General features: G+C 49.4%; 13 protein-coding genes across 13 annotated transcripts; 4 read left to right on the top strand and 9 right to left on the bottom strand.

The window, feature by feature from the left end:
- Nucleotides 1-4,778: 4,778 nt before the first annotated feature.
- EI90DRAFT_3019007 (uncharacterized protein) lies at nucleotides 4,779-5,519 on the top strand (the record flags this gene model as incomplete). The annotated part of the gene is made up of 3 exons (XM_039057295.1): nucleotides 4,779-5,009; nucleotides 5,091-5,189; nucleotides 5,283-5,519. 3 exons carry the CDS (start codon nucleotides 4,779-4,781, stop codon nucleotides 5,517-5,519), a joined length of 567 nt encoding a protein of 188 aa, XP_038912341.1.
- A 29,436-nt stretch (nucleotides 5,520-34,955) lies between these two features.
- On the top strand, nucleotides 34,956-37,382 carry EI90DRAFT_3146661 (acyl-CoA dehydrogenase; the record flags this gene model as incomplete). The annotated part of the gene is made up of 12 exons (XM_039065441.1): nucleotides 34,956-35,000; nucleotides 35,078-35,189; nucleotides 35,358-35,512; nucleotides 35,603-35,650; nucleotides 35,723-36,100; nucleotides 36,163-36,275; nucleotides 36,345-36,399; nucleotides 36,459-36,769; nucleotides 36,844-36,919; nucleotides 37,008-37,122; nucleotides 37,173-37,250; nucleotides 37,312-37,382. 12 exons carry the CDS (start codon nucleotides 34,956-34,958, stop codon nucleotides 37,380-37,382), a joined length of 1,557 nt encoding a protein of 518 aa, XP_038912340.1.
- A 215-nt stretch (nucleotides 37,383-37,597) lies between these two features.
- On the bottom strand, nucleotides 37,598-38,780 carry EI90DRAFT_2120155 (uncharacterized protein). Its single transcript, XM_039052609.1, has 5 exons — nucleotides 38,642-38,780; nucleotides 38,470-38,584; nucleotides 38,290-38,420; nucleotides 38,050-38,165; nucleotides 37,598-37,999 (listed from the first exon to the last, which is right to left on the bottom strand). Exons 2-5 carry the CDS (start codon nucleotides 38,498-38,500, stop codon nucleotides 37,756-37,758), a joined length of 522 nt encoding a protein of 173 aa, XP_038912339.1. The 5' UTR covers nucleotides 38,501-38,584; nucleotides 38,642-38,780; the 3' UTR covers nucleotides 37,598-37,755.
- On the bottom strand, nucleotides 38,713-41,058 carry EI90DRAFT_2120275 (uncharacterized protein). The gene is made up of 9 exons (XM_039052610.1): nucleotides 40,876-41,058; nucleotides 40,696-40,821; nucleotides 40,619-40,640; nucleotides 39,744-40,534; nucleotides 39,620-39,688; nucleotides 39,336-39,569; nucleotides 39,154-39,282; nucleotides 38,853-39,101; nucleotides 38,713-38,795 (listed from the first exon to the last, which is right to left on the bottom strand). The coding sequence occupies exons 1-8, from the start codon at nucleotides 40,876-40,878 to the stop codon at nucleotides 38,982-38,984; spliced, it is 1,494 nt and encodes a 497-aa protein (XP_038912338.1). The 5' UTR covers nucleotides 40,879-41,058; the 3' UTR covers nucleotides 38,713-38,795; nucleotides 38,853-38,981.
- Nucleotides 41,059-41,895: 837 nt separating this feature from the next.
- On the bottom strand, nucleotides 41,896-42,621 carry EI90DRAFT_2120301 (uncharacterized protein). The gene is made up of 2 exons (XM_039052611.1): nucleotides 42,084-42,621; nucleotides 41,896-42,031 (listed from the first exon to the last, which is right to left on the bottom strand). Coding segments are annotated over exons 1-2 (438 nt in total). The 5' UTR covers nucleotides 42,521-42,621; the 3' UTR covers nucleotides 41,896-42,030.
- A 610-nt stretch (nucleotides 42,622-43,231) lies between these two features.
- Nucleotides 43,232-44,188, bottom strand: EI90DRAFT_2119984 (uncharacterized protein). The gene is made up of 4 exons (XM_039052607.1): nucleotides 44,032-44,188; nucleotides 43,672-43,979; nucleotides 43,501-43,618; nucleotides 43,232-43,449 (listed from the first exon to the last, which is right to left on the bottom strand). Coding segments are annotated over exons 1-4 (501 nt in total). The 5' UTR covers nucleotides 44,106-44,188; the 3' UTR covers nucleotides 43,232-43,448.
- Nucleotides 44,189-45,422: 1,234 nt separating this feature from the next.
- EI90DRAFT_3019004 (uncharacterized protein) lies at nucleotides 45,423-47,898 on the bottom strand (the record flags this gene model as incomplete). The annotated part of the gene is made up of 4 exons (XM_039057294.1): nucleotides 45,423-46,258; nucleotides 46,315-46,959; nucleotides 47,015-47,463; nucleotides 47,528-47,898. 4 exons carry the CDS (start codon nucleotides 47,896-47,898, stop codon nucleotides 45,423-45,425), a joined length of 2,301 nt encoding a protein of 766 aa, XP_038912335.1.
- A 571-nt stretch (nucleotides 47,899-48,469) lies between these two features.
- Nucleotides 48,470-49,667, top strand: EI90DRAFT_3281821 (ras-domain-containing protein; the record flags this gene model as incomplete). Its single annotated transcript, XM_039066851.1, has 6 exons — nucleotides 48,470-48,488; nucleotides 48,561-48,614; nucleotides 48,725-48,807; nucleotides 48,869-48,963; nucleotides 49,028-49,182; nucleotides 49,234-49,667. The coding sequence occupies 6 exons, from the start codon at nucleotides 48,470-48,472 to the stop codon at nucleotides 49,524-49,526; spliced, it is 699 nt and encodes a 232-aa protein (XP_038912334.1). The 3' UTR covers nucleotides 49,527-49,667.
- A 136-nt stretch (nucleotides 49,668-49,803) lies between these two features.
- EI90DRAFT_3156916 (uncharacterized protein) lies at nucleotides 49,804-51,555 on the top strand. Its single transcript, XM_039066079.1, has 2 exons — nucleotides 49,804-50,543; nucleotides 50,601-51,555. The coding sequence occupies exons 1-2, from the start codon at nucleotides 50,139-50,141 to the stop codon at nucleotides 51,360-51,362; spliced, it is 1,167 nt and encodes a 388-aa protein (XP_038912333.1). The 5' UTR covers nucleotides 49,804-50,138; the 3' UTR covers nucleotides 51,363-51,555.
- A 156-nt stretch (nucleotides 51,556-51,711) lies between these two features.
- On the bottom strand, nucleotides 51,712-54,423 carry EI90DRAFT_2999831 (peroxisomal acyl-CoA-dehydrogenase). Its single transcript, XM_039056300.1, has 10 exons — nucleotides 54,051-54,423; nucleotides 53,879-53,969; nucleotides 53,496-53,817; nucleotides 52,840-53,423; nucleotides 52,638-52,749; nucleotides 52,520-52,582; nucleotides 52,391-52,466; nucleotides 52,300-52,332; nucleotides 52,151-52,232; nucleotides 51,712-52,074 (listed from the first exon to the last, which is right to left on the bottom strand). Exons 1-10 carry the CDS (start codon nucleotides 54,120-54,122, stop codon nucleotides 51,926-51,928), a joined length of 1,584 nt encoding a protein of 527 aa, XP_038912332.1. The 5' UTR covers nucleotides 54,123-54,423; the 3' UTR covers nucleotides 51,712-51,925.
- Nucleotides 54,424-54,628: 205 nt separating this feature from the next.
- Nucleotides 54,629-55,244, bottom strand: EI90DRAFT_2119600 (uncharacterized protein). Its single transcript, XM_039052606.1, has 3 exons — nucleotides 55,156-55,244; nucleotides 55,052-55,094; nucleotides 54,629-54,968 (listed from the first exon to the last, which is right to left on the bottom strand). The coding sequence occupies exons 2-3, from the start codon at nucleotides 55,071-55,073 to the stop codon at nucleotides 54,685-54,687; spliced, it is 306 nt and encodes a 101-aa protein (XP_038912331.1). The 5' UTR covers nucleotides 55,074-55,094; nucleotides 55,156-55,244; the 3' UTR covers nucleotides 54,629-54,684.
- Nucleotides 55,245-55,920: 676 nt separating this feature from the next.
- Nucleotides 55,921-58,614, bottom strand: EI90DRAFT_2932034 (uncharacterized protein; the record flags this gene model as incomplete). The annotated part of the gene is made up of 4 exons (XM_039055062.1): nucleotides 55,921-57,267; nucleotides 57,323-57,647; nucleotides 57,696-57,940; nucleotides 58,009-58,614. 4 exons carry the CDS (start codon nucleotides 58,612-58,614, stop codon nucleotides 55,921-55,923), a joined length of 2,523 nt encoding a protein of 840 aa, XP_038912330.1.
- A 222-nt stretch (nucleotides 58,615-58,836) lies between these two features.
- Nucleotides 58,837-59,942, bottom strand: EI90DRAFT_3072421 (uncharacterized protein). Its single transcript, XM_039061369.1, has 2 exons — nucleotides 59,861-59,942; nucleotides 58,837-59,779 (listed from the first exon to the last, which is right to left on the bottom strand). Exon 2 carries the CDS (start codon nucleotides 59,533-59,535, stop codon nucleotides 59,059-59,061), a length of 477 nt encoding a protein of 158 aa, XP_038912329.1. The 5' UTR covers nucleotides 59,536-59,779; nucleotides 59,861-59,942; the 3' UTR covers nucleotides 58,837-59,058.
- Between the last annotated feature and the right edge of the window lie 7,040 nt (nucleotides 59,943-66,982).

The raw sequence follows: 66,982 nt of genomic DNA, 5'->3' as shown, positions 1-66,982 counted from the left end.
TGGAAATCACAAGCTGTACCAGAGCAAACAAACAACCAAAATGCACTCCGGAGTGCTCATAAAAACTCAGAAAAATCACAAAGGATGCATATGAAGATCCAATTGACATGGGGACTCTTGCAAACACTTTTTGGGATGTCTAACCCTGTGCATGGGCCAATTTTACGATTCTCACACCCACCACTCGGTCAAATCTCAACCATTTGGGACAAATTTAGTATCAAGAGAAAGCTACGAACCCGGGGAATCGAATGGAGAGGTCGGGAAAGGATGCTATGGGAAGGAAGAGACAGATGAGTGTAGTGTGATGGTGGAAATTGGTGGAGAATGGCAATTATTAGCAGATATGGCCTGCTTATCACTCCTGTTTCTTTTTATTGAACTTCCACATTGGCCGTTGGACTTAGCGGCCATACTTAACGGTCCACATGGTGTCTGTAACAACAATCCTTCGTTTTATATTTTTCCTTTCATTTGTTTTTCCACATTATTGCCGTTCCATGTGTTTAAAAGCTTGTACACGTAGGAATGGAAAAGTGACCTCCCTTTTTGACTACAAGAGACTGTAGCGCTGAGAGATCCAAGAAAAAGAAGAGAAATTCTAAGCTTGACTCTTTGAGTATTATAAGGAAATCCCTGACGATTGTCCAAGACGGACCAGGGGTACGTAATTCTTAGCGAGTTTTGTGATTGTTTTTGTTTTGTTAGCACCTGGACCAAACCTAGACGAGCTTAGGATATCCCAGACTTCCTCCCCACAAATTTGCTCGCATTTAGGGGGTTAGATTTCTAGCCTGCTTGCATCGCTGTAAGGAGCAGATATACCAGGCAGAATGCATGGCAAAGAATCCTGGAGAACCCCTCCCAATTTCCTAAATTTAAGGTCTCAGACAGCCTTATTTCCAGAGTGAATGACTTAGGGGAACTGCAACTGGTTCTCCCGGACATCATTCATAAAGGGGAGAGGGTGACTGGGATCGCCATTCAGAACACACATGAAATCCTGGGCCATCTAGGATTACAGAAGACACTAGGATATCTTCGCAGATATTACTGGTGGTCTACTATGGTATGCGACATGAAGAAATATATCTCCTCATGTGAAAAGTGTCAGACCACTAAGAGGACCACACAGCGTACGCCTGGGCTGTTGCACCAGCTGCCAATTCCAGAGACCCTGTGGTCCTCGATTGCAATGGACTTCATAGGTCCATTTCCTAAAAGCCTGGAATATAACTACCTATCGGTGGTTATCTGTCATCTCACTTCACAGGTACACTTGATACCTGTCAAGACAACCATAAATGCGTTGGAACTCGCATATGAATTTCTTAAAGGCATGGTACGCCTCCACAGACTCCCCAAGTCAATAGTGCCAGATCGCAACACTAAATTCACATCTAAATTTTGGATGGAACTACATAGGCTACTGGGGGTCCATCTGAAACTAACAACCGCTTTCCATCCAGAGGGCGATGGACAAGCTGAGCAGATGGTACAGAATGTCATCCAAGTCATTTGTGCAGCTGTTCATCCTGACCAGCATGACTGGGTACTTAAAGTACCCCTTACCGAGTTTGCAATAAACTCAAGTGTCAATAAATCGATGGGATATGCTCCCTTCAAGTTGATATACAGGACTATGCCCCATATGGTCGTGGAGGTTCCACCCACAGACCTCCCTGGGGTAGGCACCTTCGCACAACAGGCATTGGATAACCTCCAAGGTGCTCATGATGCGATCATAAAAAGCCACGTTGAACAACTGGTCCAGGCCAATCAGCATAGGCGACCTGATCTGCCTAGACTGAGAATCGGCGACCTCGCCTATTTATCAACCAAGGACCTCAACCTACCCAAGGGATGAGCCAAGAAACTCCTCCCTAATTATGTTGGGCCATATGAGATCCTCGAAGCTTTTGAGGAATCTTCTAATTACACCTTAAAACTCCCAAATGAGTTAATTAACTGGGGAATCCACCCCAAGTTTCATGTCTCATGACTGGCTCCCCATGAGCCAAATGATTCCTTGCTATTCCTGGGATGTGCGGCCCAAGTCTTCTATGACTTCAGCAAGGATCCAGAGCGGGAATATTTGGTCCAAGAAATATTGGACCATGCATGGGACACAAACAGTGGTCTGTGGTTCCGTGTCAAGTGGGGTCTTGGAAATCTTACTTGGGAACCTTTATCCAATTGTGACAACCTGGTTGCATTGGATAACTACCTAATAATACATGGAGTAGAAGTGGTCAAAAGCTTGAGTAAGGAAAGCAGATTTCCTACTCCCATTACACGAGTGACCCTCAAAACTCCCCATTCCAAGTGTCCTAAACGAGCCACCCGTATAGGACTGGTCCTGCAACCTTACAAAGGCTGCCTTTGGTGCTAACTGCCAAATCGGGACTTTGCCTCTGCAGAGGCAGGGTTGTTCCCATGGTGAAAATTTTCGCCTCCTTCTTCTGTATATATTGCTGAGGGGTGGAAGAAACTGCTTCCCCCCATTTCACTTTGTTCTCCCGCTCATCTATGTCTGAATCAATGGACGGCGTCTTTGACAAAGATAAGGATGACTCAAATAACCGCAGGCAAAGCCCCTCGGTTACTAGTGGTGCAATGGATGCTGACCTACCTGAATCGAATGCGCTCCCCCAGGCAACAGCCATCAATATCTGGCAATCACTTGTCAGACCCTAATGGCACTCCTGACACTCAGACTACAAAGCAACAGCCGATACCATCAGTATCGGGCCACCCCTCACCTATCCATGGTGAGTACATTCCCCCTCAAACCCAAGTGGCTTGCCCACCATTAGACACCCAAATGATGGGTCAAGTGGGGCAAAACTATGTCCCAGATATGACGACGGCCGCAATGGGCCCATCTTTTCCTAATTTCGGGCAGAATATGTGGGTTTATAACCCCAATACGCCCCAAGGCCAATTGCCTCCAGAAATGATGCAAGCTTCAGCTGCATATTTGACCAATGGAATACTCGGTCAGCTCCTTAAGGAAGCTAACGAATGCATTCGCCTGATCGATGGCGAGCTATCCCAGTCCCGGGAAGCGACCCATCGACTACATGAAGAAAACACCTCACTTCATGAGGAACTTTTTAACATAAAGATCAAGGTGGTGAAACTCGATCATGCATTGAAAGACATCTCCCGTCATAGAGACTACTTTCGCCGCAAGAGCGATGACCTCTCTGTGGAAGTAAAGTCTTTCAAGGATGCCCAGCCTCTGTCATATCCATCCCCAGCCATCGACTTCCACTCCCTCCGATCCCTCTGGTCTACCTCCGCTCCTTCTTCACTAACCCCGGAGCTCCCGTATTCCGCAACCACCTTGGTACCTCTCAATGGTCACCACCCCCTCTTTTCAATTTATTACCTATGTGTCAGGGCACACCCGCCTGACCCGGGTCCACCCGGACCCACCCGACCACACCACACCCGCTCCCCGCTGTCCAACCCTCTCCCTCCTCCTTCCTCTGTCTCTCCTCCCCTTTCCTTTCTCTCTTTCTTCCCCTTTCTTTATCCCATTCCTCTCATCTTCCTTTTCTTGTTTATTTCCTTCTATCTACACGGACCACCTTCCTTTGTATCAATGTACTATTGACCCGTCCGGCCCACACACCCCGGACGGCTCCCCGCTGTGCCCAGCACGCGCGCATGCAGCGGACGCTCTCGGGATCCCCCGCGGGACACCCGGATGCCTGCGGCTGCCTCCGAGGGTGACGTGGCACTCGTCATGTGACTCAAGCCGCATGTACATAAATGTACCTGAAGTGGGAACCGAAGAAGTAACCTTCTTCTCACATTCTCCACTTCAGGTAAGTAGTATAGTTTTCCCTTTTAATAACAATAACACATTCTCCACTTCAGTCTAAGTGGCCAGGGACTGCTGTCCCTCCCCGGACCCGCCAGCACGCACGCCCGGTTTGCACCCTGTGAGGGCCCTTCTGCCGGGCGATACATCCGGACCCCCTCTACCCCGGACGCGTCCCTGACACTATGCCTCCCTAAGTACGGAGCCCCAAAGGCTTCCGGACAGCTCCAACATCCACTAGTGCACCCCTGCCTCCGCTGGGCAATACACTCGCTTGCCCTGCAAGCCTACCTTTGGGCCTATCCCTCCTTTCCGTTTCTGGGTTATCGCCTACCATTCCGTTAACCCCATAACCCGACTCGTCGGTAATATTCAATCAGCTAATGTCTAAACCCGTTAGCTCAGCTCTGCCATTTGCGGGCCCGCCCTCGTTGTAACTATATATATACTCAACCTGTACATAGGTTACACCTCAGTAATAAAATCGACTAGAGTTTACCCCCTTCAGTTTCTGGTTGCCAGTTTAGTAGGTTAGGGCACAGACGTGTTACTTGGCACAGCACTCCTGGCATAAGTCACTGAGGCTGAAGCCCTCCGCCACGGAGACACTCCTTTGTCTCAACCTGGTCTCTGACAGCCTCGAAAAGTCCCCTTTAAGGCGCCAGTCACGCAGGATGCCACAGTACTGGGACCCCCAAAGAGGGCCCAAGGAGCCCCTCTGACATCATCTAACATATCGGTATACAACCGTGCGTCTCAACTGGTGCCCCCTAAAGGGACACAGGTGCCTTTTTCGAAACTAATAGATGGCCATTAGGGCCCTCTCACTGCTCCTATTCCCCCATGACCTCAAGGGCCTACCCAACACAACAATAATCATGACCTTATCCCCTTGGAGTACTCATGGTTCCAATTGCTGGACCAGAGTCGCCAGCCTTCCACTGGGATGTGGCGAAACGTCCCTATTCCAGGGTCATTCTCCATTAACGATTTCCAGGACAGAGTCATTATCTGTGGTCAACTATGGGTTATGCAGGGCCAAAATGATATGGGCCAATGGCGATGGACCCATTTCATGCTCCCATTCCTGAACACCCCCGATGGGTTCAAATTTCTTATCAACCTTAACTGGATCGACAAACACGCTGTGAACAGCATTGATAATGCCCCACCAGAAGTGCGCACTTGACATGCTCAATTCTATGAGATGAAGTTCATGCCCGGACATAAACCGTCCGTATCTGAACTGGATGAACAGTTCAAACGCCTGGCTTTGATGCCTGGCGTTATCAAAGAAGCAGGAATGAAATACATCCTGACCTCATTTTGGAAGCACCACCCATCCGACGAGGCTAAGGTGAGAAAAGCGGTGAATATGACCGCTTATGGCCTATCCAGGCTACAAGTGGGCAAATTTGCACCGCCGCTGCCTACATCCTGCCCTGTCCAGGGGTTTCCGCCACCTCCTCCAGAGGTGAGCACTGTTCCTCCCCTCAACTCCGAGGATACATCAATGAGTGGAGAGTCAAGTTTCGTGGAACAGACTGAAGCCATTCCACCTGCAACCTTGGCAACAAGGCGCTTCCCTGCAGCTCAGCGCCAGCATATGGCAGCAGCTGAGGATGACGGAGCCGGGCCTTCGACAAATCCACAGGCTAATATGCCCGGACCTAGCAGCGTGGCCTGAAAGGGCAAACAAAAAAAGGCCTAACCGCCTTTGTCTTATAACATTAACGTTGACTTTGTCATCATTAATGATCAAAATTATGAAGGCCTAATTGCCCCATTAAAATTTCCTTTTCTTTTTTCACTGTCAAGAGGCCTGACCACCTCCACTTATATTCTCCTTCACCAACGAAATAATTGGTACAAAGGGTTTAACTACATGTGGCATTATTAGAAGTTTCTTCTTCCCTACCACCTTACTTCACAATGAAAGCCTGACCGCTTTCATCGCAAAAGCCTGATCGCTTTGTGTTAATTCTTACCCAAGAGCCTAACTGCTTGACCCGAAAGCCTGACCACTTTCACTGTAAAGCCTGGCCACTTTGCTTTACTTTCCCTTGAACCCCCCCTTTTTTTTCTAACTTCATCGGTGACAACTGACATTGAAAGGCCTAACCGCCTTTCACCTTTAACTTACAGTAATGCCAATTGCCTCGAATTTCTCTTGAATTTCTTGAAATCTCTTGGACTGTCTCTACATTTTGGTACATGCCTTCCTGTTGCGATATTAATATCGCAAGGGAGGAGAGTGTAAGGAAGGGAGGCTGCATATGCGCCCCCTCCTAATTCTTTTACTTTACCTTACTCTTGTTATCACTTGTAACATAGTATATTATAATCAGTTTGTAACTTCGCACAACAGCGCTACAACTACATCAGCAAACTTGGTAGGGAGCTCTTGGAGCTCTCAGAGCTCTGTGAGCAAATTGAGTCTTTTTGCTGTGCACCCTCTACACATTGGGTGGAGAAAATTAAATGTTTGAATGATTTTATTCTCCTAAGGATGCAGAAGTGCAAAGATAATATGTATATACATTTTTGGAAATGCATATTCCATGGCCAGTGTCATATCCGTGCATACCTGACCCCAATCTGACTTCCGGACCTCCACCCTCTTCACCTCCGGAGTCATAACCTACCGCTTCCGTTCCGATACTCATCTCGGACCGAACATCGCCCCACTCGCCACCCTTCCTACAACTCCGCTCCCCCTCACAACACCTCCACCCTCCCGTCATCCCCCTACGCTTCCCCCGTCCGTTCCGATACTCACCTTCGGACCTGACTACTCTCCTTTCCGCCACTCCCTCTTCCTTACCTGTCCCCTCTCTCCTCCTTCCGTTACCCTTCCGCCAAGTTACGACCGTCCACCGCTGCTCCGTACTTCACACTCGGACACCGTTCGTACCTTACTCCGAGCCTCCGTCATAGTCCCTACCTCGGACTTTGACTCCACCTCGGTCTTAGTCCATTGCATTGGTGACCTCATACTACGTAAACACCATTGCCAATATTCCTCGGACTTCCAACCCCGCCTCCGTAAGCTCCATAAGCTCCGCAACCCCCGAGCTTCGCGGACCGCCTCTGGCACTCTCGCCGTTTTGTAATGTATTTCTCGCAATTCCCCCTCATCCCTATTTGGACTACTGCTTCCTTCTATTCTAGCCAGTTAGTCATCACCCCCACTTCCCCTCATCCTCCTGCCCCTCTGGGCCTCGCCCTCTCTACCTCCTTTCGGATGTATCACAGGTCTTGCCCTGTGACCTTCGGTACCGCTCCGCCCCCTCTACCCTTTGTTCCCGTTCAGACGTCTTCGTTCCGATTCGGTCACCCTTTGTTCTCTTGTGCTTTTGCCCCTTCCATTATATATATCGGCGCTTGTACATACTCGTTTTGGTTTTAGTCCGAAATCGACCTGAAATGCCCCCAAGAGACTTCCTGCTCACCTACTGTGAAATTAAGGACCAAATGGACAAACAGCAATGGCACAGCGCTCCACTTGAGTCGCTGAGGCCAAGGTCCCTCCACGCTAAGTCTCCGATTCCACTCTGGAGTCGTCCGTTTCTGCCCATTCTAACAGCCAGCATCATTACTTGAAACACTCTATGAGCTCTATGAGCTCATAGAGCTTTTCGTTTTTAAATCATGGATGGTCTTCATATCTCCATGAAATCTGCTTAGTTATTTTGGCACCAGTAGTGCAAAGATAATATGGACATATATGTGTGTAAAATGGCCATTGTCATTGCTCTGAAAGCTCTATGAGCTCTATGAACTCTATGAACTCACTGGGCTCATAGAGCTCATATACCTTTTGTGTTTACTAAAATCAGCACCTTATTTTTTATTGCTATTTACAAAATTTGAGGAAAACTCTGAAATTCAAAAATTTGCACTTTATCTTTCATCTCATTTCTTGCTCAAAACTCAACCAATTTTGATGATTCTATGTGAATTGGAAAGCACCAAAGTGTGGCAATGTAACCATGCATGTTATGTAGGGTATAAATCAGTTTTAACAAAGTGTTCCAAATGAAGTAAATTGAAAATAAAGCAAACAAAAAGCTGATGTATTCTTCAGATATCATCCAAGCCTTTGACACCAAATTTCCCATGGTCAAAAAGCCATGGTTATTTGGCTCACTGTCAGGGCCCAGCCCTTGTTCTGTGACGGGCCCAGGGGGATCCTCCTAGTCGCTGGGTATCTAGTCCCAGTCCGAGATCCTCAAACTCACTGAGGGGGCTAAACCTTCTCAACCTCCTCTACAAATGGGAGCCAGGAACTATACAGTTTTCAGCTCTTTGTTGACTCCCCATAAATGGCACCCCCTGTGGGAACAAGCTGCTCACCCAGAAAGTTCCCACAGTTGTGGCTGTGATGGTTTCTGGGTGAGTAACTTACCCAGAACTTTCCCATGGGTCTGCATGCATGCGGGATTGTGGAATAGTGAGGGGCTGTGCCCTGACACTCACCAAAACATGGTGGGAGACTTTTCTAACACTGAAACATACATTGCTACATTGCCCCACTTTGGCACTTTCCAATGCACATTGAATTATCAAAAAAGTGAATTAATTTTTTTTCCAATTATTCCTAATTTCCTGAAATATCTCTCCCTAACTTATCCCAAAATTTCTGATTTTCCCCCTGATTTTTTGGACATTCTCCTTTTTTAGAAAGTCCCCCATTTTCTGAATTTTCCTTAATTTTCCCTGACTTTTTTTCAAGTTTTTAGAAACCCCCCAGTTCCCCCTCATTTTCCTCCCATTTTCCCCTTCATCCCCCCCTCAATTTCCCCCCCATCCCCCCCTTCAATTTTCCCCTCATTCCCCCCCCCAATTCCCACCTCAATTTCCCCCCATTTCTCCCCCATTCCCCCCTCCAAATTTCCCCTCATTCCCCCCCCCCCATTCCCTCCCAATTTCCCTTCAAATTTCCCCTCATTCCCCCCTCAATTTTCCCCTCAATTCCCTCCTCAATTTTCCCCCCATTCCCCCCATCCTCCCCTCCAAATTTCCCCTCATTCCCCCCCATTTCCCCCCTCCATTTCCTCCCCCATTTTCCCCCTCATTCCCCCCTCATTCCCCCCTCCAAATTTCACCCCATTCCCCCCTCCATTTTCCCCCCACTTCCCCCCTCAATTTCCTCCCTCATTTCCTCCCTCATTCCCCCCAATTCCCTCCTCATTTCCCCCTCCAAATGTCACCCCATTCCCCCCCTCCATTTTCCCCTCATTTTCCCCTCATTTCCCCCCTCATCCCCCCCTCCAAATTTCCCCATTTCCCCCCTCATTTTCCCCCCATTTCCCCCTTTAATTTTTCCCTCATTCCCCCTCCCAATTCCCCCCAATTCCCCCCCAATTCCCCCCACTCATTTTCCCGCATTTTCCCTAAGTAATTTCAGATTTACTGCATTTATATCCCTAAATTTGGTCTATATATTGATTGGGCTACATACCCTTGGTGTCTGGTGCCGCATTGGTGCTGAAAGTGAAGCTGAGTTTGTTCAGTCCCTTGTATGGTAGGGAGTTGGCTATGGCTAGTCACATGATGCCATAGTCAATGCTTTTAAATTTTAATTTTGATATCGGGTAAATTAAACACTCAGGGAGCTCATATAGATAATAGTCCCCTGTGTGCAAATATAGCTCTATGAGCTCTCAGAGCTTTGACTACTTTTTGGAGCTCTCAGAGAAGGGGACCTGCAATTTCAAAGTACTGAAGCTCTGAGAGCTCTATGAGCTCTATGAGCTCTCAGGCCTCCGCATCCAGGTTTGCTGATGTATTGTACATACTCAGAGACCCTGCAAGCCGCATAGGCTGCATGTGCTCTTCCCCCATGTATATAAACCTTGCATGCGGGCGAGTTAAGGCTTTACAGCCTTTACTCCCCAGTTGATTATACAGCCTATTATAGCATATCTCTGATGGACTGGGAGTGTGAGGCGATACTCACAACATCTGTCAGAGACCGGATCGAGACAAAGGATTTGTCTCCGTGGCAGAGGGCTTCAGCCTCAGCGACTCAAGCCAGGAGCGCTGTGCCAAGTTACATGTTGTTGCAGGGATAAACCCTTGCACTACAAAACAGTGCTCTTTCCTTCTTTCATGTACATACATACAGTGGCAAGTGTAGTTGTAGTAATCCTGTGACTACACAGCCACAACTATACAGCACCGTACCACAAGGACCTTTGGTGAGATTGAGAGAGGCAGGCAGGAGATTACTGTCCCCCCTGTGAGCCTGTGTGACGTTGGGATAAATTCCCTGTTACAACGTCTGTGCCTTTACTTACTGGCAACGAGAACTAAAGGGGGATCAACTCTAGTCGATTTTATCACTGAGGTGTAACCTATGTACAAGTTAAGTATATATAGTTACAGCGAGGGCAGGCCCATGAATGGCAGGGCCAAGCAGAGCAGAGCTAACGGAGTTAAACATTAGCCAATTGAATATTACCAACAAGTCAGGTTACGGGGTTAGCGGAATGGCAGGCGATAACCCAGAAACAGAAAGGAGGGATAGACCTGAAGGTGGACTTTCAGGGAAAGCAAGTGAATTGCCCAGTGGAGGCAGGAGTGCACTAGCAGATGTCGGAGCTGTCCGGAAGCCTTCAGGGCTCCGTATGTTACGGGGATGGGGGGAAATCCCCATTCCTCGATCCGTTCTTATAGTCGGATGACGAACGTCGTATCTAGTCTGTACCATAACAGGATATGTAATCGATCAGTGATCCCAGTCTTGCAAGGGAGTGGACAATTGAATTCCCATCGATCATGATTGGTGATGTAGTGAGCTATTAAGGAATTGATGGTAGGTAGTCGGAGATGTCATGACAGATGCGTCAGCCATGGGTACTTGGCGCTCCTCAATGGAGCGTACCGTGTGCGAGGTCGCGACTCGTGAGGTGGGTGAGAACTTCGTATAACTGCCATCGGGTACTTGGCGTTCACAGCGCAAACGTACCAGTAGCGGGTTGATATCATGAGCATGCAATGAGGATTGACTAACGGGGCCTTCGGTGACTTGGCGTTCCCTTTGGGAACATACCATTGGCAGGGGAATATGATGACTGACGAAGGAGGGAACAGATGGTGGACGGGTGGCTACTTGGCATTCGCATAGCGAATGTGCCGGCATCATGGGAAAGTGGACCTCAGAGTATTCACAATCTCCAAGATCGTGATGTGACGTCGTCTGTCGAGCACTGGGGGGAGAGCGGAGTGATGAAGTCCCATAGGGTACAGATTCCATAGGATGATACACAGGTCGAGAGTCTTCGACTTGCGACCTTGAGTTCTCACGGCGAGGACCGTTAGAGGACTCAACATAACCAGACTTATAAGACATGTTGTGAGTTGTACAGTCACACAGTTCAGTTGAGTCACAGGATGGGTTGTTACAGAAGACGACACACAAGACAGTTGTAGAGAGTAGTTGTTAGTTAGTGGGAACCGCCTTCGGCGGTTTCCGTACAAGACACGTGACTATCTACAAATGGTAAGGTCGCGGGAAATCCCGCAAAACACAAGTAACCTCGGCCAGCACCAAAACCCCAATGGGGAAAGCTTTGCACGAGGGGGGGAAAGGGGTAGAACGAGTAAGGAGGGTAGGGTATTGGGATAGAGGACAAAAGGGAGAAAGAGGGGGGAGTGATAGAGAGGAGAAGTCTTTGACTATGCGACGGATATGGTTGTTGGAGACTCCGTATCCGTAACACCGTACTTAGGGAGGCATAGGTAATATATTGAAAAGAGGGGGTGGTGACCATCGAGAGAAGTGGAGGTGATTGCAGAATATGGGAGCTCCAAGGTTAGTGAAGAAGGAGTGGAGGTGGTCCAGAAGGATCGGAGGTAGTGGAAGTTGATGGCCGTGGATGGATATGACAACATCTTAACATCTTACAAGCTGGTAGTACCCAAACAGCACTATATGATGGTCTACAGACGTTACCTGGGACCCGAAACACAATCCCCCAGCCCCCCAAAGCCCATTGCACTTCCCCCATCATCTCTGTATTTTTTTGATATTTTTCCAGACCAGGTTACAGCCACTTAGTTTCCATATCGGGCTGCTTTCATGGTATTTTCACCATATCTCCCCCAGTTCTTCTCCGATCCAGACGCATTAGATATCGTTGGAAAGCTACCGTCAAGACGAGTCGAACAAGTCCAATATCGGGAGATTTGGTGCAGCCGTTGTGGAGATCGTCAAATTCTATCGATTGTGTGGCTGCACCCATATATTTTTTATGTTTTCTGTTGTTTTCTTTGTTCTATGTTGTTCTGTCCGTTTCTATCCATGTTGGATTGCTTGGACATTAGCTTTGATTATATACAAGCATGTATCTGGTATGAAAAGAGATCTTCTCCTCCTTCCCGCTTTAGTGCCAGTCCGACAGTACCATGTCTGGGAGCGTATGAACGAGTTCAGTTAGGTTTAGGGTGACGTTGAGAAGGCAGGATGCCTTGCTCAGCCCTAGGGAAGGTCCACTGGTTGGTTTTTCACGGAAGTTTGAGTTTTCGGACCTAGTAGGAAGGTCCGCCAGTGAGTCTGTCAATGCTGCAGTTTTGCTCCTCCCCCTTCATTACCTGTGTGTGTGTGTGAGGGTGGTCTGCTCAGGTTCAGAGGTCCTGTGCCCCTGCAGCCCTTCAGCCCATTCTCCCCACTTGCACTGGCAAAGCCATCGGGAATCCGAATGAGGGGTTGGATGGCTCAGAATTATCCACAGCTCCAGCAGAACAAACCCCCTGCAATGCTGGAGGTGCCAAGGTGTGCTGAACAAGTGGCTGATGGGGTCAGCAGGGGTCCAACATGAGCGTGTGAATGCACTGTCACACTCTGTCACAGGATACCACTGAGGGGTGAAAGCACCCATTTCACACTCACTCCCATACTCACTTCATGACAGGACTCCACTCAAAATATTGCTGGCCACTGATTCATATTTACGTTCTTCATGTTATTCAAATTTATCAATTTTTTTCATGGAACTTCGTTACATTTGTTAATCAGCATGGGAGGATCTCAGACGAACAGGAGCATGAAGATGCAATGTCTAGAGCACAATGTCAAGCATGGTTAAGCGATATGTAAACTATGTACAATCTGTAAGGTTGAGGACTTACCTAGAGCGCAATGTCAAGCATGGTTGAGCATTGCACTCAGGTAATCCTCACCATTTTATGGCCTATCTAACTATGTAACAAAGCAGACAACAATCATGAAACTAGCACCTCTCTGACGCTTTGTGCAACTAAGGGTTTTCCACTTGGCAACACGTTGCCAGCGGCTCCACCTCCCCTTTGTCCTCATGTGGCATCGGGCTGCCATGACAACAACATTGAGGCCTGGATTAGTGAAATCCACACCATTGGGGGGTGAATGACTGTAGTGTTTGATCTAAATGCTAAACAGTGTCTTGTGGTGTTAGTCTTGTGGTAGGAGGTATTCATGGGGAATCTCCCCTCTTTGTTTTTTTTTTCCTTTTCATTTTCAAATGTTCCAGGAGCTCCCAGAAGCTTCTCACCCCTATACACTTTGAAACATTTAAATTGTATTTACTGAATATGTTTGTGCACAAAGCAATGCTCCATGCTGTCATATCTGTGCATACCCGATCCCGACCTGACTCCCGGACCTCCTCCTTCCCCACCTCCGGAGTCATACCCTACAGCTGCCCGCTCTGATACTCACCTTCGGTCCTGGCAACACCCTCCTACTACTCCTCCTCCTCCTACTCCGCTCCTCCTTCACAACACCACCACCCTTCCGTCACCCCCCTACACCTCCCCCGTCCGCTCCGATACTCACCTTCGGACCTGACTACTCTCCTTCCCGCCACTCCTTCTCTCTTACCTTTCTCCTCTCTCCTCTCTCTGGTACTCTTCCACCGACCCCCCACCAAGTTACGACCTTCCACCGCTGTTCCGTACTTCGTACTCGGGCACCGCTCATATCTTTACTCCGAGCCTCCATCATAGTCCCTACCTCGGACTTTGACTCCACCTCGGTCTTAGTCCATTGCATTGGTGACCTCATACTACGTAAACACCATTGCCAATATTCCTCGGACTTCCAACCCCGCCTCCGTAACCTCTGTAAGCTCCGCAACCTCCGAGCTTCGTGGATCGCCTTCGGCACTTTTGCCGCTTGTAATGTATCTTTCGCGTTTTCCCCTCATCCCTATTTGGACTGCTGCTTCTTCCCATTCTAGCCAGTTAGTCATCATCCCCACTTCTCCTCATCCTCCTGCCCCTCTGGGCCTCGCCCTCCCTACCTCCTTTCGGATGTATCACAGGTCCTGCCTTATGACCTTCGGTACCGTTCCGCTTCTGTCTACCCTTTGTTCCCGTTCAGACGTCTTCGTTCCGATTCGGATCCCCTTTGTCTCCTTGTGCTTTTGCCCCCTCCATTATATATATCGGCGCTTGTACATACTTGTTTGGGGCTCAGTCCGAAACCAACCTGAAATGCCCCCTAGAGACTTCCTGCTCACCTACTGTGACATTAAGGACCAAATGGACAAACAGCAATGGCACAGTGCTCCGCTTGAGTCGCTGAGGCCAAGGTCCCTCCATGCTAAGTCTCCGATTTCACTCCGGAGTCGTCTGTTTCCACCCGTTTCTAACACATGCCCTCCTGGGAGTGCTGTCATATCCATCCCCGGCCATCGACTTCCACTCCCTCCGATCCCTCCGATCCCTCCGGTCTACCTCCACTCCTTCTTCACTAACCTCAGAGCTCCCATATTCTGCAATCCCTTCGGTACCCCTCAATGGTCACCACCCCCTCCTTTCAATTTATTACCTACGCCTCCCTAAGTACAGAGCCCCGAAGGCTTCCAGACAGCTCTGACATCCGCTAGCACACTCCCACCTCTGCTGGGCAATACACTCGCTTGCCCTGCAAGCCCACCTTCGGGCCTATCCCTCCTTTCCGTTTCTGGGTTAATGCCTACCATTCCGTTAAACCTGTAACCTGACTCGTTGGTAATATTCAATCGGCTAATGTCTAACCCCGTTAGCTCCACCCCGCTTGGCTCCGCCATTTGCGGGCCTGCCCTTGTCATAACCATATATATACTCAACTTGTACATAGGTTACACCTCAGTAATAAAATCGACTAGAGTTTACCCCCCTTCAGTTCTGGTTGCTGTCATATCCATCCCTGGCCATCGACTTCCGGCCCCTCCGATTCCTCCAGTCTAACTCCGCTCCTTCCTCACTAACCTCGGAGCTCCCGTATTCCGCAATCCTCTCGGTACCCCTCGATGGTCACCACCCCCTCATTTCAATTTATTACCTACACCTCCCTAAGTACGGAGCCCCGAAGACTTCCGGACAGCTCCGACGTCCGCTAGCGCACTCCCGCCTCTGCTGGGCAATACACTCACCTGCCCTGCAGAGCCCACCTTCAGGCCTATCCCTCCTCTCCGTTTCTGGGTTATCGCCTGCCTTTCCGCTAACCCCGCGACCCGACTCGTCGGTAATATTCAGTCGGCTAATGTTTAACCCCGTTAGCTCCGCTCCGTTCGGCTCCGCCAATTGCGGACCCGTCTTCGCTGTAACCATATATATATCCAACTTGTACATAGGTTACACTCCAGTAATAAAATCAACTAGAGTTACCCCCCTTCGGTTCTGATTGCCAGTCAGTAAGTTAGGGCACGGACGTGTCACTAGGCACAGCGCTCTTGGCATAAGTCGCTGAGGCCGAAGCCCTCCATCACGGAAACGCTCCTTCATCTCGACCCGGTCTCTGACAGTATTTTATTACTCCCTGACTAGTACACATCTTGTATGGCACCAAAAGCCCCTCGCACTCGTTCGCAACTATGCACATTAGTTCCCAACTCTGCCTCACCATCCCCAGAACCCTCACAGCCTGGTCCTAGTCGATTGGCGAGAAACCCAGTTGAGTTTCGAAGCTTTTCTAATCTTGAAACCCCTCTCCCATCGACCCCCATCATGTGCCCCGTTAGGAATCGATCACCAGTTGCAGATTCCGACTTCGGAGACACCACGGAACAACCCATAGACCCCGTCCACTTCTTTGGACTCAGTTCCGAGGTCCCCGACTTCGTTGACCCTCCTCCTGCTGATCCTCCCATCCCCACTGTCCCAACCACCGACGATGCCGAACCCATCCCCAACGTGGCTATTGCACAATTAGCCCAAGCCATTGCCAGCTTGGCTCGTCACACCGGTCGTCCACCACCTCCACCACCCTCTGCTCTCCGGACCAAGGTCCGTGAGCCTGAACAGTTCGACAGGAAAGATCCCCGAGAACTCCGAGTATTTCTGGTCCAATGCGAACTCAATTTCCAGGACCGTCCCCTCGCTTTTGCTAGTGACCGCGCTAAGGTCATCTTTGTGCAGTCCTACCTCAAGGGAATGGCCCTCGATTGGTTCGAGCCGGATTTATTATTCAACCAAAATTCTACTCTTCGTCCGCGATGGATGAATAACTACCAAGAGTTCGTCAACGAACTTCAAACTAACTTCGGTCCTCACGATCCCGTGGGCGACGCCAAAGTTCAACTGATGACCCTGGACATGAAGGACGGGCACCACATCAATAAATACGTCGTCGAGTTCAACCGACACGCCTCTCAACTTCATGGTTACGGAGAAGCCGCGCTTCGTCGTTTTTTCTATAACGGATTGCCGGAACGTATCAAGGATGATATTGCCAGAGTAGGTAAACCCTCTACTCTTTCTGAGCTTTGCACCTTGTCCCAAACTCTCGATGTGCGCTATTGGGAGCGTAAATCGGAAGTTACACGTCACGCAAAACCCTCTTCCTCTAACGTTTTCGACAAGTCCACTGCCGCTTCTCGTTCTGACCCCATCCCTTCCTCCTCCTCTTTCAACTCCGCTTCCGGTAGTAGGCCTCCGAAGGACATTAAGAAGTCCGAGGCCAGCTCCGCTAAACCGGACCTTTCATCTAAACTCGGAGACAATGGCAAGCTCACACCACAAGAGCGTAAGCGTCGTCTTGACGAGAAACTTTGTATGTTCTGCGGTCAGTCTGGCCACATGGTCAAGGACTGTCCCAAGTCTTCTTCTTGAGCATCTAAGGCCCGTTCGGCCCAGACCGAGGAGCAAGGATCCGCTTCCGCAGAAGCAAAAAATTAGTCCGCACCCCCGTGGACTCCACACGGACCGGGGGTTGCGATCCTTCCTTCTGTGCGCTCAAAGAAGTGCGTTTAAACGCGTCTTCCATCTCCGACTTATCCTCCCTCCATATTCCCGTTTCTTTTTCTCTTTCAAATGGTCTATTTTCCCCTCTCAATGTTGACCCTCCGGTTAATGTTCTACCCATTGTAGATAGTGTTGCTGATGTACCACTCTCTCCTCCGCCCCCTCCGACTACTTCCGTAGATCGATCCACCTCTCTCCATTTCTCTTCTTTCTCTTCTCCTGTCCCTCCTCCTCCGTCCAATAATAGGACACAAAATAAACTTTTTCGCTCCTATGAGAACGTACCTGCACTCATAGACTCTGGGTCTTCGGACTGCTTCATCAACGACACATTCGTAAAGAAGTTAGCCTTGAAGACATACCAGATTAAACCCCTACAACTACGCCTATTTGACGGTAGCACCAACTCAATCATAACCCGTGCCGTTGATATTCCCCTCCGCTTCGCTTCCGGAAACATCACCCCCACGACTTTCTTTGTCACATCGCTGGATGGATCTTGTTCCTTAGTCCTAGGACACAACTGGCTTACCCACTACAATCTGTTGATTGACTGGGTCTCAAGCAGTATCACGTTCTGAACTTCCGAACCTACCAAGACAGTTACTCCGAGCTCTCCCCCGTCGTCTCCGGCACCATTGCCGTCATCCGACATCCAACCATCTGATGTTTCGCCAGCACCTCAGTCACAGGCTCCCACTCCTCCGTTACCATCTATCGAGTTCGTCAGCCGTTCCGCATTCGCGAAGGCTTGTCGACTTGAAGGATCGGTATCCTTCAGCCTAACCATCCCTTCCGAGGAAAGCCACTTGAGGGCTGCCTCATCCCACACCGATCCCGTCGACCTCTCAGCCGTTCCGAAGGAGTATCACGAGTTCGTGGATGTGTTCAGTAAGAGCAAAGCCTCAACGCTGGCACCGCACCGTGAGTACGACCTGAAGATCGACCTTGAGGAAGGCACTCCACCACCCTTGGGTACTATGTACTCCCTCTCTACTTCGGAACTCGAGGCCCTCCGGGGGTTCTTAGATGAACACCTGGCCTCCGGGTTCATTCGTCCCGCCACCTCCGCTCACACGGCACCGGTCCTCTTCGTCCGCAAGAAGGATGGATCCCTCCATCTTTGCGTTGACTTCCGAGGGCTGAACAAGATCACCAAAAAGGATCGCTACCCACTCCCCCGCATCTCCGACCTCCTTGATGCACCTAGCCGGGCCACGGTCTACACCAGACTCGACCTCCGGCATGCTTACCACCTGGTTCGCATTGCAGCAGGCAACGAATGGAAGACCTCCTTCCGCACGCGCTACGGTTCCTATGAGTGGCTTGTCATGCCATTTGGTCTCACAAATGCACCCACGGCCTTCCAGCGATTCGTCAACATGATCTTTGCCGACCTCTTGGACGTTTCTGTGGTAGTCTACCTAGACGACATCCTTACCTACTCGGAAGACATGGCTTCACATCAGGAGCATGTCCAAGAAGTTCTTAGGAGACTCCACAAACACGGCCTATACGCCAATCCGAAGAAATGCAAGTTTCATACGGACACTATGGAATATCTCAGATACTGCCTCTCTCCCTCCGGACTCACCATGTCCATCGAGAAGGTTAAAGCCATCCAAGATTGGCCCGAGCCCCGTAAAGTCAAGGATGTCCAATCCTTCCTTGGCTTTGCTAACTTCTATCGGCGTTTCATCCACCAATACTCCGACATTGTGGTCCCCTTGACGCGCCTCATGCATAAAGGAGCCCCCTGGTTATTCTCTGATGATTGTCGCTCTGCTTTCAACACCTTGAAAGAAGCCTTCACTTCTGCCCCTATCCTCACACATTGGCTACCCGACGCCCCCCTCATTGTAGAAACCGACGCTTCCGACTACGCAATCTCTGGAATCCTGTCCATCCGCTGTGATGACGGAGAGATTCGCCCCGTCGCTTTCCGCTCTAGAACACTCTCGGCACCGGAGCTCAATTATGACACCCATGATAAGGAACTGCTCGCCATTCATGATGCATTCTGATCGTGGCATCATTACCTTGAAGGTTCAGGAACCCCAATCGACGTCATCACTGACCACAAGAACCTCGAGTATTTTTCCACCACCAAACTCTTGACCTGGCAGCAAGCCCGCTGGTTGGAGTTCCTCTCCCAGTTCCACATGACTGTCCGATTCCGTCCCGGAAGACTCGGAGTAAAACCGGATGCATTGACTAGACGCTGGGACGTCTATCCCAAAGAAGGGGATATGGACTACGCTTGCGTCAATCCGCAGAACTTCCAACCGGTCTTCACTTCGGAGCAGCTCACTGCATCCTTATGAGCTACGTTCCTAGCTGCCACAGTAATCCGAGCAGCTGTACTCGTCGACACAGAGGCTCTTCATCAAGACATTCTAGCCTCCCTCTCCTCCGACACCACAATCTCTTCTCATCTCGCTTCCCCCAACCTCCCCAATTCCCGCTGGTCCGTTGATGCCGAAGGCCTGTTAAGGCTGGACAACCGCATTTACGTCCCGGACTCTAATGATCTCCGTCTCCGCGTTTTGCGAGACAAACACGACCACCAACTTTCCGGACACTTCAGTCAAAACCGGACTCTGGATCTAGTGCATCGTGAATATACCTGGCCAGGCATCCGTAACTTCGTCAAGAGTTACGTATCCTCTTGCACCTCTTGTGCCCGTGCCAAAGTCCCCTGTCATAAGCCTTACGGCTTACTCAAACAACTCCCCATCCCCGAACGTCCTTGGAACTCCATCTCCATGGATTTCATCGAACAGCTACCCTCCTCTTCCGGATTCACTTCCATCTTGGTTGTCGTGGACCGCCTGTCCAAACAGTGCATTTTCATCCCTACCCACGACACTATCACCTCTCCGGAACTGGCCAAGCTCTTCCTCCTCCATGTGTTCTCCAAGCATGGAGTTCCATCCCACATCACCTCTGACAGGGGTCCGGAGTTTGTCTCTCATTTTTTCCGTTCACTTGGTAAGGCCCTCGACATCCACCTCCACTTCACCTCCGGTTATCATCCGGAAGGAGACAGTCAGACCAAACAGATGAACCAGATGCTCGAGCAGTACCTGCGTATCTACAGTAACTACCAGCAGGACAATTGGTCCAAACTCCTGCCTCTCACAGAGTTCGCATACAACAATGCTCTGAATGCCACCATGGGCGTCTCCCCGTTCTTCGCCAACAAAGGCTACCATCTGAACATCACCGTTCACCCGGAGTGAGACCTGACATCAGTACGCGCCCAAGAGTACTCCGTCGATCTCGACTCCCTCCACCACTTCCTTCACAAGGAAATGCATCTCGCTCAGATCCGTTATCAGGGCCCGGCAGACTCCCATCGGAGTCCTGCCCCAGCTTTCAAAGTAGGAACCTCGGTCTATGTAAAGGCCAAGTATTTCCGCTCCACCCGACCCTCCAAAAAGCTCTCCGAAAAAAACCTCAGCCCATTCGAGATCATTGCCCACATTGGAACTCATTCCCTCACTCTCTGCCTGCCGGAAAACATGCGAGCCATTCACCCGGTATTCCATGTCTCGCAGATCGAACCCTCCGTCCCGAACACCATTCCAAATCGCCACCAGCCACCTCCGCCTCCCGTAGAAATCGAAGGCGAAATGGAGTACGAGATCGAGGAGATACTCGACTCCAAGATCGACCGACGTAGATGCAACAAGTTGCTCTACCTGGTTAAGTGGCTAGGTTATGAAGGGACCGACAAGGAGACACAATGGCTCCTTGCCGGGGAACTCGATCACGCCTCCGACCTCATCGAAGCGTTCCACTCTCAGTACCCAGATAAGCCTGGACCCGAAGCCCCTTAGGAACCCCGACTCCTCTCTCATCTCTCCTTCCTCTCCACTCCTCATTTCCGTTTTCATTTTTTTTCTTTTCTGTAAGTACAGCTCCCCTTACCTTACTAATTCTGGGCCTTCAAGGGTTCAGGCCTAAGAAGGGGATACTGTCATATCCATCCCTGGCCATCAACTTCCGATCCCTCCAATCCCTCCGATTATTCCCGCTCCTTCTCCACTAACCTTGGAGCTCCCGTATTCCGCAACTCCCTCGGTACCCCTCGATGGTCACCACCCCCTCCTTTCAATTTATTACCTATGCCTCCCTAAGTACGGAGCCCCGAAGGCTTCCAGACAGCTCCGACGTCCGCTAGCGCACTCCCGCCTCCGCTGGGCAATACACTCGCTTGCCCTGCAAAGCCCACCTTTGGGCCTATCCCTCCTTTCCGTTTCTGGGTTATCGCCTGCCTTTCCGTTAACCCCGTAACCCAACTCGTCGGTAATATTCAGTCGGCTAATGTTTAACCCTGTTAGCTCCGCTCCGTTCGGCTCCGCCATTTGCGGACCCGTCTTCGCTGTAACCATATATATATCCAGCTTGTACATAGGTTACACTTCAGTAATAAAATCGACTAGAGTTTACCCTCTTTAGTTCTGGTGGCCAGTTAGTAAGTTAGGGCACGGACATGTTTACTAGGCACAGCGCTCCTGGCATAAGTCGCTGAGGCCGAAGCCCTCCGTCACGGAGACGCTCCTTCGTCTCGACCCGGTCTCTGACAGGTTCAGCTTATCTGTGGATAAGTATGCAAGCTCGCCTTTTCTCAAAGGCGGGGCCGGGCGTCTTTTCTTATTCACCTGGATTGTTTGAGCAGCGCAATTGTGTATTATCACGTCGTGTGCTGCTGTCAGGGCACAGCCCCTGACCCCACACACCCTCAGGTACCCTTCCCCCATTTTCTCCTATTTTTCCCTTCACTGTTCCACAATCCCGCATGCATGCAGACCCGTGGGAACGTTCTGGGCAAGTTACTCGCCCAGAAACCATCACAGCCACGACCATGGGAACTTTCTGGGCGAGCAGCTCGCCCAGAATCTTCCCACGGGGGGGTGCCAATTATGGAAAGTCGGCAAAGAGCCGAAAACTGTATAGTTCCCGACTCCCATTTGTAGCGGCTTCACAGGAGGTTGAGAAGGTTACCCTTCTTCTCAACTCATTTCCTGTGAAGGCTGGGGCTAGCCCCCTCAGTGAGTTTGAAGATCTCGGACTCGGACTAGATACCCCAGCGACTAGGAGGATCCCCCTGGGCCCGTCGCGGAACGAGGGCCGGGCCCTGACAGCTGCCATGAGGTTTTCCTTCGCTTTTTGGGTGAAGTCGTTTACTCCCGGGTAGTCCGAGAGTGGTGCTGTTAGGCACATCTTTGGCATATGGCTGTAGATTAATTCAAACGGGGCAAATCCTGTCAATGTGTTCGAGCTGATCGCGAATTCCGCCATTGACAGTTTTGCTGCCCAGTCGCGTTGATCTGGTCTAACCATTGGACGTAGTATTTGTACTACTTTTTGTATCATTCTTTCCGCTTGGCCGTTGTTGTGGGGACAACTCCGTGTACCGCAAAAAGTCGGATTCTGCGGAATTTGGTCACCAACACGCAGTACATATCCGCTGACGCTCCCGATGTTCATTCTATCACTATCCAACACTCCATAAACTCATTCCTTATTTTTCCCTATTTTCCCCATCATTCCCGACAACTCCAAGCAAAATTCCCACGCCCAACCACGCCGCCAATTTCACCCCCTCTCCGGATCTCCGTGCCTGCACATACAGCCCGGCCGTTTTTCCACCCGATAGTGATGCTCTACCTTCCTTCTTCACCCCCGGAGCATTTCCCAGAATGGCAATCCCATGCCCGGATGGTTCAGCACGGAGTAGAGTCTCACGTGGTCTTGACAGCACCTGTCAATGGCCACATCTCAACAACTACTGCACCAAATGGGACGAATAGGGGCTCGTTGGAAAGCTGGAGACGAGGAGGTTGCTGACGGGAGAATAGGCGGGCGCTGTGGCGAACTGTTGCGGAGTTAATTTTCACAATTTCCATTTCGGACCCGTTATCATATATTCCCCATTCATTCATATTTCTTTTATTGTTTCTTTGTTCCCAATTGGATATTCATCATTTACGGTTGCCTAACGGCCCGTTTACATTCCCCCATGCCATTCATTCCATTTCAAACATATATAAACTAGATAACAGCTTGTACATAACAAGTTAGTACTGAATAGACCCGTGAAAGAGAAAGCAGAAGTTACATCCAAGTGGCAAAGATGCCATCCACGACCCTAACGCCCCCTCTGAGCTAGTTGCTCACGTCTAAGACCCCTCACATCATAATACTCAGCCTTGACGTCCAAGAGAGACATAGGTGAGTGTTTGTTTGAGGTTTTTGCAGACTCAGTAGCACCCACGGACCAAAACCCGGCCCCACGAACCACACCCGTGCACACTACCACCCTCCCCCTTCTCTCTGTCTCGAGTCTAGGCGATAGACCCGTTACACCATCGCCTTGCGGGTGGAATGCAGTTGTGAATTTCAACTGCACACCGAGTATTCGGTGTAGTTCGCGCCAAAATTTTGACGTGAATTTCGAGTCTCGATCTGATATGATCGAGTGTGGTAGACCATGGAGTCTTACAACTTCACAAAGAAATACGAATGCTAGTTCTAGTGCGTTCGTTGTTGTCTTTATTGGAATTAGGTGGACGTTGGACGTCAACCTACAAATGATTACCCAGAGGTAATCATATCCCAAGCTTGTTGGGAGTGGACCTGTGAAGTCCATAGCTATTGACAACCATGGTGTCTCCAGGGTTGGGAGTGGGTGAAGCAGTCCGGGATTTCTCCTGGTGCTTTTCTTTGTTGTTTGACAAGTTCCACAAGACCTGCAGAACTTGTGGGTATCCTTCCTCATCGACTTCCACCAGAAGTGTCGACGGAGGGTTTCCACTGTTTTCTTGGATCCTAGGTGTCCAAGTGTTTCGTGGATGTTTTCGAGGATTATTCCTCGAATGGACTTCCTTTCGTAGTTCCCTTTCGGGACTACTATTTGGGTCGTTCCTCCTTCTCCAAGTCAGGTTATCAGCCCATCTTTTGTGGAGAAGTTTTTGAAATTCCCCGGGTTCTCTAGGATTTCCCGGTGGATCTGGCTTTGCGAGTATCCAGATTTTATTGCCTCAATGAGGTCTTTCTCTTCGAATTGTTTTCGAAGGTTCTCTTCTGGAATTATGATTTCTTCCAGATTTTGGGCGCTCCCCCCTAGAGCTTCCTCTAGGGTATTTCTCGCACATATCACTGCAAGTCTCTTTCTCTCTGAGTTTTTACTCAGGGTACTGCTTAGTAGCAGTTCTTCGTATTCCTCGATTCTGTCGGGGATAGTATCTTCTGCATTTTTGTCCAGATGGATGTCCGCCAACATGTAGTCGTCGAAATGCAGATCCTCATCCATTGGCGAGTCGTAGTACCGTGAGAGTGCATCTGCCACTTGTCAAAGCCCGGCCTCGGACTCGGAGGCTCCCTGACCTCAACCCCCATCTGGCCTGTCCTCACACTATGCGGGGTATGAGATGTATAGTAAAAGGAAAGATAATATATACACTTGCCTATGTGGGGTATGAGATGAGAAGAAGGGTAAAGGTCTCATCTCCCCGCATGGTTGCTATATAAAGGAATGGGTCACATGCCCACAACTATACAGCTCCTAGAGTTGTGTAGTGTGACCCGGAGGGAACATCCAGGTGGCAGTGCCCAGTAAGCGTGGGAACGTTCTGGGCGAGTTGCTCGCCCAGAACTGTGGCTGTGACCTGTGGGAACATTCTGGGCGAGCTGCTCGCTCAGAAAGTTCCCACGCTATCCATGTGCGTGGATACACAACACAGAAAGGCAACAACAAGGCAACAATGAAGGAATGGAAGGAAGGGATTGGTTGGGGAGTCTGGGGCACCCTAGGGCACCCTAGGGCAGGGTGCTGAACCCTGACACCACTTTGTTCTTGTGGCCTTCCACATATTTTATTTCGCAATTGAAGCTTGCGAAGAAGGCTTGCCATCTCAGGTGTCTACCTGAGTTGTGGTTTTTCGCTTTGAAATATTCCAAAGCTTTGTGGTCCGTGATTACTGTGAATTCACGGCCTCCCATGAGATTGTCTTGCCATCTCATGAGTGCTACGAGGACACCCAGTGCCTCGAGCTCGTAGGCGAAGTACCTATGTTGTGTGTTGGTGAACTTTTTGGACATGAATGTGGCTGGGCGGCAAGTCTGCCACTTTTCGCCTTGTCCAATTAATGCGCCCATGCCCACTGGTCATGCGTTTGTTATGACCCAGATGTGGAGTTTGGTCCTCTCTTCTTCTGAGAGGCTTTCCGGTGGATTCCACTGGACAGGCTTCAGGATCGGAGCCCTGCATGCTAGACATTTGATCTCGTCGAAGCATTTCTGGTGGAGTGGTGTCCACCTGAATGTCTGCTTGTTTGAGCAGATTGTTTGCAGTGGTCCTGTGTAGCCACTGATGTTTGGCATGAATATCGATAGATATTCTACCATTCTGTCAGAGACCAGATTCGAGACGAGGGAGTGTCTCCGTGGCGGAGGGCTTCGGCCTCAGCGACTTCTGCCAAGAGTGCTGTGCCTAGTGACACGTCTGTGCCCTAACTTACTGACTGGCAATCAGAACCTAAGGGGGGGGTAACTCTAGTTGATTTTACTACTGGGGTGTAACCTATGTACAAGTGGGATATATATATGGTTACAGCGGAGACGGTTCCGCAATTGGCGGAGCTGAATGGAGCGGAGCTAACGGGGTTTAAACATTAGCCGACTGAATATTACCGACGAGTCGGTTTGTGGGGTTAGCGGAAAGGCAGGCGATAACCCAGAAACGGAAAGGAGGGATAAGCCCGAAGGTGGGCTCTGCAGGGCAGGCGAGTGTATTGCCCAGCGGAGGCGGGGGTGCGCTAGCGGACATCAGAGCTGTCCGGAAGTCTTCGGGGCTCCGTACTTAGGGAGGCGTAGGTAATAAATTGAAATGAGGGGGTGGTGACCATCGAGGGGTACCGAGAGGATTGCGGAATACGGGGGCTCCGAGGTTAGTGAGGGAGGAGCGGAGTTAGACCGGAGGGACCGGAAGTCGATGGCCGGGGATGGATATGACACATTCCCAGGAATCTTAGGACTCCTGTGTGGTCTACTGGCTCTCGCCAGTTGCGGATTTTTTCCATTTTATCCGCTTGAGCGTGGATGCCTTGTTTGTCCACTTCCTAGAACGTCTAGGATTGGGGCAAATGGCTGGAATTTTTTCCGGCTTATGTAGAATTTTGCCCCCTTCAGGCGAGTGAACAACCACAATAATGCTTTATTGTGGTTCTCCACCAAGCTTGTGCTGGTGAATATATCGTCGAACCAGACATGTAGGCGTCTGCCTACTTCTCCTCATAGTTCCCAGGTCAGTGCACACTGGAAGGTGCAGGGAGTGTTGCAGTCTCCTTGCTGCATCATGTTTGAGTTGTACGTCCCATGTGGCATAGAGAATGTCGTCCTATGGACGTCGTCTGGATCCACGCGTATTTGTTTGTATGTGTCCGACATATCAATCTTGGATCGGTATGTTGCTCTGGCGACTGATTCTTGGATCAGTCGCATGTCTGGCATTGGTGTGATGTCAAGGATTGTGTTTGAGTTACGATTCCTCGTGTCTATTACCATGCGCAAAGATCCATCTGCTTTGCGGATACACAGTAGCAGGCATGCTCGCTCGCTGTTCATGGGATACCACCATCCTGCTTTTACATAGCAATCTATTTTGGTCACTAGTGCTTCCTGCAGTGCTGCAGGACATCTCGGGGCGTTTTCCCAAAATTTCTTGTTCGGATCCTTCAACAGGATTCGATGGTTCACCTCCCTCAAGGGAGGCATTTCTAATGGCGCTGGTGCCATTACGGTTTCGAATTTCTCTCTCCACCACTCCCTGAGTATTTTGAACTCGGGGTTGTTCATGGAGAGACCTTCCAGATGTGGTACGTCTGGAAGTTCTAGTCCTTCCGGACTAGGATTGGGCCAACCTTCAGGGTACTTTCTTTCGATTACCCTGAGGTGTGTTTCAATCCCGCCTCCCTGTCAGGGGGGCTTCTTTTTTGGTTGTTCTCGAGCTCTTGCTTGAGTTTTCCATCCGTGTGATCTCGTCACACAGCCCCCGCTTACTCCAAGGGTGTCTATGTTGCCCTTGTTCACCGTTCTCACTTTGTGGGACCGGAAGTCTAAGCTTACCTGGTTTTTGTTTAACCAGGGGGTGCCAAATATGGCATCGTATCTATCGATGTTAATCACATTGAAGTAGTGTTTTTCTATGTGGCTGTTAATCTCAACGTCCACGTTTGTTCTGAACAGGATCTGTGATCTTGTTCCTTTCATCCCCATTTGAAGGACGACTGGGTTCTCCAATTGGAGAATTGGGATGTGGACCGCATGGACAAAGTCCGGTGATAAAGCGTCCGTTTCGGCTCCACTATCGAATAGCACATAGGCTTTTATGCCTGCTATTTTTATGTGAGCTGTCAGTGTTCTCTTTGTTGAGAGTGGTCTGTTTGCAGGGTATTTTCCCGCATCTTTTGAGATGCGGAATTTCACATCAAACAAGGGGGACTGGGTTTCGATGGACTTTTGGTCCTTCTTCCCTTTGTCCTTGTTTTCCTTGGGTACTTTGGTGTATTTCCCCAAGGTGTCTTTTCTTGGTGCTTCCACCAAGGCTTCGGCGACTTTTTCGTCTGCCATGTTTTCTAACTGGCGTGCTACAGCCAGTTTGATTTTGTAATTTATGTCATCATGATCAACGACTGACATTGGGCCCATCCTTATGGTCCCAACGTTGACTTCCTCACCCTCTGAGTCGGGTGAGTATTGAGGTCCTTCATATGGGTCCTCTACTTCAAAGCTTGATGCTTCGGAGTTACCAGAGTTGTTCTCTGGTTTCTCATCTGATGAGTCTTTCAACTCTTCTTCCGTTGTGATCGCGATCTCCATGGCGGCTATGCACCTTGGTTTTTCATCGCTCATTACATTGTGTCTTGGGCAATCTTTCGTTTGCCCTATTTTGCTGCATTTGCCACAAATTGGAACTGACTTTTGGTCAGTTTTCCTCGAGTTTTTTGAGGATGTATCCTCTTTCCATCTGGGTTTCAGCTCTTCAGCCTTCTTTCCTGATGGGAGGGCTCTACCACGGCTCGTGGTTGCTGTGGTAGTTGTTTGGGTATAGTATCCTGATTTGTAGGCTGAAGACATCTTCAGCCCATCGATTATCTCGTCTACACGAGATATTGCTTTTAACATCTCCTTGTTTGAGGAGAAGTCTGCTCTGATTCTATCATGAGCAATCATTTCCCTCTTCCATTCGAGGGGAATGTAGTTTAGGAACCTGGCGTTGAAGGACGCTGCAAGAGGGCTCGTGGCTCTCTATGCCAACTAAGCTCATGGGGCCAAACTCTCCAAAACTCCTACTTCTTGACTAGACTTCGCTATGCTCTCGATCCTTAAATTTCGTGTGGGTTCTCCGGGATTCCGCAAGGTCCGGGCTCAACTAATCTACTACCCACTCGTTGTGGGCTAGACAGTTGCCCTTATTCCTACTGTTGGATTCCACACACTCACACCCACTCTAGCGCATCCTAGCACCTTAGAGAAATTGGGGGAGGGGAGATGTTACAGGGATGGGGGAAATTCCCCATTCCTCGATCCGTTCTTATAGTGGGATGAGTGAGGTCATATCTGGTCTGTACCATAACAGGATATGTAATCGATGAGTGATCCCAGTCTTGCCTGGGGGTGGACGATCGAGTTCCCATCGATCGCAATTGATGATGTAGTGAGCTATTAAGGGATTGATGGTAGGTAGTCGGAGATGCCAGGACGGACGGGTCAGCCACGGGTACTTGGCGCTCCTCAATGGAGCGTACCGTGTGCGAGGTCGCGACTTGTGAGATGGGTGAGAACTTCATATAGTTGCTATCGGGTACTTGGTGTTCGCAGTGCGAACATGCCGGTAGCGGGTTGATGTCATAAGCATACAATGAGGACTGACTAGTAGGGCCTTCGGTGACTTGGCGTTCCCAAAGGGAACGTACCGTTGGCGGGGAAACATGATGACTGGCGAAGGAGGGAACAGACGGTGGATGGGCGGCGACTTGGCGTTCGTGTAGCGAACGTGCCGGCATCACGGGAAGATGGGCCTCAAAGTATTCACGATCTCCAAGATCGTGAGGTGACGTCGTATGTTGAGTACTGGGGGGAGAGCGGAGTGATGAAGACCCATAGGGTACAGATTCAGTAGGACGATACACATGTCGAGAGTCTTCGACTCTCGACCTCGAGTTCTCGCGGCGAGGGCCGTTAGAGGACTCGATATAACCAGACTTATAAGACATATTGAGAGTGGTACAGTCACACGGGTTCAGTTGAGTCACAGGGAGGGTTGTTACAGAAGACGGTACACGAGACAGTTGTAGAGCAGTTGTTAGTTAGCGGGAACCGCCTTCGGCAGTTTCCATACATGACGCGTGACTATCTACAAATGGTAAGGTCGCGGGAAATCCCACGAAACACAAACAACCTCGGCCAGCACCAAAACCCCAATGGGGAAAGCTTTGCACGAGGGGGGGAAAGGGGTAGAACAGGTAAGGAGGATAGGGTAGCGGGATAGAGGACGGAAAGAAGAAAGGGGGGAGGAGCGATAGAGAGGGGAAGTCTTTGACCATGCGACGGATATGGTCGTTGGAGACTCCGTATCCGTAACAGGAGAACTTCTTTTCAAAATCTGGTATGTACAGGATTATATCTAATAATTATTTTTAGAAATAATAGATGGGGAATATTGGTACCATATGGCACCTGGATACCTTATTAGGCGAAATAATAGAAAAGGGTAACAGTATCAATAAAAGAATATTGATCAATAACTGAAATGATGGCAAAAATATGAAAATATAAGAAAATAAGCGATATCTCAACGGATTTACGGAATTAAAAACCGAAATTGGAAATGCAGTCGGAGATAACTCTCACACAGCCAATGAGCATTTTTACCGATTTATTAGACGCTGTGGGAACGAGTGAGGCTGGAATTCTGGGTTGCCGCTTGAGATTCCCACGCCCGCACATACTCGTGACCTGCTGTGCCTAACTTCTCCAACATAGAACTCCGTCAATTCTCCACCGATTGGGACGTTATTGGTATCGTCGGAATCGTACGAATTAGGAATATTTTTAGGTACCAAATTCGTATCGAGTTGTTGCATGAATGGAAGTGGGTATCTGAGCCGGCTCTGTGCGTGGGCGATTATCCCACCTACAACGCCTGGTCTGGCAGTGTCACCATCTGGGATGCTGCTTTGGACAGTTCTAGGTAGAACTGTTTTAGGCCTTTTTCCACTTCGTATTTGACGTTGCAGTACTTCTTTGTCACGTTCAACACGGCAGAGGCTTTAATGAAAGTTCTCATCAATATGTTGAGAACTTCGAGGAACATGCCCTCGTCTCCTCTGAGGAGGGTTTCATCTCAGAGTCTTATTCCGAGGTCAAACACGGGCCCCCCTAATCCACAAATCAAGCAGTCCAGATGGACTTCGTTGAATTGGGGACCTTTGCATCCTCACGAAGCGAGGAATCCTAGTAGTTCTGTGAACCACTGCCAGAACGATTCCATGTCGTTCTCCCCTGACCATTTCTTGTCAGGGAATGCTGGCCCATTTTTTAGGGCTTCAGGCTTCACTCCTTCTGGGTAAGGAGTGAGTATTCTCACTTCGGCCATTCTTATGGCCTTCTCGTACCATTTCTCCAGGTACTCCTCTTGCTCCCCTGCCTTCGTGGGGTCGCTATCCAATGGAGATCTCTCCTTTGGGGGGGTTTTCGCTGGGGGAAATCTTCCTCACAGCGTTTCTTTGGTTTCAGGTGAATTTGCCTGAAGTTGTATTTGGATTCTCTCATTGTTTTGAGAGAGTGTGTTTGAGTTACCTCTCTGTTCGAGAGGTCTGTCGTAAGTGGACGTTTGGCCGAACCTTTGGTACGTGCCAATTCTCCTCCTAATCTCTGAACAATGCCTTCTTTCGGCATCGTCTTCTCCTATCCTCGGGAGAAGGATCTCCTTAGTGTCTCTGTCGAGTCACTGATGATATTCCAGTGTGCTTTCACTGGTGGTTCTTTTCGTGAATTTTTCACAAGTTCTGTTTTTGTCCTGGCCCATGGCCCAGGGGTATTTTTTTGTTTCCTCACTATTTTGTGAGAAGTTTATCTCCTTCAGCAAGTCCGTCTGCTTGCTGATTCTTTCAGTCAACACATCAATTGCATTGGCCATTCTTTCTAGAGTTATCTCTAGACGAGCCATACTATTGTGGTTCATTTCCTCGATCTTTTTTTGGATCGAGTTTATCATGTTTGTTATGCGCGATTCCTGGTTTTCCAGGAGGAAGTTTGGTTGGGCAAGCAGAGACTCTCCCCAGTTGACATTACCGCTTCTGGGGATTCCAGAAGGGGTTCTTGAAGTGAACACTTCATGCTCGCTTTGTTTAGGCAAGGCCGTTGCAGAGGGTGCTTCCCTTTCATAGAGGGGTCTGTTCGCTGGTTTTTCCTTACTTTTCTGTAAGGCTTCCTCAGCGAACTCCCTCATTTCAGTTCACCTCCTCTTCATTATCTCGGAGACCTCCTCCAAGGTTGGTGACCTTGCCTTGTCTGGCATGGCATGCAGGAGTGTAAACAGCGGAAGTTCTTTTGGAGCTTCCGTGCTCTGGGAGATCCTGCTCTCAGGGCGTATCTTCATGCCTTCTCGGGCTTTCAGCCTGAGAAGAAGTTGGTCTTCGCTTTCCGTCCTCCATTCAGACAGAACCTGGAACAAGTCCAGTAGTTTTTCGGATAGCCGACGCGGGGGCTCTTCCCTTTGTTTCCCTTTGTCTGCCTTTGGGGCTTGACTTGGGGACATGAGGGGGGACTCCAGGGGATAGTTGGGCCCTGGAGTTTCCTGCAACTCTATCCAATCAGCTTTTTGGGCTGATCGTTCAGCACTTACGTGTTTATCGCGCAAGTCAATCACCTCGTGAGGAGGTGAGGGATCTTCCCCAGCTTGGGTTAGATTGGTATGTCGTGGAGTTCTAGGGGTATTAGGCCCTGCACTTACAGTTGAGCCCAAGCAAACACTTGAAAAAAACTTGCCGATGCAAGGAAACTCCCTGAACATGTATAAACCGCTTTCTTTTGTGTGTCGGTATCATTTCCGTATGTCACAATTGCCCAAATCGAAGATTTATTTTCATTGAACCATGAAATTTTTGCCAGTGGCAAAAAAATAAGCGCTGGGGCCCAACTCTGGTACCATTTGAAAGGTCTTTTGAAAGTAAACATGATTCCAAACAAGTGCCAATGATACATGCAACAATGTGGCAGCTGGAGGGGTGTCTTGGTTTGTCGGTTGAGTCCGAATTGCTTCCGACCGATGTTGACTCGACTACATATGTCAATTTTCAACCGAGCTTAACTCCTGTATTCGAATGTCATTTAATCCTCTCATAACCTACTGGGTACCAATTACACTTATTTATCAATTTTATTTTGGAAATTGGGTCAAAAAATTTTGCCATGGCTAAAAAAAAAACAGGGAAAAATCTGAACATTGTATTTTTACGTCACTAGAGCAAAAAGGAGTTGTTTGGTGCAGAAATGAAGCTTATATATTCACTAGATCTTGCTGTGGGAAATTTTCAGACTTTGCCTGGTCTCAACTGTACTCCACATAAGTTTCTAAAACCTTCAGGGGCCAGCCCTGAGGTGGTTGCTAATGCTGGATCATGTTGATCCTCGTCATCGTCTGACGACGGCTTTTGGTTTGAATCTCCCATGATGGGAGATTGCAGTTTCTTAATAAACCGCTCGTTTCTTTTTAGCATTGCTGCAGATGCAACCTTGCCCTTGCAGGGGTGTTTAGGCGCCATAGGCACTACCGAGTCAGATGTTAAGAATGGATAGTTTTTGTGGGTTGTGTTGTAAAACACACCTCATACACTTAAAAAAGTGTGAGGTCTCTGGGGGTAGCTCAGCACACAGAGCCATAAGTGATACAAATGTGTGTATTTTATGGTAGTGTGTAAGCAGTTACCCAGAGGTTCCCACTTACCCACGTGACTATATGTATCTAATTACATGTGGCTCAGGGTTCGGGGCTACTGTCCCATTACGACTGTTGGTTCAGTCACATGTCACATGCAAATTGTGAACTGAACTAAAGTAGGTTTTGTCACATGTCACAACGAGACTTTGAACAGATGAATGTATTGACAATTAATTCCCACAGTATCCGGAAGTTGCCGGAAACAGCAAATTAATTCAGTTTCTATTCAGTTCAATATTTTCACGTGATGTGTGGCACATGTCACACTGAGGGATGAACTATGCAAGAAGGAGCCGGCAATCCCCGAAATCCGTGGGAATGAACCTACGGTCGTAATGGGACAGTATTGCCCTGACAGAGATCTATATGAAATGATGGTGTTCTGCATGTGCAGCTCTGCTGCCTCAGCTGCAAGCTGCCTATGGTGCTCCAAAGAGTTGGCATGCCGGACCATTTGTCAAAAGAAGCAAGCAAAGCAATATTGGGGTCAGGGGATGTGGGAATGGTGATTTAATTTACAGATTGTTCGGGTAACAGATGAAAACATGCTTCTGACTTAGGTTCCGTGTCTCATCAAAACAAACAAATATTGGCATGCGTAACACTGGCCTTTTGCTCACTAGCTGTCTGACTAGCTATTGGTAAGATGAAGAGAGCAATGAAACTGGAGTGGTTAAGTTGCAAGCATGGCGACTCCTCACACCCAAGTTCCCTATGTTTCCTCGATTTTTTCCTTTACTTCTTGCCCGCTTGACATCAAACTCGGTACATAAGTAGTCCTAGCAACGACTTATATACATACATGCCAAATCTCATCACAAAGGGTGGGGGGGCTCGGAAGTTATGTGGTGATTTATCATTGGGGGGTGTGTCTCATTGAGGGGTGAATGACTGTGCACACATATGAAACTGCTTCAAAATGGGTTTATATCCCACATGGGTATTTTTATATTATTATGGGACTATAATTATGGCTACATCCAATATGTGTTGTGTGGTCAAGAGGAATGGTTTTCAGATGAGGACGGTGGCCATCCATGGACTATGATTTTTGCACGTGACTGGAACCCGGCAAGCCTACGGCTTGCCGACCCCCAACATGTGGGAAAGTAAAAGTTCCCACGAATCGTGTATGCGAAAGAGACCTTGCAAGCAAGGTAACAGTGTCTGTCACTTGACCATTTGACCAGGTGATCTGATAAACCCTGCCCCATGCTGCAGGCACCCCTGAAGCGGAATCATGGTGCCAACTCTTCATTGTCTATCAACTGCTATCATGGGAAGCTACAATGATGAATGGGGTGTTGACACAGTGGTCCGAGCGGAGCGCGGCCGAGCATGACTGGGATATATGGGAATGATTAGCGAGGGGAATAATGTGGGCGGGGCGATATGCGGATCATGAATGGTGACGGGCAAGGGGTCCGCGCATAAACATGCCATTAGCCTCCGGGTATTCCTATCTTGGTGGCGCGCTGATCTCCGATGACTCTCCCAAACGGAGCTAGTCCATTCGGAACAAACTTGATACGTACAACACAGCACAGCCCTTGATGGCAAGATCAGCTCTCATCGCCTTCAGAGAATTGGGCCAGCAATTGGATTCATATCCACGATTTACTGCAGTACAAGTGCCTCATCCACAACCAGGACGGCTGGAAGGATCATTCTCTGGTCGCACCACAGCGCTACAGTTAAAGACATCTAGGCTGTTCATATCTCTGCCACGCTCATATAATATAGGCATGGTCTCTGATTTTTCTCTACTGTCACGCGAATCTAATCATCCTATAAATGCACAGCACACTCCCTTGTATGTCTTTTCTCGGTCTCTCGCTCCCTTGCGGGCTCTTCACCCATTTCCCCCTTTGAAGCGTCAATAAACGAGAGCGCTTCGTCATGGCAAACCAGCTCAGAGAGTTCACACTAGAGGAGGTTTCGAAGGTGAAAGCAAACCACCTGCGCCAGCCATCAAACACTTACTGATGATATTGTGCTGTCGCCTTGTGTCTTGCCCTTAGCATAATGCGGAGAAAGACTTGTGGATCGTGATCAATTCCAAGGTCTATGACCTCAGCAAGTTCGCAAACATGCATCCTGGCGGGAGTGGCGTCTTGTATGATTCACAAGTCGGTGAGATTGCCGTTCCCCACACGTTAAATTGCAACCGCTCCAACACCGTTCTGATCGTTTCCCATGTCTCGGACCTCGCTTGCACTCCTGGCGTTTATTCCATCCCATTACCACTGGCATTGTCTGTACAACTAATCGAATCAAATAAAAACCGGGGATATCATCCAGCCGGAAAAGACGTAACGGACCTCTTCTTCTCTCTTCACCGACAAGAAGTCCTCGCCAAATCCGCCTACCAACGACTCATCATTGGCACTGTCAAAGGCCAGCAGCAGCGTATTATTCCTCGTCAGCCGGGTGATATTAAACGTATCCCTTATTCGGTGAGTTTCGATCTTTCCGTCCTTGGCACTTTCGCACCGATCCACTTTCCCGCGCTCTTCCCTAACTGACACTCGATCATTTCTTGTCAGGAAGCCAACTGGCTTGCCGCAGGTTTCTTCTCACCCTATTTCAAAGAGGCACGGTTTTCATCTTGCACGTGCACCACCATATCTGACGTGCCTTTCGTCGAATTCTCCTTTACCTGACAGTCCCACCGTAAATTCCTTCATGTCGCCCGCAAGTTCGCCGAAGAGGTAGTCTTCCCAGATGGTGAGGTCAATGACCCACTAGATCGTATGCCCTCCCCTTCAGTCATCCAAGCCATGGCAAAGAACAACATAATCGCAATGAGAATTGGCCCGGGCCCTCATTTGAAAGGCCGTCAACTGTTCGGAGGGCTCATTACACCGGAAGAATTTGATTATTTCCATGAGATGATTTTACATCAGGAGATGTCGAATGCAGCGACGAGGGGTTATAATGATGGGTTGTTGGGTGGAGGCGTTATTGGACTACCTGCCTTGGTTTATTACGGAAGTGAGAGTTTGAAGGCCAAATATTTGGCTGATATTTTGGATGGGAAGAAGGTGAGTCTGTGCTTTGCCGTTTGTTGTCATTGCGACCCGTTGTCGTTCAATTCTGCCTGCAGCATATTTGCCTCGCTATCTCAGAGGCGTTTGCCGGTAGTGATGTCGCCGGTTTGCGCACGACTGCCAAGAGGACCCCTGATGGAAAGTATTTTATCGTCACGGGCACCAAAAAGTATGTTTTGCGCTACTTTCGCTTTGCAAACACACAGGTTAACTGACGTAAAACAATGATGCGCCGCAGGTGGATCACGAACGGACACTTCGCAGATTGGTTCGTTACCCCTTGCAGGACCGAGGCAAGCCATTCCTATTTATACTCGACACGCCAGGGCTTAATGTTAATATACTCCAACAGAAAGGCCTCACTGTACTCCTAATACCGCGAACTGAGGAAGTAACAACCAAACTCATCAAAACAGCCTACTCCTCCGCAGCAGGGACGGCTCACGTTTTCTTCGATGGCGTTAAAGTCCCTGTCGAAAACGTTCTCGGGCTAGAGAACGGTGGTCTTGTCGTCATTCTGGCCAATTTCAACCATGAACGCTGGATGATGACCGCTATAACCGTTAAGATTATGAGGATTGTTGTGGAGGAGACGTTCCAGTGGGCCCACCAGCGGATTGTGTTCGGAAAGCCGTTATTAGAGCAACCAGTAGTGCGAAATAAGTACGTACCGGTTGAGCCGTGTTCCTTGTTCCGTTCAAGGCTCAGAAAATCCCTTTGCTTACGATGCGGTTCAGATTAGCGGGGATGATTGCACGTGTGGAGACCTCTCAAGCGTGGCTAGAGAACATCACTTATCAGATGAACCATATGGTCAGTCTTGGCTTTCACCCACCGAATCGCTGGCCTAACCTTAACACTTTCAAACCCACCGTCGGGCTGTGTGCCGTTCGCCAAACAGCCATGGAAGGATCAAGCCAAGTATCTCGCGGGTCCAATCGGTCTCATGAAGATGCAGACCACTCGTTCGGCACAACAAATCGCTACCGATGCAGTGCAAATCTTTGGTGGCCGAGGTACGTACTTGATTGCGTGTCTGCGCATTCCGATGTATGATTCGTCCTAGGCATTACCAAGACCGGGCTTGGGCGCATCATTGAGGGTTTCCACCGTACTGTTCCCTTCGATGCTATTCTTGGAGGAGGTGAGTCCAGTTTCTTGTATTTCCGCCCTCTCTCACTGAGCCGATCACCATCTCCAATCAGCTGAGGATGTCCTTGGAGATCTAGGAGTTCGGCAAGCCATGAAATATTTCCCAAAAAATACTCGGCTGTAGACTATCCGTACATATCAAACTGATCCAAAAGCAACAGTTTTGAAAAACTGCTGTGAGGCCAAGAGGATGATGGATGTAATGAGGGACTTGCAGGCAATACTTCGTTTTAGAGCCGATCTTACTTTGCGCTGCTGTCTTTGTAATTAACGACTGAGATAGAATATATGCGCTGCACACAAAATCAATATTGCGGAATTGGTGACGTTGCAATTCATTCCAACCAGATGTTGTACAATAAGTGGCAGGTCATAAAGTTGGGGACTCTAAAAAACGACACGGAGAATGGATGGATGGAGCCATGATGAATGGGGCCAGCGCAACAGCGCAGCCCGAAGAATGCTATAGCTACAGCAATTTCCTTCCCTGAATGTCTTTAGTGTCCATCCAGAACTCCAAGGCTCTCAAAAGTAGCGCTAATTGCCTTCCTACTACTCAAACTTTTTAATGTAGTCATTGCCTTGCACAACGAGAGACGGTCATGATCTCGGATAATTTCTTGCAGTTTTTCCGTTATGGCAGTATTAACATGATTGAGTTCGTCATAGGCGCTCTTGACGTCTCGTTCGGCCGCATCATATTGGGAGTTCAGTTCCAGAAGACAATTGTAGTGATCGATGCTACAAAGCAGTCATTCGTGCTGTTCAAGACAAGAATGTGAGTTACGGACGATACGGTCAGACAGTGCCGTAAGTCCTCTTGAATCTCCTCAAGTATCTCACTCCTAGCTATAAGCACACTTTGCCTGATACCTTGGAACTGGCGCCGCTTGGCTTCCACGACGCGCTGTGATTTGAAGTGAGCGATATACATAGTGTCAAGAAAAGGCACAGCATACATCGCAAATTTGGTTCAAGATCTGTCACGAAAATCAGTCGGTGTCGAGAGGAAGGAAAAGGACTAAATGCACAGAGGTTACACTCAACGCCCAATTTTCGTCATTGTCGGCCAAAGTGCCCGAAAACCCTTTGGTAGACTTGGAAGCTTTTGGCATGGATCGAAGAACGCTCTCATCGCTATGCTTGTTTGACAAATTCGGATCTACAGCCAGATAAGAGTGGCATTACATTCGGATTGGGTCATGATGTACTCAGCGGTTTCAGACTCGAGGTAACAGCCATAGTAGCCTTTATGGGTGAGTGGAGAGTAGTACTGTTAGCAAAGGACACGGAATATTGTGAACGGGGCGCCGCTCGTGCTTTGAGCTGTGTAGGATGACTGTGAGTGTTATAGCATTTAGGAGCCCCTGGATAGGTGCGGACCGCAGATTTGATGGGAATGGGTGTTACCCCGCTCTCGGAGAGAGACCAGCCACCAGGTTGGTGCTCTAGATCAGGTGGCCCAACTTCATACGACCAGTCAACCGCACGAACTGCAGTTTCCCTTGTGATCCCTTGGACAGCGCTCACTCGACGACTTGTTTCAAGCTTAAGTTTGTTAGTGGGGCGAAAAATGACAGATTAGAAAACGAACCATCCGTTTTGGAGATGTGCAAACTGGAAGAAACAGCGAGGAGTTTAGGAGTTCATCAGCGGGAGGGTTTTTGTTCTTGTGATTGGTGCCAAGGTAGTCACGACGATAAGAAGCGCTGTAGCGGGTGAGTCAACTTACCCAAAGTCCCCCCTTATTCGACGATGTATTGTGAGTGGGATCCCAGACGGCCATCGCGGCAGATAAAGATCGCGTAGGTTCTCCAGGGGTTTCTTTGCCAATATCGAAACTCTTGAATACGATGGAAGCGGTTACTGCTGTTCGAATCGATTAATGGACTTACGGTGCCACGTTTAGTCGAGCGGGAAACGTGCAACTCGGATCGATCTCGTTCCGAGACAGTCTTCGCTGGAGCTGGGGATCGTGGCATAGTAGGTTTCCGATGGCTTAGCGGAGCACTAGTTTCGAGAGCCTGCCCAATTCTTCAGGCGTTCGAGCACCATCAGTAGAAAGTGGAAAGTATACTTCGTTCAAGTCCACTGAACCTGAAATTGGCTCAATTCTTGCAGGGCCAGCTTTGCTATCCTTGATTGCCTCGTCCATCAAACTAACCTGCGGCGCTGCATAGCGTGGCTCGGGAGGGAGTCGGATATCAAACTTATTGGGTGGGTCAGATGAAGGGAAGTTTGGCTGCTCCCAAGGGGCCTTTTTATTTTTCCTCTTCTTAGAAACCTCAGGAGTGCCGTCGTTGCCGTCGATCTGCACTTTATGGTTACCGACTCATCTGAAAGTGAGAAGTTTCTGCATACAAGACTGTCCTCGACCTTCACATGAATTGTGTGAGTTTTCCCGCTTGGACCTTCTGAGATACCGGTTTGCTTCGAAAAGAGATATGTCAGGATGTGATGTAATACTGGTTCCCAGGGAACAGACCGGCTCGCTATGCTCCAATGCGCTCTCAGTCATGGCGAAGCTCGCCGACTTTGGAGGGGAGTCAGCTCTCGGTGTTATGACCTTCGGATCATTGGTTCCTGGAGTATCTTCGCTGCCATCTTCGTTGATCATGTTTGATACGCGACCCCTTCTCGTGGGAGGGATTGTAACGCCTTCGGCTTCCCTGAGAATGTCGTCTGTTTCCGGGATAATGGGCGATGTATGAGGCGAACTGCGAGGGTGCTTTGCAAGTGGAGTGGGCCTAGGTCGCCGATTTAGCTCCGGTTGGGAAGCCAAGACAATGCCGAAGTCAGTAGATAGCTGGTCAGAGAGTGCGGGAGGGGTTGGGAGACGACCTCGCTTTTTGTTTGAGCTCTTGTGAATCTTCTGGCCCGAGCGTGAAGTAGATGGAGAAAAGGTAACAGGCTTGGACTTCGGGGAAGTGCCAGAAGGCCTCTTCGGGGACTCAAGTCGTCGTCTTTTAGCAGACGTTTTCTCATCCCCCACGCCAGTGGGACGTTTGCGGGTCACTTCCAGAGTAGAATTAGCGTGCCGAGAGTTTTGAGACACCCTCGAACCATTACTTGACCTGGTAGCTGTTGTTCGGGATCGTGATGCCGGAGAAGGTGAGAAAGGCGGTAGGATCCCCTCGTTTTGGGGCACAAGATCAGCTCCATCGTGCGAAAGTGATCTGAGAGGCTTAGACGACTTTTTGCCCTCAGCAAAAGTGGATTCCACAGCTGATGGGAAAGGATCAAATTTAGTGATACCCTGAAAAGATTTGTCGTTTTCTGAGTGGTCATCAATTGGGGAAGAAACCACCCCTTAAAGCACATGAGAAAGCCCCCCCCCCCAGTAAAGGTCATGAAGCTTACTAGCCATCTCGCTCTCTTTAACCTGAATGTTTTATCAAAATCTGGTGTCTACGCTAGATAGCATGAGTATTACTGGCCTTTGAGCTTGCATGGCCGGAGGCTTGGGTTTTCGGGCCAATTAGGTCAATGGGTGCTGCAGTTTGGGATGCGCGTGGATGTTTCCCGGCAGACACAGGAGCACTGGAGTCAAAAATTTTAGATTGCTATGAATTTATGTTAATATAGAAAGCCGAAAGGCCACATGAGTAACGTCTGACCATCCCATGAGCAGCTAAGGCGAGACGGAGGGGTGCATTTTCGGCGAATTTTGTATCGAAAAATAGGGAGAGTGACTGGTTTGGCTGTTCTAGCGGTCGGTATTGTAAAAGCGGGGGAGTGTGTAGGGTTATCAAGACCCTCAGTCCTTCCAGAGCTGTAGATCAGATCAGATCAGAATGTGTAGACATTCTCCTTCAGGGACGTCAAAGGCACAGTTACGAATAAAATGGATAGCTTGAATCGACTCGAACACGACGATAAGCGTTTCAACCCCTTCCTCCTAAATAATCATAAATGAATAGATGTGCACAATCCTGTTTCAAGCTCACCTCTGAGCCAACATTGGCAATTATTCCAATCTTATCAATAAAGACATAACATAAATTGGGTTGAATGAAAGCGATGCCATTGGCAGTGATGTTCTTCGCTTCGAAAGCTTGTGGCCTGCAAGGACGGTCTAACTAGTCGCACGGAGTTGATATTGGAATTTACGTGCCTCCTTTGATCGCGCGCTCCCATCAGTCGAATCAGTTGCAAACCGTCCTTATTGAGTGATGATTTAGCTATCAGGGTTGAAGAACAAGCTTCGTGTTTACCTCAGCTATGCTCTCCCCTTTGGTGTTGTCAAAAATACGACCAAGTTCGATCGAAGTGCTTTCGCCAAATGCTTTCTCAACTGAATCATGATGGAATATCCCTTGAATGAACTCATTGCGCTCCTTTTTATGATTGATAGAAGGGACAAGCCGGGCCATCAACTCCAGTAGGGGATCCATAACAACATACTCTAAAAAGCGAGACGTTCAAGCACAGTGAAGCACATCCATATGCACCGCATACCATTCGTGAGCGAGAGAACTTTTGCGAGATCGGCTCTGATGATTGGTCCCATCAGTACACTGTAAATAACCAGCGTTGAGGAGACGCGCACGTGGATAATATACTGCGATTTGTAAGTATACTCTTGTTCTTGGGACAACCTCGAGACGTGTCTACCAGGAATCCAAGTAACTAAGAAGCAAGTTAGTGCTAAATCGCAAAGCCTGAAACTGTCCTTTGCCTGATTCTTCAAGGCATAGTCTAATGATGTCCATACCGCAGACTTGAGGATGTTCAAGAACGCAGGGTAAGTACAGATTCCAACGGCGTCCCTGTCTATGACTTCAGCGCGTAAGTAAGGACAGCTATCTCTATCGCAACTACCCACCAGCTGACGACGACTCGACATAATCCTGGTGATTGTGAGCGAAGTACTGGGAAGGGACGGGAAGCGCCTACAAGTATGCCAGAGAGTATCCCTCGATCAATGATTTGTTGCCATCGAACGATCTCAGTATCAAGTAAATTGTGACCTTCCCTCATTCTTTTCGGTAGCTTGTCGCGCACTTTACGCTCAAAGATATAGTTCGCTGAGGCTGCAGCCACACTCAGAGCTTCTGCAGGCGCTAGTTCATAGAAAGGTGCAATGTGGTTCTTAAATGCATCTACGAGGCTGTCCTCGAGCTCTTCTGACAACCTGATGCCTTTTCCAGAGATCTGTATCAAGAAAAACGCGTCTGAGAGCGCGTTCTCAGACCGCGTATGATGACAACAATACCAAAGTCTTGACAGTGTCGAAAAGCAGGCGAATATTTGTAGCATCATGAACACTAGACTTTGATATCTTTTCGAGTTTCGCAAGGGCTTGTGTGACCTTCTTGGTAGACATTTACCTAGCGTGAGGCAGAGTAGAAATCCGGTTTTGTTTTGTTTATTATTTATGTAACCTTACACGTGAGACGGTGACATCTAACTTATACTAATAGCGCGGGTCCAGCCGAACGACTGTTTCTCGCCCTCTGATTGGCTCAAGCCTGGTTTTAACCTTAACCCGAGTTGGGTCGGTTCCGACGCTCCCCGACATTGCTCATTTGACATCCATTCGCACTTTGGCTGTGTTCCCAACTGCCAGGTTATACCACTGTGATGGCACTGCGACGGCACACACACTGCACGCCCTGGAACCGTTCAATGTACAGAGTCTCACCAGTGCATTGAAGTGCGTTCTCGCTCTCTCATGGCTAGCCGCGCTGCGAGCGACCACTTATGCAAGTGCCAGACCCCGCCGGTCTTCGTCTGTCAATCATTCCGTGGCTTAGCACACTTTGGCTGCTTGACGTGACCTCGCATCAGAAGCAAATCTCGCCCCTCAACAATGACTCAGGCAGCCGTCAGACTGCTGGTACATGGAATTTCTTTTATCATCGAGGTTCGCACTTCATCCTTGACTCAAGTTCGGACGACGCAAACGCACTAACTGTATCATTCGATCCAACGCACCGACCTACGTTTATTACAATCTGATGGCTCACGTCATGAATTACAACATCGCGACGCCATCCACGCTATCTGATCACCGAATACCCCGCTGACACAATGCAACCTCCTGTGAATATGAACTTTACCTGCACTGCAGGTCACTCTGGCTGCTTCATAATTATGTAAAACCTGCCACTTTTGCTTACGTGTACTTTTCTGCATTGTATTACTTTCGTCAAACAAGCGCCCTCCACAACAGCACATTCTGCTTCGCTCTTAGTAATGGACATCAGTCATTGGAACCAAAGTGTCAACGAAACACCAACCAACTCCTTTCCAGCCCGATATCGGGATGCAAATGTGTCGAGTTGGTACTGAGAATCTGATATGCATCTCTGAAGATCTGGGACCAAACGCGCCGTCTCTCGGTATTCTTCCACCTTGCTTCTAGTTGACTTGTCAGTATAAATACTTACTATAGACAAAATATGAAGTACCCCGATCTAAGAGTTCTGCCACTTCATGCGATCCTCTCCAGATCCTCGCCCTTGTCGGCGGGTAGATCTCGGTGTTCGTCAGAAGGTAACTCAAAGGGATATGATCTCTCTTAAAACGGCGTTCCAAACATGGCAACCAGTCTCTCAGCGGTAGGGCTCCTGATAAGTCGGATTCGGATCGGATTGGCATTGAGTTTTCTTCAGATCTTGAGGGCATTGGCATGGATTGAAATGTTTCACAGCCAAGCCCACTCAAACCCCGCCAATCTGGGGCGAATCCAATGCCGATCCGATCCAAATCAGGGACCCTGTTCAGCGGTTTCAGACGTGAGGGAGAATATAACTATTAAATGTACATACGGCGCTGAAGCACCCATATTTTCCATGCGCAGGCTCCATAGAATCTTCTGACTCAACATCCTGGCTCCTTCCATATTTGATGGAATAACAGTCCAACGTCATCGATCCAAGACGGGGTGGGACCGACCTTTCACTTTTATTCCGTCACTCGCTTTATTCTCATCTATCGCTTTGGCCACTTGTCTGTTTTGCCTCTGAACTACTATGTATGCGACGGTATATAAAAGACAACACGCTAGGTCAGAGAGCACGACACCCAACAACGACTCCAATATCGTGCTCAGACAGCAAGCCAATTTTTGTTGGCTTGCTGTAATACCGGCCGTTTGGAAAGGATATAATAACAAAAGACTCGCAAGCTCGGCCAATAATTATTGGCCTAGGGAGGCATGACCAGTACTAGTGCGAAGTTGTACAAGGCGACTCAAACGTAGGAACATATGTGAAATGTTTAGAGGGACGTCCACGCCGTTCAATGTAATTCCACGCAAGTACTCCAATGCTTTGACTTCAAGTTGGTTCTGGGTGCTCGAGTCTATTCCAGTATCGGTTCCATTCATTTTTGCATGCGGCGCTTATTTAAATTCTGTATAAACGCTGATCCTTTCGGAAGGAGATTATGTAATGTGCCTTGCTTTGCCAGTGAATCAGCAAGGTCATCCTCGAATGAAATTCCATCGCGTGTTCCTTGGTCCAAACAAAACCTCAAGTCGAAGCTCTATTATTGAGAACCACTAGGTCGTAGATCTCACGGCGCTTACGTCTCTAGCAGTTCGGCAATTATTTGGCGGGGCCATCACTACTGAAGCTTTTATTGTTGTAAACGAGGCGTTCCAATTTGATTTCACCAGATTCCACCTCGATTCGCTAGTGTATGACAATGATAATAAATCTATAGATTAGATAATACCTACGAGCATACTCTCGACTCAGGACTCACGGCATCCAGCTCCGATCCTCAGTGGGACCTAGTGGACTAAAAAAACGATATCCTAATCATTTTGGCTCCCTGGACAAATACGACGTCGATAGACTGCTAAGCTGTAATCTGAAGACCGACTGAAACTAAAATCGTAGGAGCTGAGGTAAACGTAGAAGAGGCGAAATCCACGTAGTTGGATCATTCAAGATAGTTGATTTTGGCTTGTTCTGGGGCGAGAACGGACGTTGGGTCCCAAAGAAATTCCGCTAGGGGACACCCTATCTTTCATATGCCGAAGATGTAATGTAATGTACGGTCTTTCGTGGAGCAACTCGCAAAATCTGGATTAATCCACGCCAGAGAAAGCTAATATCGGGGAATAAGTTGAAAAAAAAGCGGGAACAACAATTCACGGAACGGACTAAAACCGAAGGCGTACGGGGTGTTTGCAACCCCATGGATACAAGGATTAAGTCGTCCCAACGCCCTGCTGTGATGAAGGCGTAGTCGGCATAGAGATATTGGAGTTCCATACATAACTACCTGTAGCAGGACTCCCCGGCGTCCCAGGTGTTTGACTTCCAGGTGTTGCCGTCCCATTGATCCTCCTCATATGAACAGGCAAAGCTGTAGCACTGGGGAGGACCCCTCCGGTACCAACAGCTGTGGCCCCTCCGGAAGCCCCGCCAGAGGGTGCCGGGCTGCTTGATGCATAACCCCAGCCACTCAATGACTTTGTAGCTAAATTCGGGAGCGCTCTTCCCCCTGCAGTGGCATTAGGGGGTGGGGTATAGTGCGGCGTTGCACTGACAGCGCCTGTTGTAGTGGCGTATCCCGCATAGCCATAGTACCCGCTTTGGCTGTAATGAGGCGAATAATACCCTTGACGGTAGTACTGCATTGTTGTTCCTCCTTGGGCATGGGGGGTTTGGGCGTTAGCATTGGCAGCAGCAGGGCGGTGGTAGGAGTAGGCGAGTTGGGTTGGCGCCCGATTTGCTCCTGCTGCAGGAAATCCACCCTGCATCATCGCCGGTGTCGGGGGCAAGGTTTGAGTTGGGTTGGATGTGGAGCCCGTGATGGGAGGTGGGACGGGGAGGGCGGAGGATCGGATAGTTGTGTTGTCGATGAGGGCATAATCACGGTTGATTAAAAGAGTGCCTTTGTATCCTGGCACTGGTTCGCGAGGAAGAGTTTTGTGAATTGTGTGCAAGACATTAGGCGGTGGTATAATAGAATGGAGGGAGGACGTGGAAGCACGCGGGCGGAGCGAAGCGATGGTTGTCAGAGATGACAGAATTTGGCGTGCTATAGGAAGATCAAGGTAGATAAGCAGATATTGGGCATAACCGGACCGAGCATACCAAGATGCCATTCCTCTCCATCGATCTCGACTGGAACCTCCTTACCAGGGGCCCCAGCCCTGAGTCTCCTTTCCTGCAATACTTGCAAATCTCCCAAGGCATTGGAAATCCTTATCAGCAACTCCCCAACACCTCTCTCTAGTTCCATTTGATCTACGCTTATCAAGAAGTCTTCCACGACGTCCTCAGGGAGCATCTCCCTCGCCAGTCCCCTTAACTCTGCTTTCGCCGATTTGCACTCATACACCAGTTTGCGAGTCGATCGATCCTCCAAGCCAAGCGCGGACAGTTCCTGGACATGAGGGAATGGTTCAATTGAAGGCAAAGGCTTCTCCTTCAGGTTCGCCAGTTCCACCTGCCTCCTCACTGCCCCCAACCGCCTAGCTTTCCTAGCCCCTTTCATTTCTAGCACTAGCCCGAGAGTATCTCGCCCGATTTGGCCGCCATCGGAGTCGAAGGCGGGGGCGAGGGAAGCGAATGGTCCGTAATCGAGGAATGAGGCGGAAGAGATGGGGACAGGCGCCTTGCGGAGTGAATACGGGCGACGAGGGTGATTCGCTACTCCTGGGGCGTAGTCACCAAGCTTAGGAAGGCTGGGGGGCAGCACGGGAACAGTGGGGAGGACGGCAGTTAGAGACGCTTGACCTGGTCAACGAGATCGCTTAAAGCAGTCGGGTAGAACACATGGTGGAACACAGACCTTTTGCCAGCAAAGTAATTTCCTTCTTAGTAAGGACGGTCGCAGAAGTGAAAAAATCGCCAGTAGGAAGGTGCTGATGCAGCGCATACTGAATGTGCTTCTCGCGATATTGCAGGGATTCCTCGGTCTTGTTCTCACTTTTGGTGGCCGTAGTCTTTGTGTCCTCATCTGGTTCATCGTCTTTTGGTGATATCACCGCATCGTCGAGAAACTTCACGGCAGACGATCTCTGAGCAATATCCTGGAGCAGCATCTGAGCAAGCCGGAAGAACTTGACCACAGCAGGTCTAACAGGCCGAGTTCGAGAATCACGGACAGGTGCTTCATGCCGGATGCGATCCAAAAGTGCACGGAGGGAGACGGACGAAGGCTCTTCCAACAGCTTGCGCAACGTACTTGTCATACCCCGCGATGTACTCTCGACATCCAGTAACCCGGAGGGGTCTACGCTGTGGCACAGAAATCACGAAACCATGAGTTTTGCTAAAGATCGTGGGGAATGTAGATGCGTACACTTCGAGCACTTCGAGAACCCGTCGGGCGTCATACGGTGCCAGGGACGGGCTAGTTGAATCCAATGCATCATCCTCGCCTAGTTCAGAGGCCGATTCATCTTGATCTGCGTTGGCGCATTCGCCGTCCTCCTCTTTAACTTTCCGCTTCTTATCCCTAAGGTCCTTTGACGCACTTATGGACCCCTCCATCGTTTCGCTCACACGCTTTCTTTTCTTGTTGGCCGCGGAGGCTTTGTTTCTTGATTGTGGGGAAGAAGGTGTTGGGAAGTTTAGGTTGCTGGTAGGGGAGGCATCTGCAGAGCTGGTGTCTTGGGGTGGAGATGATCCCTCTGTAACGTTACTTTTTGATGTCTTACCCGCACGAACCATTCTCTATAGACGACAAAAAAGTAGTTGGTGGATGAAGGTCAGATGGAATATGAGTTGTGTTGCAAGATGTGTTGTCCGTATTTTTGTGAATGATGCGCCGGGAGAGTTTGAGTTGCGGAAATGCAAAGCCAACTAGGTTAAAAGAGAATGAGAGCGAACGGAGATAGCCTTTATATCCGGTCGCTCCTGCGCCTATCGAACGGTGTGCCCGATCCCAGCGGTGAGGCGACGAAAGATAGCGTTGACGGGTCTAGATGCTTGTTGCAATGTCGGGAATCTTTCTGTATGCGGAAACAGAGTTGGCCTTTTCTCAGTAGGCGGATAGAACGGAGATGTTGATATTTGTTGGCGTCGAGACTCGCTTTCAATTGTGTCATACACTTCCGTCGCCTCTTTGGCTTGAGGACGGGTCAGACATGCCATCTTTTGGAGATACAAGTACACTCGAGAGTGACGCTGGTGGGGTGGAGCACGTCGAGCTATATGAAGCTTATGGTAAGCGCCTCTAATCCTCTGAGTCACTGTTAACACCCTTGTTCAAATCACGACGTATACATTCTAAGACTTCCTTATGAAGTTTGTCATAATCGGTATGCCCTGCGTTGGGAGGTGCAAATAAACTCAAAGAGCACAAGTGTGACATAATATGTGTGCCTCGTTAGGAGAGTCGGGGACGGGGAAATCGTGCTTGCTACATCACTTTGTCCGGAATACTTGTCAGGTTCTCTCGCATTTTCGCCTATAATTCTCACTGACTACACTGGAACACCAATCTTCATTTTCCTAATATCCTGATGATTTGCGACTCTTGGATTATATTTTGCAGTCAGGGAGCAATCTGCGCATACAATTGGTGTCGAATTTGCCAGTCGAATAGTCAAAATTGGTGACAGACGAATAAAGCTTCAGGTGTGTCCCAAAATTCGTCTAGAACTCGAGGGATCTTGGTCAAATGTGCTTCTACTCACAGCTATGGGACACAGCGGGGCAAGAACGCTTTCGATCCGTCACCCGTAGTTACTATCGTGGTGCTGCAGGTGTCATCCTGGTGTTCGACATAACACGGTAATAATCAGTCCTTTCTTCGCCTAGAAACTCGGATGTTGAGTATTCGCCGTTGGCTTCACAGCCGATGTACCTTTAGTCCTCTCCAACGGTGGCTAGATGACGCCCGCGCACTTGCCTCCCCACAGGCTTCTATCGTTCTCGTTGGCGCCAAATGTGATAGGGAAGAAGATCGCGAAGTCAGCTGGGATGAAGCCAGTCGGTGGGCAGCCGAACGTCGTGAGCCACTTTCCCTCCGTCTACTCACCCCACAGTTCATATTCTCAACAGAGCTTCACTATCTCGAGTCCTCCTCTCTCACGGCATATCAAACGACCGCCCCATTCCTACACTTAACTCGTTCCATCCTCCTCTCTATAGAATCTGGTCTGCTCGACCCGTCCTCCCCTGGATCAGGTGTATCTTATGGTGATCGGCATCTCAGGCTACGGAGGGCTCGAAGCGGCTCGACGTGGAGCGATGGTGATGAAAGTGGGAGGTTGAGCGTGTTGCTCATGAGCGAAGAAGGCAGAGGACGTAGAACACTCTGGTTTGGCAGGGGGAGGGGGGGGAAATGTTGTTGAATATCTTATTACCGACTTGAGTTCTTACCTGCGTACTTGCTACCCTCAGTATAGTTGTGGCATCCTCCACATATATATTTGTACCTTCGCTTCATCTAATTTTTCTAACGTTGGAGGCAATAGACTTCACAGAATTCATGGTGGCAGCGAAGCAGCAGTAACACCCCCGTGCTGCTGCTGAGAGCTCAGACGTGGTCATGGTCTCTGACATTGTGACTGGGGGTCCTTGTGTGGTGTCGGGAATTCCCGGCTGAAAGGTACCGAGGCCTGTCGCGCTACTATGTACCGGAAAGCAGACGGCAGATACGCTCAATCATTTCGCCTTTGTTTATGCTAGACTCTGTTGAGACGTTCGATTCACGCCGGGCACTCGTAGACTAAGATAATTACAACTTGGGCTGGAGGTCTGAAACTAGGCAGGTGACCAGCCTCTCTTTAGGGTTAACTCTGAAACAATGGGGTTTTGACCATGTTCCAAGACCTGGGTTTCGTTTTCGACCACAATTCCATCTATGTTTAAAATACGCTCTGTAGTCACTTCAACTTCCTCACTTCCCTTCTGAGGACTTTCGCTCTTCGTGAATACTTCTCATTTCTTCACACTCGTCCAATATGGAACTCGCCGCTTCGTTCGCGCCCACCAACTCGTACCTTCTTGAAACCGACGAATTGCCTCGCTATCGTTGGCTTGTCACTCTCGAATCCCAGGTCAACCCTACCCTACAAGCTCCGACCAGCAGTACTCTCATCTCTATTGGATACAACTTCCTCGTAACGCTCTTCACTCTTGTCCTTTCGGACCTGCGTTCTGAGTGCTCCGGTCGCCGCGTTCACTTATGGGAGGAGCGCAGATGTGTCATTACTTACAATCTTACCCCTCGTCGTGGCATGGTTGACGTTCTCGGACTCAAGACCATGGATGATGCTGAGGCCAGGGAGTATATGGATCTTATCATGGGCTTCGTTAACGAGGCTGGATGGGTCTACTGCCCCAATACAATGGATGCTGTCACAAGGGTGAGCAATGCCAGCTGCCTGTAATCCATCTTCAACTCTCAACCGCTTCATGTCTAGTTCAACATTGATATCTCTCAGAACCTGCCCCTTTTGGAAGACAATACCCAATTGTCTCCAGCTTCTACCTATGATGACCTCAGTGTCTTCACCCTCGAGCCCACTTCCCCTACTTGCGAGCCACCACACAACTCCATACTGTCTCATTCGACCGCTCGTCGGACATTCGTGGACCTCAGAATCATCACTTCGCCCTCATCTTGCCCCAGTTCCCCCTCCTCACCTTGTACTGCCTCTTCACTTAGCTCTCAGTTGACAGGCTGGACGACCCCTGAGTTGGAAGGTCCAAAGTCGGATGATATGCTGCGGTCCTTCGATTATACTCCACCAGGAACGCCTATCGCCTGTCCCGTCCCTTTCACGATGCCTGTTCCAGACTTTAATTTCGACCTCAGTCACGTCTATGTCTCAACGGAGGATCTCAGTCTCCACTACTCCATGTCTTCCTCTCCATTTGCGGTTTCGCCTGACCTTGCTGAAACTGAAACTGAGATGCATAAAGAACTTCCCCAAAGGGTTCCTACGCCTATCCCGGTTATCCCCCGGGTCCATCGCAATATCCACAACATCATGAGAATGATGGAGCCTATTCCTGAGCACGAACTCGAATATCCCCCCACCCAACATGTGCCTCCGAGAGCGGCGTTGTTTGAAGAACAAACTCGAGTACTTCCTGCACCTTTTCAGGCTTTGAAAAGAGGAGCAATGTATATTACGAGGATGGCATTTAGGCTTCACTCTCAATTTGTTTTCGCCTCGTAGAAAGGTGGCTTGATCGATTCGTTCCTACTGTTTGCTTCTTCCTAATCAGTTTTGCGCATTTCTATGGATGGTTTCGGATATGGAATCCTTCATTCGCCATCGTCAATCTAGCCTGCGATGCATTCTGGGCTGCAACTTGAACACGTAAATACCTTTGGTTTGGGTTCCTATCTTAATATTCGATTTTTTCCGTCTCAAAAGGGTGGAGTATTACACCCAACTGCCCAATCAACGGGCCTGGGTTGCCCAGCCTCTGGATCAATCTGCTGGCAATTTGAATGTCAATGGGAATGACGACACTGACGAATCGGAAGGAGCCAAGAGCCTTTGTCAGACATTTGGACCATGTCGTAAATCATGTGAGCAGTTACCCGAGAAGTTCCAAATTAAATAAGCGCTGGCACGAGGTAGCTAGCTCTCGCACCGACATCTGATAGGAGGTATCCCCATCCCCCGGGTAAGTAGATCTGATATTTGGCACGCTGAATGCTCGGCTGCTCTCTACGCACCGCACTGGATGGCCAAGAATGGCCAGCATTTATCGACATGATATAAAGCCCTGGTTACAAGCGTGCATTCTTCGGAATTTTCTTCGCTGCCTGCCTCACCCCCAAATCTCCCAATACATCTTCGGCTCCCCCCAACAACGCGTCGAACCCAATTACACGATGATAATGTTCGATAGCACTTCCAAGACCTGTCATCGTGATGGCTGTTCGACAAAGGATATTAGTGTCAACGTTGCAATTTGAGGGTTGCGTGGTGAAAGAAGTGGATGAGGAACATACCTCGTCCACCAAAGATCTGAGTGGCATCTGCTGCTGTTTCTTGCGCCGTGCGCGTGGCATACATCTTGAGAATTCCTATCGGCTGTGGCAGGAGAGGGCCAAATGTAAATTTATCTATTGGGGTGGAGGCAGGAAGTGATGGAACACACCCCTGCAAGATGCTCTGCTTGCTGTTTATAGTTCTGTTCTGTGCATCAACCCGAGGCTCATAGTCAAGACACTTTGAAGGGTCCAACTCACCATGTTGCACATTTGGAGAGTCAAATTCTCAAGCCAAGCCTGGGCGGATTCAACACGAGCAATGATAGCGGCAATCCTGAAAACAACAATGTACTTGTCGAACCCAGACACCCAGCACGCTAAACTGACCTAGATCGAATGACGGGTTGTTCCAATAGAGATTTTCCAAAAGCCTTGCGCTGGTGAGTCCACCTGGAGCATTTTGATCAAAGTGAGAGCCAAAAGGAAGGAATCCAATCAGACGTACTTCAGTACCTCCTCGAGAACGTTCCGTTGCGACCGGACACTGGCGGCAGTCATGATCCATCGTTCATGATTGAAGTTAGACAATACAACAAAAAGCCCGTGATGTTCCTTGCCTGTATCAATTCGGCGAGTAAAAAGGTACGTAAGAATAAGGTGCCGGTAACGTTGAATGACCATCCCCAAATGAATAACGCAAGACTCACCCAAAATATTCTCGACTGGAACCCTGACGTTATCGAATGTAACGTAGGCTGTCCCCGCCGTCGACGAATAGCTCGTCTTGATCAACTTTGTTTCTACACCCTCCCCTCTTGGAATCAATAAGACCGTAATCCCTCCCCCTGCCGTGCCCACTTCCCCCGTTTTGCAAGCCACAGTAAAGTAATCGCAAAACGTCCCGTTGGTAATCCACTTTTTAGTCCCGTTGACAATAAAAAACTTCCCATCCTCAGTCCTCTTCGCCGCGGTTCTCAACCCACCAACGATATCACTCCCAGCAAAAGCCTCACTAATCGCTAAAGAGATGTACTTCTTCCCTCCCAAAACTTCGGGCACAACCTTGGCTTTTAATGACTGCGAACCAAAGTTGAGTAATGGAGGAAGACCAATGACCATTCCTCCAGAGAATCCATCAGCGTATCCCCGTGAAGCGTGCCGTGCGAGTTCTTGAGTGATAATCAGTTCGTGAAAGTAGTCGAACTCTTCGGGCTGGACGATGCCATTCATGAGTGTGCGACCCTTGAGGTGTGGACCGGGGCCAAGTCGCATCGCGAGGATATTAAGTTCCCTATAGAAAACCGTGGAAGATACCTTGAGCATCGAGAAGGAGATGGTGTGGAAATTGGTTTAGGCTACGCACGCTGTCTTATCGATCAAGCTCTGACTGGGAGGTTTCCCATCCTCCTCGTGCATGTGTGCATCCCGGATGACATATTTATCTACAAACGTCCTCATAGCCTTCTGCAGCCTCTTATGTGATTCCTTGAAATGTAGGGAAGTGTACTCAGGGGTGAGCCATGTTGGCTCAGCATAGGGGATTTGTGAAAGGCTTCCAACAGGCGGTTGGATAAATCGTGCTCTTTGATCATGGATTTTTCCGATAATGAGACGCTGGTATTGGGGTTTCTGGAGGAGAGAGCCACGGTGAAGGGAGAAGAAGACCTCTGTCACATCTTTCCCAACTGCAAGCGGAGATGTTCAATACATGTGCTCGAGTAACTTCACGCTCTCTGACGTGCATACCTACTTCTTGGTCGTATAAGACCGATTTTCCACCAGGATGAAAATTCACGAAACGAGAGATGTCGTATACGTTGCTGTCGATGACAATCCACTTTTGGCCACAAAATGTAGTACAGTGAGTTCGCACAGCAAACCTACAACTCTGTTGTTCATAGAAGTAAAGTACACGTACCAGGTCTCCTTCTCTATTGTGAGCGGCCACATCAACGAGAGTGTAAGTTTTCAGTGCCTCGCCGCCAACCATCTTGCTTGTTTCTAAGCACTAGCAACTGGTTGGGAAATGCCAGATAAACCTCAGAAATGGTATGAGGAGGGGTATTGAAGTGGCTTCAGGAAATCAACCAGCTCTTGGGTGCGGAATAACAGACAACCAGATGCTGTACGTCACGAAGCATCGCCTTCCTTGTCCCGAGATCCGCTTCCAGCCGTCAAGCGGATCCTGGGCGAGTAAGAGCTGCTCCCCATGGTAACACAAACATCACGCGTTAGTGCCGTTACTGCGTTTTTCAGAGAATCCGTCCGATGAAAAGTGAATGGGGTATAAGAACCCCGGCATACACCGACATAGGTCCGATCCGAGGTTCTCTAATTTGGCCCTCAAAATTTGAGCTCTGGTATCCCAATTAGGCCCCCTGCCGAGTCAGACCTTCCAAAAAATGCTGATTCGGCCCTCAAAACGCTCGGACATCCATAAAAAATTTCCCACAACTGTATGATGCGCTGCTGTGTTCATGCGACCGCGCGCGATACAATTATGTATATACAGGAAACAGGCATTCTATCAACGAAAATTGTGCTCTACCAAGCTAAGCGGAGTCACCCTTCTGTATGACATCGTGCAACTTCTTGATCGCAATCTCAATTCTCCCACTATTCATTTTGAGCTTTTCATACACGACGCGCATGGCCTCCGGAATGACCACCATGTCAATTTGTAGTGAATGGAGCATTGACGGCATTGCATTGAATCTCCACTGGATCTCACCACACTGATTGAGCGATAGGAGCATGTATTCGGGCTTCAGATGTGCAAATGCGGTGATAGGTGCGCCATTTCTACCTGGAACGAAGTTGGAGAAGCGACCGGCATCTTGTGATGACAAGGAAAAGGGCGAGAACAAGCGTACACTGAGATATGAAGGGGCACCAATTGATGTAACACTTTCGGCATACTGGTGTGGTAGGTTTCGACCATTATTTCGATAAATTATGATCACTTGAGTAAGTTTCCGTCAACTAGTGCCAGCAGCGTGCCAGATGGAGAGTTGAGCAGTTACCTTGCGCTAGGAATATTTTTCCCAGGTGAAGGACAAAAACCATGTCACCCTTTTTGAGACTCAATCCAGGCAAGGGGCTGACGTTTCCCAGCAGTATTTTTTCCTCAATTTGATGCAAATCTTCCGAAGCGAACCAGCGTTGACGAGCAGTAGCCACCCTCTGTGTGATCCATGTTATGGCATTCTATACCCCTCTACATTAAGCAAGAATGTTACATACCGTCTCTGAAAATTGATTCAGCACAGTTCTGTTCCTTTCGCGGGCATTGGTGTCTCCATTTAAGTGGGCCCCTGTGTGTCGGACTTGTCGTGCGACTCCGCTTGTCACACCTGGTGCTGAAATTTCATCAGTGTTTCTCAGCTTTCGTAGCTCAGCAGACAGCGTCGTAAGGAAGGTGCGATCCTGGGATGCATGATATCGAGGATCATTTGAGAGTTTGGGATTCCGTCGTACCGCTTCACGTGTAGCTTCAGTTTGGTTCTTTTCTCTGTGCCTAGTGAGCACATCAAAGTTGATCATGGAATCCAGTGCGTTGACTAAAGGGGAGCGGGTGCCGAGAGGCAAAACGGAGTCAATGGTCTGGTTGCCACGTGTTTCATGATGAGATGTCAGAGAAACGCTGGGGACTATGTCGCTGATGCCCCAATCGCTATCGCTCGAACAAGAATCGAAGTTAAGGATTGATTGAATCCATTCTTCTGCCTGAGCAACGTGATCCTCTGTTGTATCAGGAAGGTCGTCTCTAGCGGGAGGATAATTGATCATTAGACAGACCAAACTGAGAGAAAATTGACGCACAGTTGAGCTTGTATTTGAAAATTAGCGGCAACAGCAGCTAGTCCCAGTGCCTGAACATGTTTGTTACCTTCATCACCAATTTCGGGCCTGATCTCGACCATGAGAGATGACATAGAAGGAGCGTCATCATCTCCAATGTGGTCAAGGTCTAAATCATCTTCGGAGTCATGCCCCACCCACCATGCCAGCTCCTGTGGTGTAAACATTCCAGTAAATGAGCTAGATGTGACGTCAAGGGCTTTCAAAAGTGATGTGGCCTCCTCATGAGCGACCACGGCGATGTCATCGATGTCATTGTCAGTTGGGTACATCTTGAGAGCAGCAAGATCGAGATGACGAGTATCGAAGTATGTATGAAAATACCCCGTTGCATTCGCATTCGCTTTCTCCTGGTTCACCACCCCATGATATGCGCTTGTGAAGATTGCACCGAGCTTGGGAATGAGTTGTATGAAGTCCAAGAAAGTGAAGTCTGCCTTAATCAAACGCAAAATTCCGAACACATGTTCATTGACCTCGGTAGAGTAGAGCCAAGGGATAAAGGGGATGTTAGGATAATGTTCGCGGTGGATGTAAATGAGTTGTATGAGACTGTCGCATAGCGTGGTTAGAATTTTGTAACATGAGTCTGAGATGAAGTGGATCCTGGTCTCGTGGAACGGGTGCTCGAGTATATGCTGACGCCAGTAGCACAGGAAGTAGCGGCACCGTAAGGCAAGTAGCAGGCGATCAGAATGGGTAAGTGACCGGTTCTGCCATGCATCAATTAGCTTGCCAATGATAAACAGATAGGTGCCAAGTGATACTGATTTCGTCTTTGTGCTTATGTAATGGAGTGTCTCAGCAGCGTAGAGGCGTGCTGCAGCACGGTCATCTTGACGGTCTAAGTTTTGAACATCACGGCGGAGGAGTGGAGCATCCTGAGATGTTAGCTCAAGCAGTTGTTTATAATTCATAGGATCTGGCCCAAGTGAAACACAGCGAGCTCCAGTGGTCAACTGATTGCGAGCTGTCTTTGCCGCGTGCTTCGCATCTTGGACTGCAACAAAAGGGTGCCCTTTCAGCAGCGGAATCTTGATGGTGAGTCGAGCGTGAGGGTGGGAAGGGGCAATAAGGTGGTTTTCAGTGTCACTGGCACTCTCGATTATCACGTTTTGATGTGACCTTTCAGTGTTTGCACCGTCACATGCAAGAGCGATTGGACGGCAACCTTTAGCCTCAAGTAGAGCGTAAATGTTATCAAACCATAACTTGAGGTCTACAGCTGCAGTCTTGGGCCCCATGGCAATGGCAGCAAGCGGTATTGGTGGGACCTGAAACTAGCGTGAACATCATATAAAAATATGAAGATTATTCCTGAACACTCACGCGTGGAAGGGGTATGATGAGTAAATATAGCCGCACTTTTTCGGCCTGCAATGTATTCGTACTTCGAAGCTTATCTGCTATCTCTTGTGCTGATGGATCAGCATCATCTGGCTGTTTAATACAAATCGGATCGCCGACATTTCCAATGGCGAACCATGTACTGCTGGAGTCCTGGAATGCCCGGAGGCCAGGTTGGATTTTTGTATCATCGACGGCAATACAGACTGGACCGAGATAGTTAAGCTTTTTCAGGGTTTCGATTGCGATGGTAATATTGATGGGCGAAATTCCGGGGGTAAAACGTGGCTCTTTGGCTCGTATGGAACTAAAATGATCTTAGTGGGACCTGAGAAGGTAGATAATCCTTACTCACCGCAGAGACCTGAGTTTCGGGCCACCTAAAGCTCGAGTGAAGACCCTTGATGCAGCGGGTGACAGAAGTGACAGGTTGTTCACAAACTCGTGGAATGCAGGTGGGTACCAAATTCCTCTCATCGATTTTCCGTGCTTCAGGCGATCCATCCTCTGGGAAAATGCTTCTAATAATCCACGGAAGACAGGCTCTGCCTCGTACTCGCCACTCTGGAGTCCTTGAGCTAATTTCAGCCAAATTGTCCCCTTCTGTGCCTAAAAGTGCCGTGAATGCATGTTAGTTAGCTAGGTGGTGAAATAAGAGTACATCATACTGATTTAAGGAGGTCCTCGACTCCAGCATGGCGAAGGTACAAGTCCCGCACCTCTGGCTCAATGTAGGAGAGAGGAGTGTACTTGACGTGCGCAGGGGGTGGAGGCAGGCGATTTAGTGCAGTACGGAATGAGTCCAAATGGGGGAGATTGCGGCAGGCAGAACAGATGATTTGGTTTGACAGTGAATTCTCGGCAGACACCAATATTTCCTTTGAGCATTTTGGAGAATGGATAGCCCCAAGGGCATGAGAGTTAATCCATTTATACTCTAGGGACTCAAGCCTTTTCACCCGCCGAAATTCCGGTGTTCCGGGCTTGATAGTGTGAGTGGCACGCTGGGGAAATAGCTCTTCACACAAGAGATGCCATGGACGCGCCCCTCCCCCTTGTACCACAGTCCGAGAAAGATATGTATGGACCCGGTGATCAATATCTGGGTTATATCCGGGGCAAGGGATTGCAGCCTTCTCACCCTTCGTTGGCGCCACAGTGAGATCTCTTGAGGTAAACCAGCTTGTAAGTGAGGAGGTGGAGCCTTTACGGTTTCCACAGCTTGCTGTATTACGATGTTTGATGAATTTGCTGGTTCGATAGTCTCCATCCATGCGAATCCATGAGGCACAGCGTGAGCATCGTACTCGAAGAAGATCATTATTATCGAAAACAGCGTGAGGATCGCTACTGTGAATGCGTTTCCGAAATGCCTCGACCTTCAAGTTAGGATGGGGAGGGGAAAGTGTGACCTCTGGTAAGACATTGGACTCTGGTGGTGGATTGGCTGTACGCTCGACTTTCACTCTTTTGGGTTTGTGGCTGTGCCTCTTCATCTCCGCGTCTCCAACTCTTTTCCTCAGGTTGTCCCTGTTCAAAATAGGAGGACAGGCCTGTTCCCCTTGCGGGCCTCTCTTGGGTGCAGCCTTAGGATCGGAGCCACTGTCAGGCTCCTTGCATTTGACTGCTTGGCTGCCCTCTTCAAAATTTGTGTCGAAAAGCATTCTCACCGACTCCTGGAAAAGTCATTCTTTAGTGACTCTAATAGGTTTTATACATTAAGGAATACTCACCGAGTCTGCATCTGGGTGAGTAATCCATAGAAACCAAGCAAGCCGATGGTGAAATCTTGTTACAATTGACCACTCCTCATGCCCAAGTACGTTAGCAGCAATACTCGATATGACTACTACTCCACATGATGTGTTATCACCCTGGTATGGCATAGGGAACTCTCTCGATTGGAAATTCCAACCAGATGTTCCAGATACTAGGGATAGCCAGCCTTTGACTGCATGTAGAATTTTTCCCGGGCAGCATGATAGGGAGGGGAACTTTGGGTCGCTGTATGTAAGCAATTTTTCTTGGAAGTCCACTTTTATTGCAACAAAATGGTTGCCATTGATGTGAAATGGCATGAAGAGAGCACTGACTCGCCCGTCTCGAGCTCCGCACTCGAGCTCTGTTTCTAACTCTGGAAGCTCAGGTTCCGTTGATCCTGTCTTCTTGGTGCTGGGTCTCCTCTGCAAATACATCCAAAATTTGAGTGCAGCGAGTGATTGGTAGGGCAAACATTCGGGAATTGGCCCTGGTTGCCATTCTATTCACAAGATGGCATGCTGCATCGATAATGAAGCTACTAATCCATCTGTCACCCAACAAACACGCTAGATCAGAGCTTCTTAGATTTGTTGTTTTCTCCTTATACAAGCCCTTCATAACCTGACCATATGGTAATACCTCAAGGTGAAGGAGCGTTTGGCTATGCAATTTCCTCAGGTGTGTATCCACAATGCATGCCTCTCGCAGTGATTGTAGCCAACTCAGGCTGGTTCCCCATTCTGTGGTTATTGGATCAAGTGAATATCGGGATGCAGAGCTGAGGAGCGTAAGTAACCACAGAGGGAAGTGCTGCCCAGGGAACCGGGAGTGGGTCACCGAGAGGTAAGTGCCTCGTTCTCTCTGAACATGAGCAAGGAGGCTTGTCCACTTCTCTTGGCAGGGAAGCCCATCCGATAATATTTGGCTAAGAAAGCTGACTGCTTCCATCACATCAGTGCTTTCCAGCACGTCTGGAGGGTGGTCACCAAGGCAGAGGACAATGTTTGGGTCCTGCTTTCCGAGTTTGGGTTTGGGTGGGAGCGCTGAGATGAAAGTTGACGGGACCCCATAAATTTTTTCTTGCAGTCCTGGTGGCACTGGTGGACTTAAACGCATCTTGGGCTGCAGAACAAGGTGGACGGAGGTTGAAAGGATTTTTAAATGCATTTGTCATTGTAAATTACTTTTTGAATAGGTACCATCTAGGCCCTCTTCCAGATCAAAGTTCGGCCTACCTTCCTTAAAAGGCCCTCCATGGGATACATCATTTTGCGCCATAAGGTCAGTTTCAGCCCTTCCCTGACTCAGACCTCGGGCACTGTGTGCCGACTTTCGGCCCTTTCCTGGATCAGGGGGTCCTCGGAGTATGCCGGGGTTCTGGGGTATAGTAATCCCCATGGTTTGGGGGGGTCGTTCGGTCCGATTGTAGCTGGCTCCCACACTCACGTGAGACCAGGCCTCAGTACAGCCACCAAGCCACGCGCTGAGCACTGTGTGAAGATAATAGATTCCCGCAAACTTTGCCTTTGCCTCGGATTCATCTCGTGCACCTCAGATTCGGTGCGGGATCGTTGGGATGACGTGACGGCGCGGACAAGTTCAGTGGTAGAAATGTTGGAAAATTGCGAAATCGATCAAAAACATGAGACTTGACATTTAATTGTTGTTTAATGTTTTCATTTCACGAGACTAATCACGGGGCAACGATCGAACTCGGCCCAGCCAATGCTATGACTTCCCCTGGCTCGATCACCCCGATGCGCCTGTCTCAGCACCGCACTTGCCCCTTTGCCGCTTTCACGAGTTGCTGCGCAACCTGACCATTTGATGGACCCCCTCAGTCGTATGCTGGGTTTTCTGGCACAGATGCGCGAAGCGGACCACACCAGCGGAGGTACGTACTGAACTTCACTTATCACGAGAGTGCTCACAACGATTCAGGCTGTGCTTATAAAGGGCTTTCACAGCGCCCCCTTTTCCTTCCTTATTGCCTGAATCTCTCACGACTCTCGTGGTGAGTACAAGGCCAACTTGCTGCTGTTCTTTCGAACTCACTCTCGTGATTTTGCCGCTGCTGCCGCTACTGCCTCCCTGTTTCCCTTGCTGCTTTTCCCCCCTCGACTCGCGCATATCTGCTGCTGCAGTCTCACACTAGTTTGTTTTCGCCTCTCCCACCCCCTCCCCTTTCACCACCGATTACTTCGTTTCGTTTCCGATCTTGCATGTATTCTGTTTCCATATATATCTTTTTCTGGTTTCCAACTGTTCCGGAGTTTGCATGTATTACTATTATCCGTTGTTCTACTTTCTTGTGTATTTCAGTTGTTTTGTCTGGAACTTCTTTGTACTTGTAGCCAGATCACGCGTGTCTCGTGCCACTTGCTTGCTGCCAATACATTCTGGGCCTCCTGGGCCGTCTCCCGCTACGACCTCAGTCAACCCTGATTAGACCTGTCTAAATGTTTGGGGGTCGGCAAATGAAGGGAGAGGTCCGAGAAAGTAAAAATAGCATGTGATTTAAAAATATGGCCACTGTGCCCACCTGAAAGCCACTCCATTTAACCACACAACTTCTACTAAGTGTTATATAATTATTGCCCGATAGTAATATTAAAATGCATATGTGGTATGGGGACTTACTTTGAAACAAGTTTATACATAACTACAGTATGTTGGAAATTCACAACCTTTTCTCATGCATCAGTGGGATTCTTGAAAATCTGACTGACCAAAACCTGCATTCACCCCCATAGAGCAATTTAGGCCAAGTTTGAAGCAAATTGAAGTAGCGGAAAGGTACATTCCACTGCTCTGAAGCTAAGATGGATATGAGCCCTAACTCTGTGCAATGTATGTCTATACTCATGTTGTTAGAACTGGGCAAGGGTGGACGATTCCGGAGGGGAACCGGAGACTTAGCAAGGAGGGACCTTGGCCTCAGCGACTCAAGCGGAGCGCTGTGCCATTGCTGTTTGTCCATTTGGTCCTTAATTTCACAGTAGGCGAGCAGGAAGTCTCTAGGGGGCATTTCAGGTCGATTTTAGACTAAGGACTAAAACGAGTATGTACAAGTGCTGATATATATAATGGAGAGGGCGAAAGCACAAGGAAACAAAGGGGATCCGAATCGGAACGAAGGCATCTGAACGGGAACAAAGGGAGGACAGAAGCGGAGCGGTACCGAAGGTCATGAGGCAGAACCTGTGGTACATCCGAAAGGAGGTTAGGAGGGTGAGGCCCAGAGGGGCAGGAGGATGAGGGGAAGTGGGGATGATGACTAACTGGCTAGAATGGGAAGAAGCAGCAGTCCAAATAGGGATGAGGGGAAAATGCGAGAGGTGAAAGTGCCAAAGATGATCCGTGGAGCTCGGAGGATGCGGAGGTTACAGAGGTTATGGAGGCAGGGTTGAAAGTCCAAGGAATATTGGCAATGGTGTTTACGTAGTATGAGGTCACCAATGCAATGGACTAAGGCCGAGGTGGAGTCAAAGTCCGAGGTAGGAGCTATGACGGAGGCTCGGAGCAAAGGTATGAGCAGTGTCTGAGTATGAGGTACGGGACAGCGGTGGAAGGTCGTAACTTGGCGGGGGGTCGACAGAAGAGGGCCAGAGGGAAGAGAGAGGAAGGAGGGAGGAGGAAAGGTGTGGAGGAGAGGAAAGGTGTTACGGGGATGGGGGGAAATCCCCAATCCTCAATCTGTTCTTATAGCAGGATGACGAACGTCGTATCTAGTCTGTACCATAATGGGATATGTAATCGATGAGTGATCCCAGTCTTGCAAGGGAGTGGACGATTGAATTCCCATCGATCGTGATTGGTGATGTAGTGAGCTATTAAGGAATTGATGGTAGGTAGTCGGAGACATCATGACAGACGCGTCAGCCATGGGTACTTGGCGCTCCTCAATGGAGTGTACCGTGTGCAAGGTCGCGACTCGTGAGGTGGGTGAGGACTTCATATAACTGCCATCAGGTACTTGGCGTTCGCAGCGCGAATGTACCGGTAGCGGGTTGATATCATGAGCGTGCAATGAGGATTGACTAACGGGGCCTTTGGTGACTTGGCGTTCCCAAAGGGAACGTACCGTTGGCGGGGGAATATGATGACTGATGAAGGAGGGAACAGACGGTGGACGGGCGGCTACTTGGCATTCGCATAGCGAACGTGCCGGCATCACGGGAAAGTGGACCTCAGAGCATTCACAATCTCCAAGATCGTGATGTGACGTCGTCTGTCGAGCACTGGGGGGAGAGCGGAGTGATGAAGTCCTGTAGGGTACAGGTTCCATAGGATGATACACAGGTTGAGAGTCTTCGACTCGCGACCACGAGTTCTCACGGCGAGGACCGTTAGAGGACTTGACATAACCAGGCTTATAAGACATGTTGTGAGTTGTACAGTCACACGGTTCAGTTGAGTCACAGGATGGGTTGTACAGAAGACAGTACACAAGACAGTTGTAGAGAGTAGTTGTTAGTTAGCGGGAACCGCCTTCGGCGGTTTCCATACAAGATGCGTGACTATCTACAAATGGTAAGGTCACGGGAAATCCCGCGAAACACAAGTAACCTCGGCCAGCACCAAAACCCCAATGGGGAAAGCTTTGCACAAGGGGGGGGGGAAAGGGGTAGAATGGGTAAGGAGGATAGGGTATCGGGATAGAGGACGGAAGGGAGAAAGAGGGGGGGAACGATAGAGAGGAGAAGTCTTTGACCATGCGACGGATATGGTCGTTGGAGACTCCGTATCCGTAACATCGCCCCCCAGTCTCCTAACGACCATGACGCGGTCCCCAAGGGGTGTATCTCCGCGGGTCGTCTCTCCAGGGTGACTGGCTTCTCGAGCGCTCGTGATAGGAATCCGGATGGAGGGAATCGTACTGAGCTCCACTGGAGGAGGATGGGTGCGGATCCGATCCCGGGTACTGCACGGGCGGGGGGTAGGGCTGGCTCATAGGAGGAGGATGAACAGTCGTTGGAGGAGCTGCCAGGTTGATGACGAAGGTGGGCACGGCGGTGTTGGTGTTGCTGTCCACCACCCACTTAGGATTGACCAGCATCGCAAAGGTTGGCATCTGCGGAATTGACTGTGGCCCTCTGGCGCTATACGGTACCATACTAGAAGGGGAAGGATCGGGATTCGAGTCTCTCGGGTTAGGGTGGCTATCCCTTCGAGCAATCGATTCTCGAGACGTAGGTCGAGAAGACCACCTTCTATCCACATCTCTGTTGTAGTTGGATCGACTAGGTTCGGGGCGATAAGAGTCCTTCCGAGTTCGATGGGTTTCGTTCCCCATTTGCCAACGAGCCTGTCCCGAATGACCCGAGACTGATCCTTCTCTTCGGCTGGGATACGGATGGGACCTTCTCTCTTCTCGAGGCAATTTCCTCCAGTGGTTATGGTTCGACGAACCTGAGGGAGAGGATGAGGCGGAAGAGTTGTCAGTGGAAAGGGCGGATGGGGTGTTGGTAGGATGAACACTTGGTTGCGGCACCACCACATTCGGAGGGGGTAGGAAGACCGAACTCCCCGCACCCGGCCAGTTGGGAGATGGAGGTGGTATGGAAGCGTCTCCTAGGTTCAAGCCCAACGTTCCTGACGTCAGCTTGTCTGAGTCCTCGTCAAAAGGAGTCGGCGAATCTGGCTGTGCCAGTTGTCGCTCAGCGTCATCCATGACCACCTCTGCCTTGGTGTGAGTCATGAAGCGTCCGGTATCTGGGTAGTAGAATGTCCGGCTCAGACGACGTTTCTCCACCAACTTGAGGGTGGACGGGTCCTTGTTGGATGGGGGTGGACCAGGCCACACGAGTCGGAATTCATAGGCCTCCCTGTCTTCAGCGCCAGGCAATGGTTCGGGCGCATCTGTCATATCCGTGCATACCCGACCCCTACCCGACTTCCGGACCTCCACCCTCTTCACCTCTGGAGTCATACCCTACCGCTGCCGTTCCGATACTCACCTCTGGTCCTGGCAACACACCTCCTCTCACCCCCCACGCCACCTCTGCTCCTCCTTCCCTCTCCTCCCCTATCTCCGTCCGCTCTGATACTCACCTCGGACCGAACGCCGCTGTCAGGGCCCGGCCTCGGACTCGGAGGCTCCCTGACCTCAACCCCCATCTGGCCTGTCCTCACACTATGCGGGGCATGAGATGTATAGTAAGAGGAAAGATAATATATACACTTGCCTATGCAGGGCATGAGATGAGAAGAAGGGTAAAGGTCTCATCTCCCCGCATGGTTGCTATATAAAGGAATGGGTCACATGCCCACAACTATACAGCTCCTAGAGTTGTGTAGTGTGACCCGGAGGGAACATCCAGGTGGCAGTGCCCAGTAAGCGTGGGAACGTTCTGGGCGAGTTGCTCGCCCAGAACTGTGGCTGTGACCCGTGGGAACATTCTGGGTGAGCTGCTCGCTCAGAAAAAAAAGTATATTTTCCACCATGGAAATAGCCTATTGCCACCGGTCTGCCAGTCTGCAACCGGGTCTGCTTGGGTCTGCTCCCCTTTTTATTGATTTTTTATGATTTTTTATTTTATCACTCTTTTATTTTATTTTTTTATCACATGTGCTACTTCCCTTTTTGGACCCCAACCTTCCCTCTCAAAGAAGTGGTCACAAGCACTCTCCATCTGCACATGTGCACCTTCAGGTGGCACATGACCCACATAGGGGTCACGTTGCAAGAAGGAGATCACGGGAGCCTGGGAGCCTGGGAGGAACCAGCAACAAGGCAAAGAAAGACACAATGGGAAATTAGATGAACACCTGAGGATTCGAACACAAGCCCTCTCAGGCGTTTCGGAATCCTCCGCGTAACATACCAAGTGCCCCATCGAGCCTTCAGGTTAATGTATCTTCTCTCAAGCACTCCTTGATTTACTGTTTACTCTATCAACGTTGCACATGACACGACACACGGTAGGTCACGCTCAACTATTACAACACCCCCAGCGTATTCCCGTTCACAAACCCCTTCTCAACTCAGAACATCTACGAAGCCGACACCTCAGATGACTTCTACCAACCCCAATTTTCCCACTTTTGTCAACAATCGCGTTGAGGTTGGGCAAGGCAGCAAAACAGACTGACTCAACGCCGTTGAAAATGTCGGTCTCGATTCGTCGCCATTTGTATCGCCCACTGAATCGTTCATATCAGTCTCGCCCGCTGAAGTTTTCGTATCAGATCCTCTTGAGGAATCCCTTTGATGAGAGTTCGACTCCGTACGAACTTAATTTTTCCGCTTCTGGTTGACTTTCTGCCCTATCTGCGCTCGACCGCATTTCCAGGCTCTCATTTAGTTTTCTGGCGATCACATTGATGGTGTCTATGATCTAGTATGGTGGGTCGCTTTGTGCACGCCCTTAGCCTCCATTTCAACACCTCACGTTGGTCCAACGCGCATTTGCCTCGGATCTCTATCTGAATCCATGGGCAATTTTGGCCGTAGGCATCTTTGGTGGGCTGCTTCGTGACGGCCTTCTGTGTCATTTTTGGCCGATTTGGCCGGTCCTTTGTGCCATCGGCCCGGATCTTATGTTAGCTTCATCCTAAGCTGGCGGACGATCTGCTGCCGTTCGAGCGATTTTGTCGACGGGGGGATGAATTATGTGGTGGCGGTTGCTTTGCCCCAAGCCCTTTGCTTCAGTTTGGAAGGTCAGATGGGCGAGTTTTGGCTGGTTACTGATTTTTGGTGCGTTGGTCATAATTTTCCCCCTTTCCATGCCTTTCTCACTCGCCGCTCTGATGTTCTGCGACGCCCTTAGAACCTATCCCCACATCTGATCCCCCTATTCCTCAATTCGCATCATTCACATCCGCCCAAGCCCGCGTGTCTGCAGTTGCCGGTTCAGCGATCTCGACATTATACGCTTC

This window comes from Cantharellus anzutake, assembly GCF_015039405.1.
Source record: "Cantharellus anzutake strain C23 chromosome Unknown EI90scaffold_51, whole genome shotgun sequence".
Classification (NCBI taxonomy): domain Eukaryota; kingdom Fungi; phylum Basidiomycota; class Agaricomycetes; order Cantharellales; family Hydnaceae; genus Cantharellus; species Cantharellus anzutake.
This window is presented reverse-complemented; position numbering and strand designations above follow the sequence as displayed.

Excerpts from the sequence above, each read along its gene's own strand:
- EI90DRAFT_2120155 (XM_039052609.1), bottom strand. The coding sequence starts at position 38,500 with ATGGCTGTTACCTCGAGTCTGAAACCGCTGA. Across the intron at positions 38,421-38,469 it reads CTCGAGTCTGAAACCGCTGA|ATCCGAATTTGTCAAACAAG; the intron begins GTACATCATGAC and ends ATCTGGCTGTAG. Across the intron at positions 38,166-38,289 it reads GGGCGTTGAGTGTAACCTCT|CGCGTCGTGGAAGCCAAGCG; the intron begins GTGCATTTAGTC and ends TTCAAATCACAG.
- EI90DRAFT_2119600 (XM_039052606.1), bottom strand. The coding sequence starts at position 55,073 with ATGGTCGAAACCTACCACACCA. Across the intron at positions 54,969-55,051 it reads GGTCGAAACCTACCACACCA|ATGCCGGTCGCTTCTCCAAC; the intron begins GTATGCCGAAAG and ends TGTCATCACAAG.
- EI90DRAFT_2999831 (XM_039056300.1), bottom strand. The coding sequence starts at position 54,122 with ATGGTTGGCGGCGAGGCACTGAAAACTTACACTCTCGTTGATGTGGCC. Across the intron at positions 53,818-53,878 it reads CTTATACGACCAAGAAGTAG|TTGGGAAAGATGTGACAGAG; the intron begins GTATGCACGTCA and ends CTCCGCTTGCAG. Across the intron at positions 52,750-52,839 it reads TCCAGTCGAGAATATTTTGG|GCAAGGAACATCACGGGCTT; the intron begins GTGAGTCTTGCG and ends GAATTGATACAG.
- EI90DRAFT_2120275 (XM_039052610.1), bottom strand. Across the intron at positions 40,641-40,695 it reads CCGGCCATGCAAGCTCAAAG|GTTAAAGAGAGCGAGATGGC; the intron begins GCCAGTAATACT and ends TAAAACATTCAG. Across the intron at positions 40,535-40,618 it reads TAAAGAGAGCGAGATGGCTA|AAAACGACAAATCTTTTCAG; the intron begins GTAAGCTTCATG and ends ATGACCACTCAG.
- EI90DRAFT_3156916 (XM_039066079.1), top strand. The coding sequence starts at position 50,139 with ATGGAACTCGCCGCTTCGTTCGCGCCCACCAACTCGTACCTTCTTGAA. Across the intron at positions 50,544-50,600 it reads CAATGGATGCTGTCACAAGG|TTCAACATTGATATCTCTCA; the intron begins GTGAGCAATGCC and ends CTTCATGTCTAG.
- EI90DRAFT_3072421 (XM_039061369.1), bottom strand. The coding sequence starts at position 59,535 with ATGTATTTGCAGAGGAGACCCAGCACCAAGAAGACAGGATCAACGGAA.
- EI90DRAFT_2120301 (XM_039052611.1), bottom strand. The coding sequence starts at position 42,520 with ATGATGCTACAAATATTCGCCTGCTTTTCGACACTGTCAAGACTTTGG.
- EI90DRAFT_2119984 (XM_039052607.1), bottom strand. The coding sequence starts at position 44,105 with ATGGAAGGAGCCAGGATGTTGAGTCAGAAGATTCTATGGAGCCTGCGC. Across the intron at positions 43,980-44,031 it reads AATATGGGTGCTTCAGCGCC|GGTCCCTGATTTGGATCGGA; the intron begins GTATGTACATTT and ends ACCGCTGAACAG. Across the intron at positions 43,619-43,671 it reads GGCAGAACTCTTAGATCGGG|CAAGGTGGAAGAATACCGAG; the intron begins GTACTTCATATT and ends GTCAACTAGAAG.